Consider the following 72,089-nt stretch of genomic DNA (forward strand, 5'->3'; position numbering starts at 1 on the left):
AGGAGAAGAAGCTGAAAGATTATCAACTTTTCATTGGGTTGGGTGAGAGGGTAGCTGCTAAAACACTTTAATTTTGTTCAATGAGCCTGCTGAGTGTGTGCACCATACTTCACGCTGTGCCCCTGCGATGGAAAAGTGCAGAGAGGAAGAAGACACTCTTGTGCCCTCAGGGGTTTGCATCCTGGTGGGGGAAACAGACAAACTGATCAAGCGAAGCAAGAAAGAAAGGGGAGGAAGAGAGAGCACAACCTCCCTGCTCCCTGCTCTCCTGCTCGTTGGTTTACCATGTCTTCTTTACCAATGTTGCCAATGGAGCTAGAAAGTGCCAGAATCCTAGGCACCCTCCGTAACCTGAACAAAACTTCTATTTGCACAGGATGTGCTCAAGGAGAAAGCAGAGGTGGCACCGCGTGCATCAAGCTCACACAGAAGCCCTCCCTGTGCTGCTCTAACACATCTGATTCTGGGGCCCGCAGGCGTTTGAGGAGCAGAAAGCAGAGCCTTGAGCCTCAGAAGAGCAGTGGGCCAGGTGCAAAACTGCGGATTCGACAAATGCGACTTCCATCAAGGGTTAGAAGTCTGACAGTCCTGATTTTTAAATCTCCTGGGCCTTATTTTCTTCAGCTGTAACACCAAGGAGTTTACATGACTTCTCCTCGAGATAAAGCCAGGAGAAAAGGAGCAAGTGCAGAGAGGCATTCATGACTGTCAGACCCTCAGAGGCCTATGAGGTAATGACCGTTGACTCAGCCGGGGCCCTACAGCTTCCCCTGGCCCTGCCCTCCCTGTGTTACAGGGCAGGGAGAGGGGCACCCTAGAGCCCCCAAACCTGCCTGCTCTAAATGGGTTCTGCCATCTAGCACATCAACACAAAAACATATGAGACTTTAATGAAAATGAACTTTAATACAATTAGGAAACAATACAGGAAAAGCAAAGAATATAGTTTCTAAATCAAGCACCCAATGTCACCCATCCCCTCGTGGGTAAAAGTCCACCCGTACGGGATTGGCCCAGAGCAAGGCCCGAAAGCCTGCCACAAGTCTAAAGCACCTTTCAGTGGGGACCCACAGAAAAGGATCAGAAACAATCAGACAAGTCTTGGAGGAAAAGAGCAAAATCAAAATCAAGACAGAAGTTGCTACTGTTATCTTCCCAGGGGTCTCACCCACATCTGTGTTAACCAGTCCACGACCAAAAGGCAAGTGCAGCTTCTTCATGTGTCTCTCTGCTCCATGTGCCTCCAGGTCTCCTTCTGGCTCTCCATCCTGTTTCCTTTCCTTCCTCTGCAGCTTCTTCTCTCCCTGCTCAGCTCCACGATCCCATGGGTGGGGCAGGAAACCTGGAACTTACCCCCTTCCTGGGGACCACCCTGTTAAACCTGCAGATCCCCAGCCCTCACTTGGTGATTGAAAACATAACTCCAAGCCTTTTGTGACTACTCCAGGGACTCCATTTCTGTGGCACCATCTTGCAATTATAGAAACTCCTGCCCTCAACAGGCTTGTTTTATATTGGGGTGCTATATCTGCCTTCTATATGGAGAAAAGTCTGCATTTCAGTCTTTTCTTCCCTGTGTTTCTGAGTCTAAGCCCTGATTTCCAACTAGCTGAGAAACTCAAGGAATGGAAACGCCATAATAAAACTATCACCCTCCCTGCCTCATCCTATTGGGGAGGGAGTCTAGACTTGTCACAATCCTCTAACCTCACCCCTTTTTAAAGAAAAGCAGGAGCCCCTTATCAGTCCCAGTTTTTGAGCTTTTCAAATTAATCAATGCAGATTTCCCAGATCCTGTTATCCTCATCTAAATGATAAGGCAGGCAAGGGACAAATTCTTGAGAGGAAAAAATATTACTTTTTAAATAGAATTGATCAAATATTATCTGAGCCAGCAGGACCTCTGCTGATAAAGACCAGTGAGCATTTCCAACAGAGCTGCTGTTGAGATTTTCTTGCTTTTTAAAACTCAAGCATAATTGATTACATCCCAGAATTGCTGTATAAATCCCCACCTCCAGAAGGTGAGACCTGTGTGTGTTACACAATCTGCACCCCTGTGTATGCACTAGGTGGTTTCTCCCCAGGTCTTGTTTGACGGATATAGGTTTTACATTTACCATCAGGATGATGAGATATTAACAACTCTGTAGTGTTTGGTATCTGCAAAACGACTTGTAGGTAGTTTTATGTGACTACTTTACATGGATTTATATTCTCCCTGGATAAGGGAGAGCAGGGAAAGAAGATGGGTTGTTATAAAGGTTTAGAACAATGTCTTTGCCAGGCTTTATGGCATATGAAGGAGAAGAATGCTGTGTGACATCACATTCCCTTTGGTGTCTCTGGTCCAGTTAGTCCCACAGACTAACTAGGACAAGCTGCACTTCATTGTCTGCATACCTGTGGCCAGGGCCCTCTTTCTTAACACAAGGCTGTGATTGCTTCCCAGGCTCCTTCTTTGCTATGAGGATTTCCATAATTTATGGGGAGGGTAATCCAGGAAGGATTCTATGTGGGGAGACCACAGCCCAGGTGTAGTGTCTTACTAACTAACTGACCTCAGTTGAGCCGCCTTGCTAATCATGGTCTGAGTACTTCACTTGTTACTGGAATGGCAACATCTAGTGGCTCAAGGCATCACAATGGCTGCTGTGAGAGTAAGATAATGGGCACAGAGCACTTGAAATAGATTGAAAGTCCATGAGGCGGTTTTATTATTACTATTGCTCAAACAGCTGCCATCCATCCCACCTGATCTGAAGGCTGAAATGCCTTGGTCAGCAGCCCCGATCTGGGCTTTGATCATGCACTTTGTCTTGCTCCGCAATTACGTTATAGGCTTCACCTTCTTTTTCCTTAAACTCAAGCAGTTATAGCACAGTGGTTGAGATGACTGATTCTAGATTCAGATGGACAGGGATTAAATCCTGGCTTCACCAAGGCATCTATCCCTATTGTAGTAGCTGTTACTGGACTAGCTCTTATTGGAACACATGAAAACAATTATTTATACTTGCCACAAACAACTGTAAAATTTGACAGGAGATGTAAGGCATTTTTCAGCCGCTGGATATTAACACTAGAATCTGATGCCTGAGAAAAGGGAAAGTCACAAGGTGAAAGTCACATTTGCCACAGCTCTTTTTTTGTGAGTTTTAGCTGAGTTAATTTATGAAAATTAACTTTGCAGAGTGCTTAGTAAAAGCTCAAGGAATAATAGTATGGTGATGGTGATAAAGATGGTGATGAACTGGCCCCAAAATGATGATGATGAACCCCCACATGTAAGCACTTAGTGGTAGTAATAGTATATTCATTCTACAAATGCTACTGAAACTTTAGCATATGCCGAGATCGCAGAAGAGAATAATACTGGTGGTAAATATGGTCACAGGCCTGCTTTCACAAGCTTATAATCAAGTGGGGAAAATATATACTGATCAAACACTTGGAGATGAATAATGTGAAGGAAAGTTAACAAATGTTGGAGAGAAGAGAGTTCTAGAAAAAGAAGAGAATGCATGCAGTTTCACCTGACATCTTGAGGGACCACAGTGTCCAGAGGGAATAGAGAGACAAGGAGGTCAGTGCAGGGTAAGGCCACAGTGGCTGGTGAGGCCAGGCATGAGCACACACTTCCCTAGGCACGATACTGAGAGCCTCACAGACATCATCTCAGTTTCTCAAGACCATTCTGAATAGATTGTTGCATGAAAACAAGGGCTAACTTACTGTTTCCTGGATGAGTTATTAACACCCCTACAGCTAGGTGTAATTATACAATGGATTTGTTGTTCAGTGACATGATAAGAATCACTTGGAAAATCATGATTAGGCATGGGGGAGGAGGGGAAGAACTTTAGCAAAATGTTTGATAACGGAAACCCCACCTTGGTTTCCCAAATGAAAATATCGAGTTCACATTTTTTACATTTGCTCTAAGTTTGGAGTTTGAGATGAATATTTCCACCTGAAAGACAACCACCGAATCTGGAACAGCTTCCCAGTTTACCTTAGAAAATTCAGCTCTATCCTGTCAGGGCAATTTTGTTTGTTTTTGTCCTTGTAAATAGTGCAGAAAAAGGAAATAGACTTTTCTTTGGGGGGGAGGCTGTTGAAAACACTATGTACACACACACTCTCTACCAGCTAAAAATAATAATGAAGCCTATATAAATCTGTAAATGCGGGCGGGATAGCGTGGGGAGACCATGTGGCTAAAAGTGAAAGAGACACTATTCCTGTGGGAGTATGTACTACAGAATATCCCCAGGGGAGAGGATGGCAAACGGCGGATCCTATCAAAACAAGGAGGCTGGGGATGGGGTAGGCAGTCAGCCAGATGTTCAGAAAGCAGCTAGAATCACATTCCATTTTTTAAAACATCTAATTATTTTTGTTATTCAAGATCTTTTACAAGGATGAGAAAATGACATGTAAAACTACCATTAAAAACCTCATTCTGTTTACAAAGGAAGAACATGGTGGCGGCCAAGGTGATGGAAATTGTATGGGGAGAAGCTCTGTCATCTGCAGCTCGTCATGGCCGCTGGAGGACACCCTGAGTAAAGCCACCCAGGTACCAAGCCCGGGTTTTGGGAAATCAGGTTTAAAGAAAAGATAATTTATGTTTTGATGCACTTACAAATGACTGGTCTCTAGATAAGACTTAAGTTTGTCATCCCCCATCTCTTGCAACCCCTCCCCCCCTTATTTGACAAGTGTGCCTTCTTTATGACCGTTCTCTCAGATAAGCATTAACAAGTTTCTCTTTCCCATATTTCTTGCAATTCCCCCCTTGTTTGACAGGTTTGTCTTCTTGCATGCCAAGGAAAAAAGCAAGCTGGCGCCCACCCGTCTCCGTGCAAACCCCTACCCTTCCTCTTCACAGATCCATCTCCCCCTTTTTTGTCCATCTCCCCCTTTTTTTCCATTGTATAAATGCCCCTCTTCTCTGCCAAGAGCAGGACGGTGGTCTTTCAGACATGAGTCTGCTGCCCTCCTCATTTGTCGTCAAATTAAAACACTTTCCTTTCCCTCAAACTCTGTTTCCTTTTATTAGCTGAGGGAAACTGAGGCCAGCATTCATATCAATTTTATTGCCGAAGAAACTAAGAGAAAAATCAGCGGGGTGAGAGTCTTGACTTCTGACACTACTGTAGCATCCTGTCGAGAGGAACAACCCGAGCTGTAAGGCAGATTGGACGTGACCAAGAGATAGTGGGGACAAGGAAGGAGGTGAGAGGCTGGAAGAGAGGAGGCTACAGACGCCATGGAGGACCCAGGGAGCTGTCATCACACCATTCGTGTAAGTTCTGCAGGTCGCTACGTAACTCAGTGCCTGAGCTGACAGTACTGTGTCATATACTTAAAATTTTCTAGCAGGATAGAACATATGTTAAATGTTCTTACCATATATATTAAATAATAATTAAAAATAATAAAGGGGGCAGGGAGACTTTGGGGGGTGATGGGTATGTATTGAGAACCTGGTGGGTAGGAATGGTTTCCTGGATGTATATTTATCCTGAAGTTCATTAAATTGCATGCATTAAAGATGAGTAGCCTTTATATGCCAATCATTCTGTAATAAAGTGAATTTCAAAAAAGCAAAAGTTAGCATAATGATTTCTTTAAAAAGGAATGATGAATGATATAGTTAGGTCTGAGAAAACATGTCCCAATGGGAGTGAGAAATACCATTGAAGGAGTGAAGAATTGTCAAAAGATAGTAAATTAAAGACAAGTGGAGATGGGGAGTTTTCTAGAAGGCTGTTTGACAGTTGGCAAGTGAAGTGTTTTGGAAAGTCCCAGAATACCTGGGCTGGGACTGACCTGGAATAGTGTTCAGAGCAATAACTGCAGTCAGATGCAGTCCTACCAGGTCATGAAGATTATGCATGTTGGGGGTCCAATTTAAGAAAAACGATATGAGGGCCTCCCCTGGTGGCACAGTGGTTGAGCGCTAGGCTGCGAAGCTGCCCACGGCCTCTGCAGCGCCAGTTCGATCCCCAGCCACCGGCAAGGGTACCACATGGCATAACAGACCTCTCCTGTCGCCCGCTGCTCCCCTCAGCAGTGTACTTCATCAGTCTGCCTGCTCTGTTCCCTGCCCTGGCTCTGGGTGAATTCTCACCCTCCTGCCCTTCTGACTGTACCCAGTGCTTGTATAAATAAATAAACAAATCTTCAAAAAAAAAAGAAAAACGATATGACAAAGGTGATCAGTCATTTAGAATGAGAAGCCACAGCCTATGACGTAGTTGGAGAAATTGGCATTTCACAAATTCTACAAAATACAGAAAAACAATGTGATTTCACACTGAATTTCCTGACTTACCTCTATGACCTGCAAAACCCAATTGCTGACCCATCTCTAAAATACTTTTAATGTGTTTCTTTGATTGTCCTTTCACATAACAATTTTGCACTATCATTTTCTGTAGAGTAGAAAGATAATTCAGTTTTTCTTTTAACATGTCTGTTTGAAACTTAAAAAATAAGGCTTATATTAAGAAAAATCTTAGGTTTACAGGAAAATGGTGAGGACAGAACAGAGTTCCCACATTATTTCCCTATCCACACACTTCTGATGCCACAACCATGCGTGCTGCAGCCAGGGAGCCCCACAGCAGGCAGGGGCTGAGCCCATCGTGCTTTGGGGGAGCTTTTAGTGACTGAATTGGGACATGTAGTGTTGAGGGTCACACACAAAACACCCCAGTGGTTTGAAACAATTGCAGCTTCAATAGCTTACATTTGCAATTTTTTTTTTTAAAAAAAGGATGTGACCACATGGACTCAATCTGAGAGTCCTTCCTAAGTGAGGGGCCCCAAAGCTTAAATGTAGTGACTTCATAGCAAATCTTCCTATGAGCTAGACAAGATCATCCAGTCCTTCAATATTCAACAAATATTTATGTAAAGAGCTAGGTGTTCAATGATAAATGATACATGTACAAAATAAGAGAAAGTCATGGATGTTCTCCTGCCTGTGCTTACACTGTTTAGCATTGGCTGGCGGTATCTCTCCGCAAGGGATCCAGAAAACTCCCTCAGTCCTTAAAGCAGGCCCAAGCAGGAAAAAGGCACACTTTGAAGAGACCTAGAAGATCATCCCAAGAACCACTTTGGGGTATTGGATGCAGGGACTTTGCCCCCAGGAGGGCAGCCTGGTTGTTCTGCATCCAGGAGAAGCAGATGGCAAAGCCCAGGCCAGTTTAGGTGAAGTGGCTGCCTGCGCCAGAGCGGCGGGAGGGGTGCTGGGATGCTGGGCTGGCTCATGGAGGCTGCTCAGATACTATGAAAGGTGAGCCAGGGTCGGGTCCTTCTTGAACATCAATTCATTTATTTAGTCATTAAATACTTAATTGTGACTTCTTTTTTCCAGGCCAGGTCTAAGCGCTGATCCTTCAGGACTGAATAAAGTAGATGAATACCACGACCCTTCAGGAGATTTAATTTTTCACTTCTTGAGACAAAATTGAATTAATCAGTGGCCATCCCGGGTTGGTTGGCGATGATGATGTGGGTGTGCCAGCCTCAGAGAGAAGCACGGTAAGAGCCTTCAGATAATTAATCAGGCAGCAGATACTCATGGTAATGAGAGGTCTTTGCTTCGCAGAAAAAAAGTTTATTTTGGAGTTCTTTCAAAGACACACCAGAGACAGAGCCCCGAGCCTGTGCAATTGGAACCTAAATTATTAGGGCCTCCCCGGTGGCACAGCGGATAGAGCACTGTGCTGTGAAGCTGTCCTCAGCCTCTGCAGCGTGGGTTTGATTTCCGGCCGGCCAGGGAGAAACCCACATGGCGCAGCAGACCTCTCCTGCCTCGACCGCTGCTCCCCTCAGCAGTGTATCAGTCAGTCTGCCTGTTCAGCTCCCTACTCTGTCTCTAGTGACTCCTCTCACCCTCCTGCGCTTCTGGACTGTACCATAGCTGTTGTATAAATAAATAAATCTTTAAAAAAAATAATCAAAAGTGTATGTATGCCCAGTTTCGCAGAAATTCACTTCATATAGAGAGCAGGATGTTCCAGTGAGCAGCTTCTAATAAGGTGGCCTAATTTCTGTGATGATGCTTTAATACCTACCGGAGTTACTGGTTCCACAAGTCGTTTGCTATCAGGTTATTCCAAACACATTAAAAACTGTCTTGGAACAAGAGCCAGAAATGATAGTCTCCAAGATTAATATTGTAATTCACCTTTCTCATGATCTTAAACAAGTCATTTTCCTTTTGTAAATTTCATGTTCCTTTCCTAGAAAATAACAAATAAAGGGGGTGCATTAAAATAAACACTGTTTCCCTCCCATCCTGTCACAGCATCCCCTTGAAGCTTAGTAAAGGAAATCATCACAGAGATTTGGCATGGAGGGAAGGTGGCTGAAATGCATGCAGCACAGGAGAAAGGCACCAAGTCAACCAGGGGTCCCCACTTCCAGGGCCTGAATCTTCATGTGCTTCTGTCCCGGAAGCATCAGACCGGTGGTCATGTGACTCCAGGCATTGCTCACTCTGGGATGTTTTGTTTTCCTCCCCGTGTGTGGCTGATCAGCATGTTATACATGACCCTATTTATAAAAACTTGAGGTGCTTTTTTAGCAGCTACAGGGGTGCCCCTTGGAGAAGTCACTTAATGAGAGCAAATTCCCAGAAATACCAAGCCAATTTCTATAGCCATCTGTAGGTTTCCTCAGCTCCAGTCTGAGGACCCAGCCCTGGTTCTGTGCTAAGCTCTGTAGGGTCTGGGGCTTGGAGAGTGTGGGTCCAACCATAGGTACCTGGGTATTTTTATCTTTGAAGCTGGTACTTGTTTTTTTGCTGGCGGCCTGGCTTGTTTGCTTTGTTCTCGCCTGCACTCTGCTCTCTAGTTACCCTGGCATTTTTGTTTGGTTTTGTACATAAGTGCCCAGTTGAGGGCCTGAAGGTGATGGCCTGTGTTTCCTTCTTGTTTCTCTCAATGAGGCTTTTTCAGCTTCTATGGAATGACATTGCTATGAGACTGACCTTCATGGGATCACTGGAGGATGAAAATCTGTATTTAGAAATTAGGAATTAACCAATGAAACAACTGTTTTCTTTAGGGACTCTCCTGTTTTAAACAGTGAGGCTGTAGGCCTGTGGTGGGCACGGATGGGAAAAGCAGAAGTTGTCAGGCCGGGACAAACTGACCCTCTGACGTGAAAGGCCACATCCTTCCTTGAACTTCATGCCTTATCTGCAAAATGAGTTCAAATGAAACCAAATGTATGAAAGCATTTCATAAAGGACGAAGTTAGACTATAATGACACCCACAGTCATGACGGAGCATGGCACTAAGGTTATCAGTGGGCATGCCTTATCCTCTAATGGCAAGCTCTTTTGGTACAGAAGGTTTACCTTAGATCTACTGACAACATTCAAAATACTTAGTGACTGCGGCACACCGGCCTACCTGGTTCGACACTGGCTTCACCATGGCAGATGCTGGCCTGAGTCCATAGTTATAGCAGCCCTGCTCACAGCCAAAGGGACTAGGACATGGGCAGAGAAAGGATGCTTGGTGAGGCATTCAAAACATCTGTTCCCTGAAACTTTGCTCAGAAAACTTTGAAAGAAATTCCCAGTATAAAACTGAGCTGTAAACTTTCTATTTCCCCAAGATTTCTGGGCGCATGTAACCTGTCCCTGCCCTACTTGACTCCCCTACAGAATAATTTTTTTTCAAGCTCAGTTCCAGTACTAATCCCTGATCACCTGAAGCCTCTTTTCTTTTACCTGAGTTACAGATTCATTAACCCAGACTTTTTAGAAATGTTATTATTAGAACTTTAATCACCCCTGTCCTCCTTTTAAGTTCTTTCTAAAATTACTTTCTGGCAATAATAATTATGTCAATCAGGGGCCAGCCAAATATAGCTGTGGCCCTTGAGCCACATCAAGACGGGAGTTTCCAGCAGTGATCTATTATCTGGCTCTAAGCTGATAATTGACATAAGCTTAGGCATCTGAGTCAAAGTTTGTGGCCAGATTCTGCAAGTCGTGTCTCATGGGGATGCCAAGAGAAAAAAGAGAAGGTGAATAAATAGGGTCTCGTTCAAGGGCAGATGCCAAGAGATAGTAGTATTGGTGGGGGTTGGCAGAACAGTGACATTCAGGCTGAAAGAGAGAAACCAGAGAAGGTTGCCATGGGGAGCAGCTGACTAGGTGCACAGGTGGTAGGACTTTGCTCATTTTGAAAGATGATCTCAGCCATGGTTGCTTTTGATGTGACCCGGCAAGCTTTCATGAATGTGCCAGGTTCAGCCTGAGCAGCCACAGCCAATGGGAGCCTTTCAGCAGCAGCCCACCTGCCTTCTAGCATAGCCTCCCCCAACTCTCACTGGCATAGCTCTGAGACCACCTTGACCACCACCAAGCAGCATTTCATGCCCCCCTTTCCTCAGATCTGCTTAGTGTCAGGTCAAATAAGTTGCCCCTTTTATTTATTCAACAAACATGTATGGAGTGTCTACCATTTTCCAGGCACTGGGCTAAGTGTTGGTGTTGGAAGTATTCTAGTCAGAGGGCAAAGGACAGACATAAATTAAAGACCCCGTGAGAGTGGAACAACATGCAAGAAAACTCAAAGGTGAAAGTAAAGGCGAGTGCCAGCAGTTCTGAGTGACTTGTGAAGAGGACCCCGTGAGCCATTCTACAGGTTTCCATGGGCTGGAGGAGGAATGACTGAAGGGTTAATCAGAGGAGTGAAGTCTTTAGATTTGAGCCTTGACAGGTCTCTCTGTCAATCTCTCTGGGGCAGCCGTGTGGAGGAGGACTGGCGGTGGCAATGTCCAAGCAAAAATCTTGGGGCTGTGGCCTAGATTAGTGATAGTGAGGGGAGATGAAAGGTAGGTATAGAAAAATTTATTGGATTAACAAATGAATAGCCTGATCAAATTAAACTCCAGACTCTCTTGATTCTAAAGTCCATGCCATGACTTGGTCCCTTGTAAATGCTTCATTTGTGTCACAAACTTCTTTGGGAACACAAAAGATAATCCTATTAATGAAATTTTGAGAGGATGGCCATGCCGCTTTTGGCTTGGCCTTGCTAGCAAGTATACACTCTGACTGATAGAACCCATGATGGCCAAAGATTGTGGGGAGCAACTTAGGAAGGGGCTGGAGGGGGTGTAGGACAAGCATTGCGGCATCTGGCATTAGGAGCCATGGAGAGAGGTTGAGATTCAGTACCTGGTGAAAAATAACCAGAGAGGGCGGGGGTTCATTCCCCCTCTGAAATGCCTCTTGGGCTATTTCTACCCTTCTAGAACAGCACTATCCATCAGAGGCAGAATGCAAGCCACACCTGCAAGCAACAAATGTCATTTAAAATTTTCTAGCAATGTCATTTTAAAAAGTAACAAGAAATAGGCAAAAGTAATTGTAATATTTTATTTGACCCTTTCTTTTTCTTTTTTTTAAAGATTTATTTATTTATGTATTTATATAAGCACTGGGTACAGTCAGAAGCATGGAAGGGTGAGAGAATTCACCAGAGCCAGAGTGGGGAACAGAACAGGCAGACTGACAAAATACAATACTGAGGGAAGCAGCGGGCATGGCAGGAGAGGTCTGCGCGCCATGTGGGACCCTTGACGGCGCCCGGGGATCGAACCGGCACTGTAGAGGCTGTGGGCAGCTTCGCAGCCCAGCGCTCAACCGCTGTGCCATCAGGGGAGGCCCTTGACCCTTTATTTCTAAAATGTTATTTCATCATATAATCAGTATAAAATTATTAGTGAGGTATCATCTCCTATTTTCCTACTGAATCTTCAAAATCTGCTATGTATTTTATACTCCCCATAGGTGTTCATTGAGACTAGCCACAATTCAGTGCCCAGGCAGCCACAGTTTTCTGGCGGCCATTCTAGTGGATGTGTGGGTCTAGATATGCGGTGCGATCTGCGCAACAGCATCATGGAAATTGCTGAAAAGCCTGGTAGGAAATATAGGATCTCCAGTCCCACTACTGGTCTATTGAATCAGAACCAGCATTTATTTCTTTTAATTCAATATTTACATTTTTTACCTCTTTAATAAAGTACCTTTGTTTTACATCCTTGTTAAATTTTTGACAGGTAAGATCTCTCCCAGGCATGGTCACCATAGCCCTCCCACCACCAAAACACTCACAGTCCTTTACCATAGTCCATTGTGATTTCCCCTGCTCCCTCTTACCTTTCTCCCCTCTCCTATCCAGCAGCTTCTGGATGCCTCAGATCCATGGTCATCTTTCAAGGTTAACCAGATGCCCTGGAGTAACAGTATGGAACTGGAGTTACAGGAACTCTGGTCTAGATAATGGACAGAGAGAATCCAGTCTGCTAGAATCCAGGGAGGATGAAACAGTGTTGAAGGTTCATGGTCAAGCACTTCATGCATTCTTGATAAGGAGCCAGGGAAACTGAAAACATCAGACAGCTGCGAACACAGAGTCCATTTTTGTCTCCAATGTGGTTTTATGAACTACGACCTCCTCATTTTGAGAAATCTACTCCCTAGATCCTTATGCCGAAAGCTATAATTCTACCATATGTCAATTAACTTGGGGAAGCAAAAGTAACAAGAAATAAAACTTCAACAAGATGTCAACATTAATTCTGGGATTTAAAATGGCTTTCTTAATACAGGATATAAAATTGGGAGAGCTATCTCTATTTACTGTGGAGACTCCTGACAGGCTCAAGATTCAGGATGTTTAGATAAAGATTGAATATGCATTTTGGGGAAGGCAAAAGAATTCCTATCTCTCTTCCTTTGGGCTGAATGGATACAAATCAGAGGCTCAGAAACATATCAGTGTTATTTTTGTCTCTTCAATCTCTAGATTGCTTTAGAATCTCAAAGCCAGAAATCTCACTTGGATTTTCTACTTTCTCCTAACAAATTGTAGGGGGTGGGGGGATTTATCACCCTTTCGCAGCAATAATCCTGTCTTAGTTTTTTGTTTTTTTTCTGAATTAAAAAAAAAATTCTGTCTTAGACTTAAGTGCATCCTCATTGCCCTTTCCAACTAGTTTTAAACTCTTTAGAATTAAGGAATTCAAAGATGTCTTCAGTCATGCAAAACAGGAAAAGGGATGTGTTGGTGGGAAACAAATCTCATCTCCCAGGTTTTGCTCTATTCTGTCCACAAAGGGAAATGAGAGTTTACTGATCACATTGTTATAGGACAGCCCCGATATTGAACGGGTTCCTGGCCTGGCTGTAAAGGATGTCCTAAAGCTAATTCCATACAAGCTTTGTGGACTCCACCCCCACCCCAGGCCAAAGCCAAAGACACTGGGAACTCCAAATCCCATCACCACCAAAGGGAAGGTGGCTGGGACCTGAGGGTGGGGTTAAGCAGCCAGGTTGGTATAAAGGCAGACACGTGGGCTTTGGGGGGTCCCCCATTTTGGCTCTCCACCAGCTAGCAGCCTTTGGCCAGCTCTGAGAGTGACTTTGAGTTTTCCAGGCCGGCGGATTGGGTAGGACGTATTAAAGACTTTATTTCCCTATTTTCTCCCTGAGTTGTACATTATTCTTATTTCCTTTTCCCTCGTAAATAAACCTTTTATTAACCTTTTGTGTGTGCCTGTAGTGGAGTATTAGTAAGTCCCTTTTAAGCGCGCGTGTGAGGACCCACAGCCAGGAACCCGTTCAATATCGGGGCTGTCCTATAACAACATGTCTCCAGAGAAACAGAACCAATAGGATGCATACAGAGATTCATTTTAAGGAATTGGCTCATTCAATTCTGGTGACTGTCAGGTCCAAAATCTGCAGGATGGGTCAGCAGCTTGGAGACCCAAGAAGAGACAATGCTGCAGTTCAAGTCTGCAGTTGAATTCTTTCTTGCATGTGTGAGAACAGCCATTGTTCCACGGAGGCCTTCAACTGATTGGATGAGGCCCACCCATCCAATTAATGTCTTCATGTGGTGGGAGGGCTATCGTGACCATGCCTGGGAGAAACTTTATCCTGTCAAAAACAGGATTGCAAACATGATTGAGGGCACTCTGCTTTACTCAAAGTCACCAGTTTTAATGTCAGCATCATTCAAAAAGCACCCTCACAGAAGCATCCAGAATGTTTGAGCAATTACAGTGGTAGCTTGACTGAGGCAAGTTGACCTATACAATGAACCATCCCTAAGGAATATCATGGTTGTTTAAACATGCAAAGGGAAAAGCACTCCTCCCAAGGAGAGGTGTGGACCTCGTCCACAAACCCTGGGGCCAGAGAAAACAGTCTCTGGACTTGTCCTAAGTTTGAATACAATTGTTACAGGCATCCAGTTAAATTCCTGTAAATGACTTCTACCTCAGCATTCCCAGAGGGCAGGGGCTAGATTATTTTTTCATCTGAGAAGCCCCTGGCCTGGCCCTGAAGCTGGTGAGTCAGTGCTAACCTCTTCCAGGGACACACTGGGCTGGCAGGAAGGGAAGGGTTGTCCAGTCCCCAATATGGAGTCCGCAGTAGTGAGAGTGGGCACATGAAAACTTCATGAAAGCAGGGTTAAAAACAGCAAATTCCTCTGCGAGACAGTGGAAAATATCCTGACAGTTTGGAAGAGGGGGAGGATATAAAAGCAGATCTGATATGGCAGTGAACATGGATTGAATGACACGTAAAGGTGAAAAGCAGAGGCTCTGGCACTGGGCTGGCTGCTGTGTGACCTGGAACAGGTCATTTAACCTCTCTGTATGTCCATGTCCACATCTTTAAATGAGCAATAAAATTGCCTACTTACAGCGTAGATGTCGATGTGATGATTTCAGAATGAATTCATGTAGGTCACTTACAGCTGCACTGGGCACTGAGCAAAACACTTAGTGTCACCTATTATGCTTATTTTTCCAAATTCTGGATTTTTGGACTCAGTTCCATCAACATTCAAGTGTAAAGATAAATTAAGGCACATTAGGGCACACGTGGTAATCTAAAGGAACTGGTTAGATTTCTTCAGAAGCAGTACAGTCTGAATGCACTAGAAGAGGCGGAGGTGGCTAGCTTAATTTCTTCACGTTAGGCCTGAAGGGAGTCCACAGGGAGTTTGAGAATACTGAGAGTGCTGTTTATCTTTTATTTTTCCATGCACAGCACCTTGCTAGCACCAGGCTAGGCCTAATGTGCACATTAGGCCTAGCCTGAGGGGCTGTGGGTCTAACAGCATTTCCTAACAAGCAAACAGGATGCTCAGTCTGGCCTAGGGGAAAATGTTAACAGTCTTTGATAGAGCAACACATGGTAACAATAGACCATACATCACAGAGGAAGTGCTTGCTGGAGAACCATGGTCAGGAGTTAGTCTCTTGATAGTTATTTTCATCAAGAAAATATGTTTATGTCAGTCACACTTGGACCTAACCAGGCGTTGGTGAGGTCACGAATGGCGGGGGAGTGGAGGAAGAAGAAAGCTAACAGTCTGGAAGGGAGACCTGCCTCCCTCTGTGGAGACGGTGGGTTTGTCCAGGAGCATCCTGGATGCTCGTGTAATGCAGAACTCAGGTTGGACACTCCCTGAGGTCATGCCCTGAGGTTAAAGTTGGCTTTAGCCTCACCATCTCCATTCTCTGGGCCTCAAATTACCTTACAACAAAATAATGGGCCAGTATCCAAAACAAACAAATAAACAAACAAACAAAGGAAACCTTGCCAGAACCCTTCTATTGAATGAAAACTTACTCTGGAGTCTGAGGAATATATATAAGTATTCATTCTCGTGGTTTCTTCCATTTCATTCAGTGTCCCCCACACCCCCGTGATTGGTGGCCCTTCTCCCTCTGGCTCATCCTAACACAATTTGAAAACTACTGGCCTAGATATTCTCTAAAGGCCCTTCCAGGTCTAGCATTCTGTGTTTCCATTGCCTTTGGCACCAAAGTGACCTCAAATCAAAGAAGCCATTACAGGCCTAGCACAGCCCTGTCCAATAAGAAGATGTGAACAATATAAGGCATTTCACATTTTCTAATTATCAGAATAAGAAGTAAAATAAAACAGGTAAAATTCATTTTAATAAATTTTAACTCAATGGATCCAAAATAGCAACAATTTAACATGTCACTGATATAGGTATAGTGGAAATAACATATTTTTTTTTTAATATGACATTTTATCCTCCCCCCCCCCCCATATGTACTTGGTATATACCACCATATACCAAGTGCTCAGCAGTCAGGTGGCTGGTAGTTGCCATACTAGAAAATGCATACATAGAACCTTAAGTGGTTCTGAGTCTTTCTAGAAACTCCAGGGCATCAACCTACGGATTCAGTGGTGGAGATCCGCAGGCGCAGTGGGAGAGAAACAGGCTGAGGGCCTGCTTCTGTTTGCTTCAGCCCACAACACATGAAGTGACTGTTCTTCTCTTGTCCTGGAAAGTGTCCCATATGATTCACCTACTAGCTTCAGCAACTTCTAGAGCAGGTGACCTGATATTTCTATCCCTCAGTTGGTTCCCCTCTTCTGGATCATTTAATTTGATGCTTATTTTGGGCTGTATTATTTCTAAGTTTTTTCTAAGCCTTTATTCTAGTAACTTCAGGAATCCACCTTGACCTTGAGTATATTTTGAAAACCTGACTCTTACCCAGTCCCTGCCTCTGCCATCACCCCCCATGCTTAACTATTTGAAGGCACAAAACCAATTTGAAGTCATTTAATAAATTTGTTCAACATTTTATCTCAAAGGTTACATAAGCTTTTTTCACCTTTTGGCTTTAACACATAGCACTGTGTACTGCGAGCAGCAATAATTTTCTTTTGATGTTTGCTTGTAGGAACAAAGATATGGCTCAGTGCAATCATGTTACAGCGCTCCAATACAATGAAGATGTTTTGTTGCTTCTTTGGGACTAAAGAGAACATTAAGACTGCAGATTTATTTGCATACGGACCAGGTTTCATAGTCATTGGCTGGCTGGTATGACAAATTTAAATCCAAGGGCAGTACTTCTGATAACATTTTTACCTTTATGACTCAGAAAATAGGAACAAAACTACCCCATTCTTTACAAAAGAAGCTTGGAAGAGCAGTGACTGAGAAATCATCCATCTAATTTTTTTCTACACTTCCATAATTGAAACATAAGCTGTATGTTTAGAGATGCTCAATTTCAAACACTTACATCTTAGTATGTGTGTTAATGATATGTTACTCTGTGTTTCAGGTTTGATAAAAGATGAGGAATTTCTGCCATCTTTCCCAATTTTTCAGCCTGGATGACTTAAGATTCTTTGTCAACCAAATTATAATAATCCCACTGGCTTGGAACTATAATCAAATAATCACCTCATTAAATGAATTATATGTCTTTTTTGAAGTTACTTTCCCCTTCTGGATCTCAGGGAAAAGCTGCTAAGAACTCCTCTGCAATTGTTGGGTTTGGGTTTAGGTATTGAAACATTACCAAATAAATAATTCATAGAGCATAAGCATCTTTGAACAGAAGCACCCCAATTTCTATAGGAAGGACAAATCTTTGTGTCTGAATCAGCAGAGAATCATTTTCCCTCAGTACTTGTATGCTCACTTTTCTCTTTTTCTTCTAAATTCTTACTGTTTTACAGAGAGAAAAATGAACACAGACTTTGGATGAACACATATAACAAATGAGACTCACAGTCAGGACATATATCCAGAACTTGCCAACCCTGAACTAGTGACTATTTTCTCAATAACTATTTATGATTAGGGAAACTCATTCCAGCTCCAAATAGATTCAGGGCAGACACTCTGGTTTCTGATCTGGGTAGTTACCCAGATCTCAACTTTCCATGCCAGCTCAGCTCCTGCTGATCCCCAAATGGTATATCTCAACCAGACAGTTCTCATTCCGGGCTAAATGTGTATGTGTGCTGGTATGTGAGAGGGGGCTACACATAACTCTTTGCTGTGTAAGATTACTACATTACTTACTGCAAAATGAAACATTGGTTGAAAACTGAACTCTATGTATACAGACATATTTACAAATACATATGTAGATTCTCTCCCTCCCCCACCCCAAGATACCCAAGGGGATTTCTCTTAATAGCTCTTTGCACTTGGCTAGCCAGTTGGCCTTATTTTGGCATCTTCTGATTTCAGAGCAGCACTTAAAGCAATTACGCGAATAAGTCGCTGCCCCTCAGCTTGCTTTTTAGGCCTGGAGTCTGACTATGTCTCCAAATACCTTCACTAGGATAAGAGAAAAATCATAGCCGGGATATTTTACAGTGCATATCATGTGTTACTCCCTGCGAGTCTTCTGCTTTTGCCCCTGCCTTTCAGAGACAGAGGGAGCTCTATTTCTTTCGGGTTCTTCAATGCAGGCTCCCCGTAGTTTATCTTGGCATCGTCACTCCTTTTCCCAGCCCAAGACAACTTTCTCGCAGTTTCCCATTATTTTCCCGACGAGGGAGGCTTGGCCAGGCTTGCCTCTCCCTCCACTCTGCTGCTCCAAGGCGGGTCGGCGGCCCCTGGCATCGCCAAGTCCTCCAGGAGAGCCTGGAGGGGCGGCGCCAGCTCCTCCACGCTCCACCAGCCGCGCTCCATATGATTATTTTGTCCTGGATCCCGCTCTTCTCCGCCAGCATGGCTTTTGCAGAAGGGCCGAGCTAACGGTCTCGTCTTGCCTGAGGCTGTGGGGAGCGCGGAAAAGGCGGGCGGGAGTCCGGGATCCTGCGCCGGAGGTTGGAGAGGGGCTGCCGGCGGGCGGAGGCCCGGCACAGGGGGCGTGGCGGGGTCTGGGCGAACCCCGCGAGGCCGGCCCCGGCGGGGGTGTCGCAGTGCAGCCGCTCCCGGGGTGCTGCCTTTAACTTCTGGCGCGAGACCAGGCCACTGCCTCCGGGCAGCCCTCCGGGTACCACCTTCGAACTCAGGACCAGTCCGGGAGAGGCCAGCAGGGGGCCGGCGTGGGGGTGACCGGGGCTCAGACCAAGGGAGCCAGAGGGCGCCGGGCTCAGCCGCTCGGGTGGCCTCGGGCAGCCGAAGAGGCAGCGACCTCTGCGGGCGAGAGAACGACGCTCCCAGGCGACGCGGGGCCCAATGCAGCGGCCCCGACTACGCGGGCCAGGGGGAGGCTGGGCGCGCATCCCCGCCCAGGCCCCCGCCCAGGCCTCGGGCCCGGAGCCCCGGCTGAGCGCTCGCGGGGCCGCCCCTAGCCGGCTGCGTGGCGCCGTCGGAGACTCGGGTTAGGGTTTGCCCAGGCACCTCGAGGGACTTGGAAAAGTCGGTTTTCCCGCTGTGGGCAGTGAATGCTCTCGCAGTCTTTTGCATTTAGAAAGTTACTCCGGCTCTTCTGGTCGCCCGTCAGGAGTAAGGAGGAGACTCAGGGCGGCGTGGTCTGTCCCGGGACCAGGGCTGCGGGGGGAGCCGCGTGTCTGTGCAGAACCAGCTGCAGCCCGAGCGGCGGGTCCAGCTCATTGACAATTCAGCCCCGCAAAGGGTTAACTGCATCCTGCCGGCTCGGTTTACATGTAAATAGAGAGCAGCTGCTCCGCGCGGGCCCCGGCTGGCCCTTTTAAGTTTTTGATTGGTTGCCAATGACATCACCGCCCGAGTTTTAACACCAAGGGCCCCAAGCGGCGTCGGGTGAACCCGCCTTAAAGGGGCGAGGCCCCGCCCTCGGCCCCGCCCCCTCAGGCTGCCCATTGGCTGAGGCGCGCGGCGAGGTAGCGGTCATCTTGCTACGGAAAGTTATTGGCCCAAAGTGCCGTCGGTCAGCAGCCGGCCCGCCCCCTCGAAACCTTACATTACAGTGTAGCAAAAGAGAAAGTAACTATGTTGCTGCTGGAGATCAATGAAGCCAAGTGAATGGGGGCTGAATGCGCGAATCCATAGCTGAAGCGAGCGCCGGATGGGAAAAGGCGATACTTATTTATGAAGTAAGTGGAAGTCACTGTGGCTGCGCCTCCTGAGAGCCCAGGGGTGTGAGTGCGTGTGTGTGTGTGTGTGTGTGTGTGTGTGTGCGTGAGAGAGAGAGAGAGACAGAGAGAGAGAGAGAGAGAGAGAGACAGAGAGACGATGCTTCCTCGGGAGCAGGTGAGGTTACAGGCTGTTGGCTCACGCTGCCCTGTGCGTTTACCGTCTCTGCAGTCCACTTGGATTTGAGGCGAAACAAAAACGAGGGTTGTTCGTGTGCTTTGCGGCAGTTTTAAATGCCTGGGGTTTGTGAGTACGCTGTGTTGGGAAGGGATGTTCAGTGCCCCAGGAGTGGGGAAGGGGGACTTCAATTTCTTTCTGGCTCCCCGACCTAGACGTGGAAAGACTAGTGAGGGAGGGGATAGCTCAGTATCTCTCTGGGGGGTGTGCTGGGTCGGTCTGGATGGTTTCTCGGGCCATCTCGCTTCCCGACCCTCTGCTGCAGAGATGCAGATCTCTTTATTCACTCTGTGCGTGTGTGTGAGCCGCGCACTCGGCTGGGGCTCACACCGAGGTGTGAAGTGGGGTCCCGGTGCAAACACGCGTCCTTTTCAGGAAATGCACTGTTGATCCTGGACCAGCCCTAACAGGTAACAATGGCAAAGACTTTCACCGATTGGTCCAACTGGGAAACAGTTTCAGCTTCTGGAATAGTACTTGCTCTTCACTAAAATACTACGCAAGGGAGGAGGGAGGGAGGCAGGTCGGGAGGGAGGGAAGGGATTGGATCCTTTACTCCCATCCAAAGGTGGGTGAGAGAAACCCAAGTCGCCCGGATCTGTGGACTTGACGGATGCGCGCCTGTGTGTGTGCGCGCGTGTGTGGATTCTGCCTGTGACACATTGGCTGTGTGTCAGAGAATGGTGACGATTGTGTGTAGATGGATGATAAATGACATTTTTCCGGACATCTCTCAAAGTTCATTTAGGTGAGCAGCTCTTGCATGGGGTTGGGTTTCTTTTCTGTGTGGGGAGCCAGTGGGGCTAGGTCCTAGAGTACCCCTATGACTCCAGGAAGGAAAACACTGAGCCTTTCCAGGTGCCAGTCATGAAAGAAGAGGTAGATCAACTGGGTAGGCAACACTTCATGGTCCCTTTTGACCAGGCAGGCTAATTGGGAAGAACTCTTTGTCCAATCCAGTCTCTTGAAGAGGGGAGTATGTGTATGGGACTGAAATATTGTACACAGTCACTGCCTCCATGGAGGAAAGCTCTAGGTGCCAGTGGGGAAATGGAGGAGGGAGGGCAGTTGAAATGGTCCTTTCCTTAAAGACATGGGGGCGGGAGGCAAGGGAGCTAAGCTTGGTGGATCTGCCAGGTTTGGAAGTTCCAGACCTGACTCTTTGACCTGAGGCTTCATTTTATGACACCCGTTTTTAATGAAAGGGGACTTGCAGATTAATTTATAAGAGACTAACAGAAAACACAACACGGGAGGCTGTAATTTGACTCTGTTTTCAGAGGACCTGGTCTAATGAAAAGTGAGTAGGTCCTACTTAAAGTGCTTCACTTGGAGCAGGGGGACTACTTCATTCTGGGCTGCAGAAAGTTGACATCCGCTCCTGTTGTATATTTAGCTACTGTATATTTCTTTGAGCCACGGCAGCGCCCTTGGTCCTTCCTCTGCCTTTGCAGTGGATGAGGGCATTAAATGCAAAGTATGCAAGGCTGGACAAATGGGTCTTTCTCAGAAGATTGCAATATTCTTCTGCCCAGGAGAGGAGGCCAGGAATAGATGCTTCTTCAGGGCTTGCCTTTCTGTCTTCAGCTTTTCTAATTCTTTGTGCTTTTGCTTTGTGTAAGGCTGAACTTTGCTGTAGAGCCAGGAAAGGCAGTGCATCAACACTTGCACAGACTGTATATTTCACCTTGAACTTAGCAACCAAATGGATGGGGGTCCTCCATTTTCCCTCTTCTTTTGAACCATACAAATGAGCTATACTTTTGGAGGGCTGCACTATAAAAGGCACTTAGTTTGTCAAGGTGTTCCTAGGGGGTGGGTGAGACTGTCTTTTGTGTCATATGACTTTATTCTTTCTTCCCCCTTCCCCTTCTTTACAGACTGTCTTGAGTTCTTCTTGAATTGCCGGTTTTCAGCCTCCTCATGCCTCCGTCTCCTTTAGACCACAGGGTAGTAGTGGCATTGTCTAGGCCTGTCCGACCTCAGGATCTCAGCCTCTGTTTAGACTCTAGCTACCTTGGCCCTGCTGCCCCAGGCAGTAACAACACGCCCCCGGTCATTGCCACCACTGTTGTGTCCCTTAAGACTGCGAATCTGACGTATATGCCCTCATCCAGCGGCTCTGCCCGCTCCCTGAATTGTGGGTGCAGCAGTGCCAGCTGCTGCAGTGTGGCAACCTACGACAAGGACAATCAGGCCCAAACCCAAGCCATAGCCGCTGGCACTGCCACCACTGCCATCGGGACCTCCACCACCTGCCCTGCCCACCAGATGGTCAACAACTCTGAGAATGCAGGCTCTTTAAGTCCATCAGGTGGGGTGGGCAGCCCCGTGTCAGGGACCCCCAAGCAGCTAGCCAGCATCAAAATAATCTACCCCAATGACTTGGCGAAGAAGATGACCAAATGCAGCAAGAGTCACCTCCCCAGCCAGGGCCCCGTCATCATCGACTGCAGGCCCTTCATGGAATACAACAAGAGTCACATCCAAGGAGCTGTCCACATTAACTGTGCGGACAAGATCAGCCGGCGGAGACTGCAGCAGGGCAAGATCACGGTCTTAGACTTGATTTCCTGTAGGGAAGGCAAGGACTCTTTCAAGAGGATCTTTTCCAAAGAAATTATAGTTTATGATGAGAATACCAATGAGCCAAGCCGAGTGATGCCCTCCCAGCCACTTCACATAGTCCTCGAGTCCCTGAAGAGAGAAGGCAAAGAACCTCTGGTGTTGAAAGGTAATGCCCCTGCGCCCTTTCCATGCTGTCCTGATGAGTGGGGTCACTCTGGGTTCTCTCCTAGAAGTCCCAGCATCCTCCGGGTGCTGGCTGCATATGACCAAAATTCAACTTTCTTCTTGTATTCTCTTCCATGCTCTTTCTTAACTATTTTGGTATAGTGAGAAAGAAACCAGCAACTTTGCACTGGAAGCCAGAAGAGCTGGGTTCTGGTCTTGACTCAGCTGCTCATTTGCATTGTGCAAGTCATTTCACCTCCCCGAGACTGCTCATCTTTCTAAAACAGGGCTTTATACAACTGCAGGGGGTTTGTACCACCAGCTGGTCTCCAAGTTATGCCTGACCTGGTAGATCTGTTCCAATGAATTACTATTTGCAAAGATATTGTCTCTCTTAACCAGTATTGATGGAACTGGAGTGGAAGAGGCAGCAGCTATGGGGACCTACAAGTAAACCTACAGATACTTTTTCTTTCTGTAGGAAGTTCTTCCCTTTTTCACCTCCTTGACCTGCTGGGATTGTTCTGTTTTAGCAAGTGATCTTTCAAGACAGAAATCCTTAATATAAGGCCCTACAGAAAGTGTAAGTTCACCAAAACATCCATTTCTCTGCCAGAGCACCAAAATGACTGTTAATGAACAACATCCTAGCCCATTGTTCTGTCTGGCCTCAAGTGACAACTGTTGCCATCTTGGTTTCTCTGAAGATGGAGTGGTGAGTGCACTGAATGTAGAATAACTGAGTCAGTGTTACTGAGCCCTGGAGGAATTAATTACCACTGTTCTCCGAGCTCCGGCCATGCAGTGTGGTCTAAGCAAGCAGGGGGCCCTCATCTTGTGTCCCTCCCAGTTGTGACTCTTTATTCTCAGATACTGACATTAGGGCCACTGCCCACCTCCCTAACACTTCATTGTCTTCTACCTGGTGATGGTAGCATGATGTAGAGAACTCATCTTTCTCCTTGGCATGTGTTTCATGCCAAGGTAAACGGTCTGGGCCACAGCCCTAGTCCATGTCCTGAAGTGTGTTGACCAAGGGTGTTGCTGTATCCTTTTGAACAACTTGCTTATTTAAATTGTAATAGGCCTTTGGGATGAGCAAGGTTACTTATTTTGTCTTAGTGAGACTGCTCTGCCTTCTCCTTGTCTTCCCTATGCTGTATTCTGACTTTTGTTAGGTAATATCCTTGGAATTGTGGTTCAGGATGCCTTGGGTATAATCCCCTCTTCCCACCCTCCACTGCCCTCAACCTCATCCTCACTGGGCCCAAGGATCACAAAGGTACAACTTTTCTTAGCATTAGTGGGTGCTGGGGAAGGAGAACATCATGGAGGACATATCCAGAGAGTTAAAGCATTGTCCAGGCATTTTCTGTTGTTGTTGACTGTTCTTTGTGGGGTAACAGATATGTTCAGATTTCCTCTGTGTGCCTCTGTCTTCCATTGCTTCATATGCTTGTTTGGTTGACAGTGGGTGATTTCCAGTAGACTTACCTGCCAGGCTTCTCTCACCTGAGTCATGACTTGTCTTATCTTTTCCCAATGAGAAAATACAATCTACAAATTTCCCACTGTAATAATTTGTCGTGAAGAGCAAAGAGAGGAGTGGACCATTGAGGGTTGAGGTTGATAATCTCCCTTCTCATGTAGAGTAGATGTTGATAAAAGCCAGGGCTTTCAAGTCTATGTGATCTGAGGATGAGTCTGGACTTGATCATGGAGGTAACAAGGAGGATTGTAGATCTCACATTCTGTTTTGCTGTAGGCCTTATTGTATATGGGGGTGGCCTGTCAATCACTGAGAAATGAATCTCTTGGGTGCTGCTGAGGAAAATGGGGTTCCTCTCCCCCTCTCCTGTGGATACAGCTGAGCACAGGGCAGCCTGGGCTTGTTCCTCAGCGTCAGTGGGTAAGATTGCCTCAATGGGGCGGGGCTGGACACACTGCTGACCTCACCACTGGGCGCCCTGGGAGGCCGCTGGGAGGGCTCGTCATTTTCGGATTGGTGAGACACAGCGGCGGTCGACCTGGAAGACGCGCTGGTGGTAGAGGTTGGATTATTTGTAGTCTTTTGGGCTTTTTCTTCACTTCTCAGGGAATTGGGCTTAAAATTTGTAGTTTATGTACAAAAGGGTCTGTAATCTACTTTATTTATTATTATTTTGCTCTTTGGAGGGGAATGGCTTAAAATGGGGACCAAGATGGGAAGGAAGAGAAAGAGAGAAAAATTAGCATGTCCCTCCCTATATTTCCTTTCATCTGGATAAATCAAAGGTTCATTCCATTGCACCATTGAAGTGTGAATGGGGTGGGCATCTCAGAGTCATGGCCAGCAACTTCTCCCAGGTTGAGTGGGTCAAGCGGGTCATTTGGTCTGGCTTTTCTGCTGAGGCTTATTTTAGTAATCCCCTCCCTTGGTGAGCTGAGATCTTATTTCAGCAGGAGTAGTATTGGTACCATTTTGGAATGAGTGCTTTTTGCAGGGCAGAGGTGGTGGGGGAGGGGGGAGCTTAGTACGAATGTAAGGTAGAAAATTCTGTGGCCTCATTGATCTATTTTCAGAGATTTTAGTAGAATCTTGGGTAATTTATGGTTGGCCCATTGGATTCTCTGGTTTATGTTTGTAAACACTGGTTGCTACCCTCCCTGTCCAAGTTTTATGTCCCCTGGTTTTAATGCCCTGTTCTCCATTTTTGGTGCCGCTGTCAAGCAGAGAGGCTCCACGGTTGCCATTTTAGTAACGCTGTGTCAGGTTGAGAAGACACTGATGAGAGGCCCAGAAGCCCCTGGGATTAAGTTTCCGTTCTAATTTACATTCCCTCCTTGTTGTGACCTATGTCTGAAGCCATATTTCATTCTCATCTTCCCAAGGATAAGTGGCATCAGACCAGTGCTTCTACTCAGATGATCCACGTGAATGAATATTTAGGGAGTTACAAAGTCTTTGAAAGAATTGCGCTCCATTTTATCCCAAGTTGATCTTTAATATGACTTCTCACCAAATCGCATGAGCAGGCTAGGCAGCCCTGGCTTTCCATGGGAGCAACCATCTTTATTCTCATGTATTATTAGTGGAAGGCATCCTTTCTTCCTTTCCAGTAGGGCTGGAAATACTTTGGGGAAATACTTTCTCATTTACCTAGTAAATAAGACCATCTACCACCATCTCCTCCTGAAACAGTCTAGACCTTTAAGGCTTTTATTGTAAAAATTTTCTGAAATATGGTCAAGTAGAAAAGAGCCTATGGGGCCTCCCCTGGTGGCACAGCAGTTGAGCACTGGGTTGTGAGGCTGCTCGCAGCCTCTGCAGTGCCAGTTCGAGCCCCAGCCACCAGCAAGGGTCCCACACAAAAAAAAAAAAAAAAGAAAAGAAAAGAGCCTATGAACCCCAGCAGATCTATCTCAGAAGTTAAAAATTATTTAATATTTCCCCTATTTGCTTTCTCTTCCTTTTTTTGGTTATTAAAATATTTTATAGTACAGGCAGCATGATAATGTATTGAAATATAGTTCATGTTTAAACTGAATGTTTTAATATCACTAAGGCTGGGGATATTTGGTAGAAGAATATGAGTAACATTTCTACTCCACGAGTCTGCAGGGTCCTGTACCCATTTTTGACAGTTTTTACAAACATAGAATCTCTCCATGACTAACTGCCTGGCCGGCGTGGAAAGACATCCCTATATCAGGGTGGGTATAGGGTGGGGTGCGTCCTAGAGGGGCCTGTGCTCCCCTTTCACACAGACCAGTCAGGACCCAGGCATGACCCTTGTGCTCACTCTGTGCTGCACAGCAAGGAGAGACTGCCTCAGTCTCCTCCACAGGCCTGCTCTGCACTAGGGGAGAATTTGGGGAGCAGGAGAGAAACTCTCCTCAGGAAGAGCATACAAAGGGAAGTTGGGTTTCTATACTATGAGACCTGAACCACTGAAACTGCATGTTTTTCCAGAGTCAAAAAGAATTCTAAAGTAGATACTTGTAGGCAGGATGGAGTTTGATGACAAGGGAACTGGCTAAGCTCAGAAATCAGAGGCCCTGTGAAAAGATTATTTCTGTTTCTGCTTTGTTTTGGGGGAGGGGAAGGGAGGACACAAGTTCCTCTCCTCTCTCAGAGATGTTATGAGGATTTCTTGAAGGTGTGTGAAATGAGGCTGTATCTGTATTCACAGACTTACTGCTGTTACTCTGAGCCTCTGTTTAACTCACAAAGGAGCCATCAGCCTTACAGCAAATGGTTGAGACATTCAGGAGGGACTGTGTGGGTCCTGCACATCTGAGGTCTCTCTGGGTTGCCCTCTCACTAGCCGTTGGCTGTGGGGAAAATTGCTTAACATCTTCCTTCCTGAGCTTCCTCATTTACGAAAAAAGGTCCTATAGCAGCTATCTCACAGCACTCCTTTAGGAAATAAATGAATTAATGCTTGCAAAGTGTGTAGACTTTCCCTTATATGTGGTAAGCACTTAATAAATGCAGTCCAATAGTATTATTCCTCTTATTGAATAGACATGATGATATTAGTAAAAGACAAGTTTGACTTCTCTTCTATTAGAGTACAAATAACAAGCTAGGTCTAGCAGTGTGTGTGTGTGTGTGTGTGTGTGTGTGTGTGTTGCTATGACCTAAAAATAACTTGGTGACTGTTCCCTAATTTAAGTAGCATACAGTGGGAGTGCCAAGTAATTACAAAAACACTCTGGGTCAAGAGGCCAGAGTAATTTGGGCATATCTTAGATTTATTTATTTGTAGGGGAGTTTGTAAAAATGTGATGATAAAACTGTCCAGCGAATGTCCCATAACTAAATAATGAAAGTATAAAACTATTAAGTTTTGCTTTTCCTGGCCTCTCATCAGGCTGATTTATTTTTGGAATAAGGGTTGCATCCTGACTATAAAAGGGTGGGTGGAAGGAGGGGAGAGTGTGTTTCATTTTGAAAAGTCCTGGAGGCTTTGGGTGGTGATGAGATGGAGTGTGAAGGGAAAGGGAGGGAATTCACTGAAAGGTACACTCTTGAAGAGAGTCTGGAACCTCTTCCCTGAACTGCTTCACAGGGAACGACTTTGAACTACCTGCTTCCTAATTAAAATGTGAGTGAAAGCTGTGTGCTCTCCCGCCCTCTCCCTCCCCTGTGGTCCTGGCTCCATCTGCTCCTCACCACTCTGTGCTCATCAGAGTGGAGTTTTAGTGCATTGACACCTGCGTTCAAATCCAGGCTTCTCGACTGGCCAACTCTAGGTGTCCTTAGGCACCTGGGGTGACTGCTCATTACCCGGCCTCTTCTCCATTGTAAAAAACAGGCAATTCCAACATCATCACAGGATGACCTGAGACCGTGTAAACACATCACCTGGAACTTGGACCACTCCCAGTAAAGCAGGCCCCTGAGCTTTGCATCCCCACTTCCCTACCCTTTCAGACCCTCTGACATCAGACATGGGGTGAGGATGGGAGTGATGAGTAGTTCTAAGCGTCATACTAGGGGGCATGTGAACGAGGAACCTGACCCATTCAGATCAATTACATTAACCATCTGGCTTGTGAATGGCAAGTTGAAGGTGCCCCTGTCCTGGCAGTGGAGAGAGTGATTTGTGATGAGAAAAATAGGTAAGGCAGTTAGGAGAATGCTATTTTCAAACACACAAGTATAGGGGAAAGGAAATGGGTGGATGATGAGCAGGTAAAAATTTCGACTTGGTACATTGGGCCAATCCAACTGGAACTTTGAGGCTTGACAGCATTGCATGAGCAGAAAGACTCTTGGCAACAGACTCCAAACCCCCTCAAGAATGAGAGGGGAGTCTGCCCAGAGCTGCCCTACATCCTCAGACCCAGTGTGATCAGGAGCAATCTACAGCCAGCTTCGCAGATGCCCTGCCCCTGCATTGCAAGGGGACAGTTTGGGCGTAAAAATGTGTGGATTTGGCAATGCCCAAGCAATTTAATTCAAGTAGGTAGATATGGACACACTCTACATGAGGGGTAGACATTCCAACCCTAGGAGAGGGCATCTCACCTTTTTTGCAACTCCACAATCCCCACTTCTGGACCTGAAAAGAACCCTCAAGTTACCCTAGTATAGTAGTTTTCACTGCAGGCTGCTCATTAGAATCCCCTGGAGTGACTGAAACCTCGGAGGCTAAGTTCCCACCTCCAGAGATTCCGATTAAATTGTTCTGGGGTACTGCCTGCAATCAAGAGCTTTAAAAACTCCCCAGATGATTCTAGCATTTAGCAAAATTTGAGAACCATTGATCTAGTCCAGTCTTCTCATTATGCAGGAACGGAAATAGGGCCAAGGGAGGTTTATCACTTGTCCAAGGTCACATGCATGATTAATTTTAGAGCCTTGGTCCTTTCGCTAAAATAGGTCTTGCCTTTGATAGGTTGGTGTGTGTGTGTATTATCTAATGACAGCAGTATAGCAGTATCTAATATATAGCATACAAATATTAAGTAGCATATATGATCATTTTGAGTATTGATATCTTGTTTTGTTGTTGCATTCTGAGATTGCAATCCAAGACTATAAAGATCTAAGTCTAAGATCTTTTGAAACCAGCAGTTCATGGCCCTGGTATTTACATGGGTCTTACAAACAGTGGACAAATACTAGCACTGATTGAATCCCATTTTTTAGAGAAGTTAATGGTTTACAAAAGCTGAAAAAAACATATCAAAATGCACCTCTGTCTCTAGGTGTCTCAGGTTATTAGAAATTTTGTGGTAGGTTTGTCTCCACGCAAGTACAACCTGGTAGGCAGAGAAGATTCTTGCATTTGGTCGACAAGAGTTGTTGAATGCTTTCCAGAGTCTGCAGGCTGTGTCTCTGCCACGACCCGACCCTTACAATTTAAATCCTACAAGGAGGCGCCCGTCTGCACCAGGCCTGTGCCCCTCCCTTTCCACTATGACGATTCTGTGCCTGTTTGTATTCTTCACCCTCTTCTGTCACAGTCTTGTTTAGGGAGTATTCATCTTCCAGAAATATCATTCTCCAGAGAAGTATATGTTTGTGTGGCATTTGGCATTTTTCTCATTTCTGTTTTCCTTTCAAGATACAGTCTGGCCTTTTGTAAGCGCTTCTTCATGGGCCAACAGTGTTTCATTCCAAATTCTTGATCCAGAAAGAAATGATTCATTGTTTTTTGTCTGTTTGTTTTGGGTGTTGTTGTTGTTGTTGTTGTTGTTTTTAATGGGGGGAGATGTTTAATGGCAAAAGAAATATATGTTCTCTCTGCCTCAGAAGCTTGGGGCTGACTGGCCTCCTTGGTGCGTTAGAGTGGAACTTGGTGATTTGGCTCCCGCTACTTTTGGACATGTAGCTGATGGGAACAAGGCCTGTGTTTATTTTTTCTTGCATACTATGTGTGCAGGAGGACCTGCCAGGGCAAGGAGCATTGTGAGCCATATTTCAAAGACAGGGTTTTGTCTTGCTTCGAGAAAGAAAAAAATACAATTAAAACCCACACTAGAGGACAGAGCTGGGAGGAAAAGGCAAGTCTCTGATTTCAGAGCCTGCCCAGTTTCTCTTGAACCAGGTGGGCCCCTCTTGGGCACATTTTTACTGGTCAAATTTCCATGGAGTGTATACTCTGCATTCCTGTCATGTAACTTTACTAATTCAGAAAAATTGCAGGGAAGAGAAATGGGTGATTATGAACCCGCAGCTAAATGTTACTGTAGAACATTAAAAACCATGCATTTCCTATACTAGTGGATATAGTCTCCTTCCTATTCTTGAAGCCTTTAACTCTTTAGATATTTTCATCCAAAAGCTCAGAATATCTTAGCCTCTCCCCACCCCAATTATTTCTGTATCATGTTTTATTACTTAAAAATTGGGAGTATATATATATATATGTGTGTGTGTGTGTGTGTGTGTGTGTGTGTGTGTGTGTGTGTATGTATGTATATAATTGTGTGTGTATTTATTTATTCCACCTCTCCCCTCAAGTAAGATCCACATTTTATGTAACTTACAGGAAAAGGAACCCTGGGCCTTGGGTAAGGAAATGAACCGAACAGTTCTTTAATATAAAATAAAGGCTTATTACTCCATGCTCTGCCTCAGGCAAAGTGGAAGATCACTCACAGGAAGAAAAGAGTTTGCAGATTCATCAAATTATCTGTATTGCCCCTTAATGTATTATTTGTGGTAAAGGCCTACTCATCTTTTATTCACCTCTTCAGACTTGAATTTCAGGGAAAACAAAACAGAGCCAAACTCTCCGGAGAGCCTCAACAAAGGGCCGTCTTTTCTTTGTCTCCCCATCCCCAAAGGCTCCCCTGTCAGAATCTGCTGCTCATTCCCCCATCAGGCAAAGAGATGGAGCTGCCCAGTGGGCTTGTGTGGGGCTGGCTGTCCCTCTTGGGGGCTGGAAACTCTCATGTTATAATGTGAGCTCAGCTGATCTTATTTTGTGTCCCCAGGTAAGGAGGGAGTCACCACATGGAACATCAGCCCGTCCAATTCTTTAATACTTGTATTTATTGTAAAGAAAGAATAATTCCACATTCTTTGAATCACGGCTGAGGTCCACTGCTATTGTGCTAAATGTTACCAGCTGTTGCTACTGGCAAAAGGGAAGGAAAACAAATTGAAAGAAAGGGAGGAGGGGCAAGCGGGGGGAAGACTAGACCAGTGTGGTGGCAGAGGATATTCTGGGGGGGCAGGACAGTATGCTCCTGGACTTGAGTCTGGGGTTCCAGTAGACTGTGGTTACTAGTCATTCTGGAGCATCTGATCCTCTCTTAACATAATGAGACTAGACGTGGATTTCTAAGAGGGGCTTCTGTGAAAGGACAGGGGCATTTTATGGGTCATGTATTTCTAGTCTTAAGATAGCACATTAAATGGTAAGAATTTCTAAGAAAAGCCTCCTGGTCTCCATGGAGTGATACACTAATCTGATGGTGGAGCATCATTTAACCACATGCAGCTACTCTGGGTCTGACCAACCTATCATCCCTGAAATTAGAAAATTATTTTCTACGTAGTTTGGGGAAACTTTTATTTTAATTTTTTTAAGATATATTTTATTTATACAAGAACCAGGGTACAGGCCAGATGTGTGTTTGTGTGAGGGGCGGGGTTAGAGGATTCACCAGAGACAGACTGGGGAACAGAACAGGCAGACTGACCAAAATACACTGCTGAGGGGAGCAGTGGGTGAGGCAGGAGAGGTCTGCCCCCGCCATGTGGGTTGCTCTGTGGCTGGCGGGGATCAAACCGGCACTACAGAGGCTGTGGACAGCTTCACAGCGCTGTGCTTGATCAACCGTCTGTGCCACCAGTGAGGTCCCAGTTTGGGGAAAATTTTAATAGCTGTTGAGTACTATCTATGTGCTGGGCCTTGGGTTCTGACCTATATGTCTTATCTAGTTCTCAGCTGTCCTTAACCTATGAGTTGGGGAATAAGAATTGGAGTCCAGTTCTCAGGATCTTCAAAGACCAAGTTCTTCCCAGGCTGGGTGCATGTTTAACCAAAAGTGAGCTGTAGATCTCATTCCTTAGGGTTGTTTTAACTGTGTTTTAGTTTTGGAGTGCCCTGTTAACATGGCTTCCCTTCCCCTCCAGTTTCTTGCACATCCTCAACAGAGAACCCCAGTGCAGAGCTGAGTGGTCCCTGCTGTGTCCTTAGAGAAGAGCTCTTTTCCCAGTCACCTCGCCTGTGACCCAGCTTTGGAAATTTCACATTTAATCATGGCAGAGACTGTTAAGGAGTAACAAATCAATTAAAGATGCTTTTGAGCCCTGCAATAAGATCTCAAGCATTTAGGAAATGCTCAGACTCTGTGCAAGGAGCATTATGCCTCATGGTAACACTCCAGTTTACATGTGAGACTTGGGAGGAAGGTTGAGGCTCTTGTCCAAGGTCACTCAGCTGGAACCTGGGCACAGCACAGTGAGGTTTCTGCTCAGTGCATTTTCCAATGTGCAAAACCTTAGAATGCATTCTCCTGGCAGGCTGTGGATAGGAGGGGAACGTTCTTCTTTCTGCACATATTAACATACTCACTTACTTTCTAGAGTGGGAAGAAAAGTGAAAAGTAGAGTTAGATATAATGAGTAAGAGGAAATGGCTGATAGACCTGATGCCTACATGATTACATCCCAAAGACCATGCCCGATAGGCTGTTATGTTTTATATTCATTAACCATCCTGTTAGTGTGGATAAAAAACATTAACTATGGATTTTTTCCCCTTCAAGTAAGTGAAGAGATCCTCTAGTAGCTTATCATTATCCTTTAGAAAAGCTAGTTCTCCCAGAAAAATGAACAGGGATTTTGTCAAACCATTTACCACTTACTGGATTTCTCTTCTGCTTTTCTTTTCTTATTTCTCTTCCTCTCTTCTACACCTAAGCCTACAAATACAGCATAGTAACCTGGGAATGTGACAGGGGCAGACCTGGGGAAAGACATAACTGACACCCAGGAAGGGTAGCAGAATAGCCCCCTAAGGACCCTGTGCTAGAAGCAGCATTCATTTAAACAGAAATATTGAACATTGAGGGGTAGGGGGAAAATATTGAGCATTGTTTCAATGGCCCCATTTGACAGATATAGAAAGTGATGACTTATTCAAGAGCATATATATGTAGTTGGTGGCAGAGCTGGCATAGAATCCTTGTTTTGTAATGTAATATTTATTATATTCCCATATTATATTCACATATTTATTATATTCCCAGTGGGAGTATACTCCTTTGGCTTGCATCTGAGTTTTTATTAATAAGCAAATATTGTAAGTCTAAATGTTTGACCAGGTCACTCTTGCTTTCTTTTCCTGTCCTTTTCTAATGAGCTTATGAAGTGACTTCTCAGTGAATCACTCTGCTGATTTGGATTGTATGTGGCCTTCTTATTAGGAATTTATAGCTTTCATAATAGAGGGAATAGAGTAGGGGGGTTAATAGCAACGGAGTCTAGAGCCAGAGTGCTGAGTTTGAAATCTGGTTTTGCTATAAGCATGAATTTGAGCAAATTAGCTTTGGTGTGCCTCAGTTTCCTCACCCATCAAATGGGGAGGGTAGTGACACATTTCTCATGGGATTAATGGAGCATGAAATCTGATAATATATGTAGAAGTACTTTGAACGTGTCTGGCACATCATAGCTAACATTTATTAATAATTTACCATAATCATAACATTGAATAACTACTATAATAATTTATCATCATCTACTTATATCAGAGGGATATGAATGATATAATTCAGTAAAGCAAATTGGCACAGCTACTGGTGCAATAAAAGTAAGGATACTGACTCTTGGTAGACATTTTTGTGCTCAAAGACAGGGCTCATTTTGCAGAGTTGATCATATGGAAACTGAAATTCAATTTCACTTTATTGTGCACTTAGGTTGGTTCCTGTATAGTCATCACAGGTTTTTTCATTAATGTTGTAACAACTCCCTTTATGGGTGTGTCATCTTTGTTTCACTTCTTAATTTGCCTGTTAATGAAGTTAAGATTGTTTCCAAGTTTTGTTTGGATCTCCTCCACCCCCTTGGGAGGAATGGTAGCCTGGGACCAGTCACTAGGGTTGATATTTCCCCACCCCTCAATCCCCCTTTGCTTTTTCATTCTTGTTTTTCTCTTCAGATACAAGCACCAGCTACATATTAAAGGTACAAGTTTCAGGGAAACCTTTATCTCAGATCACAGGTTTTCGCACCATTCTGACTATGTGTGTGGCACCTGCAACTGGAGGCGTGTGTTGTAAGTCTTGGACTTTTACTTTTGTAGCAGAGGGAGTGAGGGTGGCTTCCCAACTCAGCGCCATCGCAAAGCAGAACCGCTGTGGTAGTGAGTTATCTGGCAGGGCCTGCGCGTCTTCCCTGTTTCACAAATATGAGTCATCCCCAGTTTTACGCTGTTAAGAAGAGTGTTTGGAAGGGACGGCATTGCAACAGCAGCAGAAAGACTTAGTGTGAGATGCTGAATAACATGTGTTTGCTTTCAAACCTCACTTCTTGTTTCAAATCTGGGCTTTTAGTACAGCCCTGAAATGTTCCCAGTGTTTAAGCCAATGAGTCAAGAGAATCCCTCAGAATGGAAAGACAATTCCCATTAGTTCTTTTTGCCAAATTGAGGTAAAATGCCCTTTAAATAGGAGCTAATTCTCTGACAGATAATGAGCTTGTCTTCCTTGATAAAGTATGTGAGTTGGATTGAATTTATTATAGTTAATCTTGCCTATTATGTAAAAATGCATTCACAGGCCCTTATTAGGTGAATCTCTTCATTCCTACCTGGAGGGTGTGGGAATTCTACTCCTGGGCCAGCGGCAACTGAATGAGTTGCATGAACACCAGGGGCAGGGAGGGGAAAGTGCTGTCTTACAAAGGTACCTTACTTGGGGTGCTGCCATTCACAGACACAGATGTTTCACATTCCATATCTCCATCTTTAAAAATCAACTTTGAAAATGCTCTGCTCTGGGGCCTAGGCAAGGATGCCTCCAAGCTACCTAAATGATTACCCGTGAATCAATCTCCTGCTAGTGGATTTCATGTGGCTGCACAATGCAGAGCTTCTTCCAGAGTGAGGCAGGGGCTGGGTGACTTAGCTGGTGGCTCAACATCACTCTGGGTGGTGCCCTGCCAGGCAGGAGGCACTGCACAGTGACTCAATGAACCAAAGCCTCTCCCCCAATTTGTCTTCCTCCCCTCTCCCCCAGTCATTCAGAGCCCTCAAGATTTTCCATCTGGCTTTTCAGTGCTTTCAGGGTGTCTTGGACCATTGAAAGCTATTACCCACTGTCACTGGATTTTGCTGATGTTAAATGTGTTGGGGAGATGGTGTTAAATGTGTGGGGTGTGGCAATAAAGGAGTGTACTGTGGACAGTGGACCTGAAAGCTTCTCTACTTAAACAAGTTCAAGTCTTTCTTTTCCTGAGAAGATAAGCTATTTGATGGCTTCTGGCATCTTGGAGTGAGTCTCTGGCAAACACACTTTAGTTAACATTTGTAAAGTGAGGACGATGTATTAATACATTTAATGGATAATGACAGTTATTACCTCTCTGCAGTCCCCAGCATGGCAAACACGGGTCACGTGTGGCTACCAAGCATCTGAGATGGGTCTTGTCTAACTAAGTTGCGCTACGCACATAACATGCCTGCAATTTAGAGCCTACTGGTGAGAGAAGTGTGGTTGTCTTGGCATCTGAAGTGAAGACAGCCTTGTTGGAGACAGTGCCCTTAACTTGAGGAGTCTGTGCTGACTGTGTCATCATATCAGAATTACACTGCAGTTTTATAAAAATAGACTGTCTTTCATCAGCATATATGTTTTAGGGGTGCAGTGACTGGAGAATCTAAATACTCCAGCTTAACTTGCTTATCTCTCCAAGCCCATATCCTGAGTGACAATGGCCATTTCATTTTGAACTTGGGCAATGACTCAACCATTTTTTTGAGCAGTCGGCACAGCCTGGAGACAGGCAGGTCTCTGCCATCACCTGCCCAGGACCCCTAAACTTGCACCTCCTGGGATTCCCTTTGTTTCATCTCCCAGATTACCCCACACGGGTGGTGTCTTATGTATATACTGACACCCATTTAATTCTTAAATACTGATGCTGGGATTTAGTTCCTTTTGCTAACTGAACTGATGTAATGATATAGGTCATTTTGTGGTATTTTTTGAAAAACAGTTTGCACTGTGCAGAATCCTACTTTTGTAATATGCATTCTGCTTCTTCTCATCAAAATGGTGTTCAGATCAATTGTCTTTTCTCTGGAGGTTTTCTTTATATTTTAAAACTGTGACCCCCACGTGTGTTATTTCTCTCTCTCTCTCTCTCTCTCTCTCTCTCTCTCTCTCTCTCTCTCTCTCTCTCTCTCTCTCTCTTTGGTTTGGATTCTCCTACCCTGCTTAAAATAGACCTTGTCTCTTGTCTGTGTCTGCGGTCTTGCTAACCATTTCCCTTCTGTTTGTGCTCAGGCCTGTGAGGCTCTCTGAGGTCCAAGCTCATAGAAAATGGACTTTTATGAGTGTGTCTTGGGGCTGCCCTGGAAGGAATTTTTAAGAAAAGACAAACTTAAACTTTGTTGTTACTGCTGGGGGAGATTCCTTCAGCAATGAAAACCAGGAATTAAATATGCAGGGCTTTGGAGCTATAAAAGAGGTCTCTGGGAATGCCAGAGATGATTTTATTTCTTTCTAGCATGGCCAGCCTGTCACTATTCCAGGTTGCTCTTCAGAGGTGCTCAGTGGGAAGGTTCAGGACAATGAAGTCTTGGGCAGTTCTTCATGATACTTTTAATAACTGGGAGGATGTTCTTTCACTCTCTAAAAGGGGTAAGGCAGGTTCATCAGAACCGACTAAAAAGGTATAAAAAAGTAGGTATTATTTCTCATGCTGTGTCCCTTAGCATCTCACCTTTCCTAGTACCGGACTCTTTGAGAATCCTTGTTTATCTTTCAATAGCCCCCTTCATGTGCTGAGCCCTGTGTGAGAGAGAGGGGGCTATGGCAGCCCTTTTGTGGAGTAGAGGATACTACTGTATTTGAAAAAAATGTTCTTATGATATGATCATGTGTTTTACAATGGCCTTAGGTTAAGTAACTTAGCTGATGCTATGGGATTAATAAAAAGGTTAAGAAGAATCCTTTATTTTAGGGCCTCCCCTTGGCGCAGCAGTTGAGCACTGGGCTGCGAAGCTGCCCTCAGCCTCTGCAGTGCAGGTTTGATCCCTGACCGCTGGCAAGGGCCCCACATGGCATGACAGATCTCTCTTGCCATGCCCGCTGCTCCCCTCAGCAGTGTACTTCGTCAGTCTGCCTACTCTACTCCCTGCTCTGGCTCTGGTGAATCCTCTCACCCTCCTGCAATTCTGACTATACCCAGTGCTTGTATAAATAAATAAATAAATAAATAAATAAATAAATAAATAAATAAATAAATACATCTATCTTAAAAAAAAAAAAAAAAGAATCCTTGATTTTAGACCCAGCATTGTTTCCTTTTAATGAGGAGACAAAAGAAATAGCCCTTGGTGGTATGAAGTTTCTATCTGAACCCTGTGTTACTTCTCTCCATGTCTAAGTGGGTGTATCAGCTGGCTGGAGCTGGGCAAACCAGACGTTGTTGAGTCTGATACATTGTGTGCTGTGTTCCAGCCATGTCTACTGCTTATAAATGTGTGTTCACTCTTCCCTGACACCTCTCAGGCTGAGTCTTTGGTCTTAGGCCTCCTTTTCTGTTTCAGGACTGCTTTCCTTCCATCTCCACCATTCATCATTCATATAGAATGTCCAAAGATGGAGGCATGGGGAGGGAGCATAGCTGTAAATGGAAGGTCAGGGAAGACAGTTACTAAATCACCTGTATTGGATTTGAGATCAGAATCACCTCTGTGAGGAACTAGGGAAGAGAGTTCCAGGTAGAGGGAACAGCAGTGCCAAGGCCCTGAGGTGGGAAGTGGGTCAGCCAGGCTCGCACACCCCCTGGTTGTGCTCCCATTCTTCCTGTTGGTCACCCATAATATCCAGTTCATCAGAGCTGAGTTGAAGTTACAGAATTCTAGAATCGGGAGAAACCGACAGCTGATTGGAACTCCTGATTTTATAGAAGTGGCAACGGAGGTCACAGAGCCATACCCAGTGTCACATCAGTCTGGGAGAGGGCTGCGCTCCCTGTCCCTGCTGGTGGGCTTCCATCCCCCTGGTCAGTATCAGGCATGGCTTCAGAGGGCTTTCACTGGGAAGTCAAAGGGTGCCAGTGTGGGTGCATGCAGGTCAGCTCTCCATTCCGCAGGTCCAAGTTAAATTGCCCAGGACTTCTCTCACCCTCTACTGAGCTCAAGTTCATGTTAAACATCTATGATTCCAGCCTGATCATCTGAAACATCCTGGCTTCTTGGTTTTCTTTTCCCTTTAGTTGGAGAGGGTGGTTCACTAGAGGCAAACATACCAGCTTTTGATCTGCATCGCTCAGGCACAGAGGCCTCACCTGGCTCCAGGCTGGCCTTTCCAAGTTGAACTCTCTGGAGTGGCCTGGCTTTTGGGTATGCCTGGCTGGGTGAATCCATGTACAAGGAGAGCTTGTGCCTCCTCCTCCTGGCAGTTGATGTTAGCTCAGTCTCACTTCATGTTCCTGCAGAATGCAGAATTCAGCTCAGTGACTTGAGGAAGTTGTTGCTGTGGTTTTCACGAACTGAAAACTTTGGTTCAAACAATTCAAATTTTGATGTTGACACTTGCTTTTTTCCCCTACCACTTCCTGAATTCCCTAAGCCAGAGTGCTTTGACCTCCAGATCACATTAAAGCACATCTTCACAACAGCTGTCATTGAAAGCAAGCTGAGATGCACACTCTGTTTTTGTCTGGTGTCCCATACACCACTGTCATAATGGAACCTGCCTGGGGAACTTGCCTTCTTCCTGCCTTTCTCTCCCCCCTCTTATCATGGATGTTTCTAGATGACCTTTTGTGAATGTAATTTCCAATGGGAATGTTTCACAGTAGAAATATGCTGTCCCCTGAGGCTTGCTCTTGGTATTTCTAGAGATTTATTTAATTGGCCTCTACTTAAATCCCATTGGGAAACATACTTCTGCTGTGAAGTTGTGATGTGTTTAATTTGGGGTCTAAGATAAATGTCTGTCCTCAGGGGAGGTAGATTGTGAAGCAACAGTTTTCTTTTTGTAAGTGGGTCTGTTTAATGACCAGCTTTACTGGGCTTTCCTCTGTTTGTTTGTTTAGCAGGCCCTCGTTATTTAAACTTCTTCTGTACTGAAAAGCAAAGAATGGTTTCCCTCTCTTCAGAAAATCAAACAGTAATGGGGTATCTGGTTGAGCTCTTGGGAAAAATCTGGCTCTGTGTTTCATAGCACTCTCCTGTAACAGTCTTCCCCTGCAGCCTTCCAGTATGATCTCATGGATTGTTTTCCCTCCCTTAATCCATCTTGATGGATTAACCAGTATTGAGCTTTTTTAGCAAACAGAAAAGCTAGAGCCCCCCCATGGTATAGAGTAGCCTCTCAAATGCACAGAAAACCTCAGAGAAAGCAGTCTTCAGCTCCATGTTTCAGGGAGGGCATGGGTCTTACCTGACCCCAGAGGGGTTACTCACCAGCAGATGTGGGACTTTGGGCAAGAGGTGAGTTTCTCTGCTTGGTGCTTGTTAGTGGAATCAAGGTTCTGAGAGATGCCACAGGTTTGCCTTTAGTATTGTGCATCCCCATCCTGATCTTGGACCATTCCTGACTTGACCTTACAGTATGGTACCAAGTTGGGTTGGCTCTCAGCAGCCAGATTCTCAGGCAGCACACAGGTTTTGGTGTGGTTCTTTAAAGGTAAGAATTATAATTTGCATTTTTCAAAATTAAGTAATACTAAAAATTGAAATTAAAAGCAATACTGTATTAGTCTATGTGTGATGCTATAACAAAATATCATAGACTGGGTGGCTTAAACAGCAGTTATTTCTCACAGTTCTGGAAACTGGAAGTCTGAGATCAGGGTACCAGTCTGAGATTTGGGTCCTGGTGAGGGCTCTCTTCCTGGCTTGCAGATGGTTCCTTTCTAGTTATGTGCTTACATGGCAGAGAGAGAGAAAGAGAGAGAGAGAGAGAGAGAGAGATCGCTCTCTGGTGCCTCTTCTAATTAATAAAGGAACTAATCCCATCATGCCCTCCCCAACCTCATCTAAACCTAATTATGTCTCAAGGGCCCCTTCTCCAAATCCCTTTACATTGGGAGTTAGAACTTCAACACATAAATTGTGGAAGGAGGGTTGGGGAGACACAATTTGCAGCAGGTATAAAAAATGCTTAGGGCAAGCGAAAACATGTATTTTGACCAGATTTAAGAGTTCGGGTAAATCTGGTAAATAACATATTTGTTTCCCTCTCCTTCTCCCTGTACCTTTCAAGCATGTATTGATCACCTCTTATGGACTTCTAGGCATTCAGAATCTTCCCACTGAACTTAGAATAAAATCTCAACAGCTTATTGGGCCCAGGAGCCCCCTGGAGACGTCTTTGACCTCTTCAAGCCACTGGCTGCCACCTGCCCACTCACTGGGCTTGGCCACATCCCACACCAGGACCTTGCTGTCAAAGCAATTTACCCAGAGTGTGGTTCTCTTTGCTGCCACTGTTATCCAGATTCTCTCTCTGCCACCCTTACCCCTGCCAGCCAGTCTCTTCTCATTCCTGAGTTCCCTGAACTACCACTGATTATCTGTCTCATATGAACTCAGCAGCTACAGGGACCTCCTGGCCTGGCCATAATTAATCATTACCTTTTTATTGGGGTGTTTATGGGTGCTTTCTCTCTCCCCTCCCACTGATCCCTGACCTTGTGGGCAGGGAGTGAGGAGCAGAGAGAGAAGAGACATCTTCAGCAGGTCATTTCAGGCCCCAAATGTTTGGGAGGCCTTGCTCTTAGAGAACCAAAATTATGAAAGTGAAAAATAAGTTAAAATAACTGGTGGCATGCTTATGAAGAAATTCCAGAGACGTGAGCTGAGCATTCACCATATGCTTTTTTCCCTGGGAATTGGTTGGTCTGTGCTAACATAATTAGGTGGAGTTTCCACACATGTGGATACTTAGAGGAGCCTGGAAGAAAACTGAACTTTGCACATCTACCCAACCTGGATTGTGCCAGGCATGCCTCTCTGAAAGCTGTCCCTTAGATTGAATCTCAAAACCCTGCTTTGTGGAGAAAACCACTGACTTTCATTCTCTTGAGTTGGCATTTTTCTTAGTGGAAATGAAGCTTCATCTAGAACTTCCATGAAAAGTGAGACTTCTTAGGGGGCCCTTGGTGGGAAGTGGGAGTGGATGAAGGGTACAGCTGGACCCATCAGAACCTTCAGTCCCTCTAAGCAGCCCAGGGAAGGTCTGGGGAGAGGGGAAGTTCTCTCCCTGCCCCTCAGGCTGAGGGAGTGACCTGGCAAAATCAAGGATGCCCAACTGCCCTGCCTTCCAGGTGCTTCTTACTGACACCTTTATTTGAGACAGAAGGGGAGGTTGGTATAAAGATGTGGATCTGGATGCTGATAGGCTCAGCTCACACTGTGCATGTGTGGGGAGGGCTGACTACTCTTTATTTATTTATTTATTTTTAATTTTATTAATTTATTTTTTTTTGGTGGGACTCTTGCCAGTGACCAGTGGCCGGGGATCGAACTGGCACTGCAGAGGCTGCGGGCAGCCTCCCAGCCCAGTGCTCAACAGCTGCACCACCAGGGGAGGCCCAGGGCTGACTACTCTTCACACCCCCACACTTGACTCTTTAAAAATAGGTTAAAAAAGTATTGTGTGGGGCCTCCCCAGTGGCGTAGCAGTTGAGCGCTGGGTTGCAAAGCTGCCCGTGGCCTCTGCAATGCCGGTTCGATCCCCGGCTGCTCCCCGGCCACCAGAGGAGGGTCCCACATGGTGCGCAGACCTCTCCTGCCGCCCGCTGCTCCCCTCAGCAGTGTACTTCAGTCCTTCTGCCTGATCTGCTCCCTGCTCTGGCTCTGGTGAGTTCTCTCGCCCTCCCGTGCTTCTGACTGTACCCAGTGCTTGTATAAATATAAATAAACAAATAATTAATTAAAAAAAATAAAAAAAGTATTGTGTGGATTCACTGGAAATGAAAGCCTCAAAAGTATTCCAGGTATAAATGCCCCCACTTGTTTTCTTAGGAAAGGTTGAGGAGGAAGCGGGAGGGAGGCAACACACAGGAGCTGGGGGGTGGGGAGGACCTGGCCAAAGGCTGCTCTTCCTTCAAGTCACAGTGACTCTGGGTGGGGCAGGGGTGGGGGTTGTTTCCTGGCAGTGGGAACTGGATCTTACAGTTTGAATCCTGCTCACAGAAAAGTCATCTGTTCATTAAAGTAACACAAAGCTGTTTAATTGTTGTCTTTGTGGAAAATTACATGACTATCATCAGCTGTTGGTCTGGCAGTGCTTTCTGTTCTGATGTAAATAAATGAGGTAACAGATTTAAAGAAACAGGCTGTATTTACATACTTGTGAAGTAGCCTTTCCAACAATCTGCCCATGTTATTCAAATACACACAAATTAAACTTGTAGTGCCCTAAACTCTGGTTACTCATTAAAGCCTTCAAGGAGGAATGTTAGGTTGGAAGGAAGGGGGGCAGAAATGCACCTCCCTTTCTGGGATGGTGACTAGAATCTACCTTTTTGTGTTGTGCAGTGGTCACTGAAATTTAATGGCCAGCCTTTTTCTGCACCGATTCTGTGCTGAGGGGACTTGTGTATCTACCCCAAATCAAAGTCTGAACATGATGGGGGCAGAGGGCAAAGTGATGACCTTTTAAAATTGGTCAAAAGTTTGCCCTCGTGAACATTTGTTGGAAGACATACTGTTACAACTTTGTTTTCAATGTTTATAAATTACAATTCCTAAATCATTGGATCTTTGCAGTTTAGTTCACTTTTTTTGGAGGTAAGTTTTTAGGTGGGAATTTCACAAACTTCTATTCAGGATATTAGAAAGATTTTATCTATCAAAGCAGGATGCCACAGAGTTTAAGCAGAAATCAGAAACTTTAAACAAGTTAATGCTTTAAAATGGTTGTAGAAGGATATAGAACCAGCAATTTAGCTGAAAGTGCATTATAAATTATACAAAGATTGGGAAGAATGAAAGTTACCTGTTCTTAGTTCTTGGAATACCATAAAGCACAAGTATTACCTTATTTCCAGAGTGTTAGATTTATAAGCTACCACTTGCTTATGTAGGTGGGATGGTACATAAACTGAAGGAAACAAAAATAAATAAAATTTCTGAGTTACAGTGACTATTCTAGCAGTGACTATTTTGGGTAGGAATCAATAGTCTAAATTATGATTTTTGTCTTGCAGAAAATCCAGTGAAAGAACTCTATTAAACTCAAAATTCAAGGAAATTCTGATGTAAATATTTTAGGAATATTTTTCCTCTCAAAATATTCCTAAATATAACTTGGCTAGATTAAATAATAGTAAGAACATGAGTAGTAACTATTAGTCTGTTTGGGAAGACAGTTTTGTGAGGGGCATTCTTGATAAAGGTAGACACTGGGGAAATCCTTTTACTTTATCTGCCAATATTTATGAATTTCTTTCCAGAAGAGATTGATTGGCTAGCTTAATAGCTCTTCCTTAAACTCTGGTTTGTATCAAAAGTATGACTAAATCACCCATCTTCCTGAGACTCTTAATCTCAGTGCTGTGGATTTGAGCCCCACACTGGATACCAAGCTGTTATAGGACAGCTCCTGGGGGAGGTGGGGTGACCTGGGTATGAGTTCTTACCCATGTGGTTAAGAACTCAGGACAGGACCCAAAAGCAGGCACACAGAGAAAAAATTTACAAAACATTTATTTACAAAGGGAATGAGAAGAGGGAGGAGAGGGAGAGGAGGGGGAGAGAGTAGATTAATTGTGACATGTTTTACCAGCAATGGCACCTGAACTGAGACCCCAGGGTGAAGCTGAAAGTCAGAAGAGCAGGACAGGAGGGAGCCCACATGTGTTCAGTTACATACCAAGCATGGCTGCTTAACTCCACCCCTAGTTCTCAGTGACCACCCCCCCCCCATTCAGGTGGCCAGATTCATGGCATCCTGTGAATTGGAGTCCTCAGTGCCTGTGACCTTTACAGGGTGGAGTTAGGGGGGAAGTCCATAACAACTTGAGGGGTGGAGTTCATTCGGGACATCCTTCACAGGTTTAGAGTTTGCTCCTTACTTTTCCTCCAACAATTTGACTAAGTTCTGTGTATAAAAGTAGATCCATAAAACTATTCCTGACAAGGGCCCAAAGCAATTAATTTGGATATGCATAGCAAGAAAAGGACAAAAAATGGAATAAATATTAATAGTGTGGCTTTAGGTATAGAGGGAGGCTTTCGACATGCATTTAATAAGTGTTGCAACTAAGATTTATATAGAATGACTCAGAAATTTTGAGCACTTCAACTGATCGAAGAGCTAGTGGTATAGAAAAGTTTTATATATATAGATATATATTTATTTTAAGTTAAATATAACTTCTGTCCCCCTAATTCATATCTAATGTTCAATATCTCCTTACTCCTTAATATCTCTAGTTCTAAAATTTGTACATAACTTGTATGCAACAGGTATATAAAGGTATACATTTTTATATACATAATTTTTTCCATAAAATTTGCAGGAATGCATTCATGAATATTTGATAAGCTTAGAATCTTTTTAAATGTTTATATTGTCTTTTGAAATATATGTCTTTCTAAAATTATAAATAAATTCCAGGTGGCTTCCAATGGAGGCCATCAACCCAGCCCCTCCTCTGTGTGCCACTTCTTCCTGGATTCACAGAGTCTAGGATCCAACAGCACCAAACATGCCATTGGCAAGGGCGGCGAGGCATCCTGCCCCTCTGCTTCTGTGCCTTTTGACTTATTGGAGCTGACTCTGGTGATGGTCTCCCTTCCTTGTGTCTCTGAATCTGTTTTACCATCCATCAAGGTTTCACCTCTAGCGACACTTGCTGGGATCACCCTGGGCCACAGATATCCCCCTGCATCTGTCCCCTGTGGTGCTTGTCATCTTTGCTGCTCCATTGACAGTTATTATCCAGATAGCTACATCAGAGCCTTAGAGATCCCAGCATGTATGTATCCCACACATGCCCCTGAATCTCTATGACAGACCTGAGTGCAGTACTCCCATTTTCTAGAGCAGGAAAGCTAGTCTAGAAAGACCCCCAAAGCATTCACAGGTCATATAGCTGGTATGTGGCTGTCACTCTTCCATATCCAAGGGGACCTTCTTCCCTGTTCCCTGACAGATCAGTGCCTGCTTCCAGAGTTGGTTTTTAGCATATATCTGTAGTTGTAAGTATCTTCCACCAGAGACTGGACAGTTAAAAACTCCTGAGGCTAGGAACTAAGAAATTTGTAAATATTTCTCCCTGCAACACTTGACAACATTTGCCCAAATAATTAAATATGAATTTCATTGGCTTAAAGATACTGAGTTATTTGTTGATTTATATGTGTGTACACACATATATGCATGTATGCATGCGTGCATATAGGTGTGGTTATAAATGTATGTGTATATGTGTGACACACATATACAGTTTTAAGCTTTATGGTACCTACTCAATTATGTCTTCTCACTAATCTCACATATAAGCAATGAAATTAACATGATTATCAGATTCTCCTCTCTGAGTCATGATGCCACCAGCAAAACTGCAGAACTCAATCTCCAAGTCTCTCTCTTCCCTGGAACAAAAGTGTTTCTTTATCCTTGTGCTTCTTACTTCACCCTAGTGACACAGCAGTCTCACTCTATTATTCTCTTTAATCTAGCCTCCCTTCACTCTCCTTAGAAAGAAATGCATGGTCCCTGGGGATAAGATCATAGGACAATTTAGGTGACAGCACCTGGGTCTGAACTTGAAATCATTTTTATTGTAAAGCACTCCATCCTGTCTACAGAGACAATCTCATGAAAAGACAAGAGGCAGAAATAATCTTTATGGATCTAACTGGTATTGAAAGCGTCTCTCTTGCTAAGGCAGGTGATTTTCTGCCCTGAAAAGTATGAAGTGACTCTGGCCCCTCTGAGAGTTTCAGTTCTGGAGGACTGGCATCAGCTCCTACATACCCAGGCTCTTGTGTACATAGAATCTTGAGTGTATGCTTTGATGTACTCCAATTTTCCTGGAGGACCCAGAAAATAGTATTATTAAGACTCCATTTTATACCAATATCTTCCCTATTTCTAGAAGTTTAGGGGTCACATCTGCTTCATGTATGCATATTCAGAGACCTGCGAGATACTGCTGTTAACTCATATTCCAGGTGTGGAAACTGAGGTACAGAGGTGTTAGAAACCTGTTCTAGGGAGCCCAGCTTTATAAAAGGTGATAGGAGCCAGAATTTTAAACTTGAGCAGCCTGGCTCCTATCACCACAATCCTTATAGCTCCATTTTTCTCTAAAAGTTGCTAATCACCTAGGAAGATAAACTGGGCAACAAAAGGGGGTGATCAGCATGCATGCAACAAGCTAACAGTGGAATCGGCTGCTCCCCGCCCACCAGAGGAGGGTCCCACATGGCGCGCAGACCTCTCCTGCCGCCCGCTGCTCCCCTCAGCAGTGTACTTCAGTCCTTCTGCCTGCTCTGCTCCCTGCTCTGGCTCTGGTGAATTCTCTCACCCTCCCGCGCTTCTGACTGTACCCAGTGCATGTACAAACAAACAAATAAATAAATAAATAAAAAATACATGCCTCTAAAAAAAAAAAAGGCATTTAAAAAAAAAAGAAATTCAAAAGCTTGCGTGCAAAGCGCTGTCCACCTTTAGAATATGGAAATCTCTCAGTTGTAGACTCCACATTTGGGTGTGGTTTCTTTAATTTGCTATCCAGAGTGCTGCTCTGAAGCATGTTACAGAGGGCGCTTATGTTTGTAGTACAGCAGTAACTGAAACTCCAGCAAGAGTCAAAAGGCACCCACAAAAAGAAGTTTCCCACTAAAACTAGACTCCATTGCTCTAGTGGGACCATGACCTGACTAACATCCTGTTGGAAGGCACTGATGAGCTGCTTTCTTTATCTTTTTTTCTTTTGAGGTGCTGGGTATTCTATATTGATGCCATTTAACATCATCATGCTGGCATCGAGACCCGACAGTGTGGTCTCGGGATCCCTGAGCTCACTTGGGGATCTCTTGTACTATAGTGTGCGTGGGTCAACTGGAGGTGAGGATCCTGATGGGCATGATATTGGGGTAGCAAGACCTTATTTCTATACAGGTATATGTCAGAATGGTCACTTAGTCTCTGATGGCACTGTTTTAGGGGTAGGTAACATTCGTCCCATTTTCCAGATCTGTCAGCAAAGGCTTCCCCAAGGGAATGTGGTTTGCACCAGGGCTTACACTGTTGTGATGACCATCACAGCTGGCTCTGTCTGCCTCCACTGGCTCTAACCATCAGGCTGCGCTGCCCCCAGGTCAGTTGTTTGCTAATTATCATTCTGCCATGTTTCTATATAGAGATACAAAAGATTCCAGACTCCTTGTGAGGTGACCATCCCCTCTGGCCGTTAGTGGTAGATGATGGGTAGGGTGGGGGCGAAGAGGGGGAAGAGCAAATCCTATGCCTCCGCTCTTTCCTTTCTCCCCTCCTCAGCTTCCAATTCCAACTTGAAAAAAAATCCCTCTGCAGACATTGCTCCTTAAAGAAGCTCCTCTGCTTTAAGCCCCAGCCATCCCAGAGAGGCTTTGTATACCCAGGCCTGCGTGGATCAGCAGGCTGGCGAGTGAGCAGGGCACCCTGTCTCTCCTGTTCCCTGAGAATGTTCTTGTCTGCCTAATGTGTTCGAATTTTATGTCCTTTTCTACCCGCTCTGTCTCCAGATACTCAGCAAGCACAGTTCCCACATGGCTCACACACACCATAGATACAGAATTTTACATGTGAGCACCCCCTGCGATTCGGAGCATTCTGTGTCTGTGTCTCCAGCTCCCTCCCCCATTGGGTTTTTGCCCCCATTAGGCAAATGGAAGGCCCATGCCACCTGTCAGCATTACATCATTGGCTCTCCAGAACACAGTCCCACCAAAGGCCTTAAACAAAGTAGTTCTTCTTGTATTGTTTGCACTCAAAGAGCTGATATCATGCCAACTGATGTCATTGTATGTCTTTGTGTAACTGCTATGGCAACTGGGCAGGTGGGGAGCCTCCAGCTGATGTCATTGGAAAGGAGGTGTAGAGACAGAATTTTAAAAAGCTGTATGCTGCTTTTTTCTGTGTGGGGGGTTTTCTGGCATGCATGTTTTTAACTAGCTGCTTTTAAGACAAATTACAGCTTGAGTACCCTAAATAAGAACAGAGAGAAGTTCCCTCCCTAACCCCCCCACTTCTTTTGAGTTTATTTTGTTGTTCTTTCCTCTCCTCTCGTCTTATATGGAAAAGTGTAACACTGCCTTTTTCTTAAGAAAAAAATAAGTGAATTTGGTTCCCATCACAGGATCAGTGTGGCTCTGTTTACTTGGTTTTTATGGGGGCAAAGCTGAGCAGATTTTAAAATAACTCTTTCGCATCTCTTTTGTGGTGCTTGGCACAACTGTGGGCAATTTAAAAAACATTTTTTTAAAAAGTTCTGCTAGTTTTCCATTTCTTTTGTCTCCATTCAAAATGACTTCTCTGGGTCCCAACTGTGTTACTACAATTTCAGAGCAGAACAAACAGATATGTATGTAAAGGCAGCACTGAAATCTTGAAACCCATTAAAAGGATTGGGCAGGCTTGTTTTTCTTTGCAAAAAGCAAAGATAGGTTTTGATGCTTAGTGAGCGGTGATAATAATATGACCCCTTTGAATATTCTTTGGGTCACTGGTAGGACTTAATGAAAACTTAGCTTCCCTGGTTTTTAGGGGACTAGCTGTGACCCTCCCTGGGACTGGGTGTTGGTTATGGTCTGGAGATTCCTACTGTGGAGGCTCTAGAAAAGACTTGAAATGGAGAAGGACATATAGTAGTTTCAGAAACTAGTGGAAAGAACAGATCGACTTCCTGTCCTTATTTCAACATAGCCATATCCTGTTCACACTGAGTGCTTCCTGCCTTCCCTCCTGAAGCCACCAAGATGGACGCCAAGCATCTGTCTTCCGGGAAAATGTTGGGTCCCGGTGGCTTTCAGTATGTAGGAGATTTCCACTGTCCCTCTCTTTTCAAAGGGAAGGCCAGAGTGGACCTAGTCATTTGATTAGAATGGTCACTGCTTTGGTGGTGATGTCAGCTCGGATTTCATAGCCCTTCATGTGTGTTGTCTACAGTGACTCTCATCATAGCCCTGTGGGTTTACCCATGTGGGCGATGCAGCGAACAAATGTTGAAGGAAAGCATATAAGCAGTAAACTAGGATCCATGCATTTCCTAACTTTTTTGTTTGATCATTTAGTATTTGATCACGTGTGGGGTGAATGCTTTGAAATTGGCTTTCTCCATTCAATAGCAAACAATATCATGTTCTTTGTTTTCATAACTTTTAATGGTACATCATCATAGTCCATCAGATGGGTATAATAAATAACTGGACCTGTTTAAAAATATGTGTTTGTTTTTTACTTGGTCTTTTCTATAAAATAGATAATGCTATAGTGATTATTTGTCTAGCTGAATATCTTTGATTAGATGATTTCCTTACGATATCTCCCCCATGTGACTATTCACTTGTTGAGAGTGGGGGTTTTGCATTTTAAATCAGGAAACTTGTACCCTTTTAAGGTTTTTATGCTAGATCCATAATTCTTAGGAGGCACAGCAAAGCCTTGAGCATGAAGATGTGTATTTGTGGGTCTGTTTGGGTTTATATCCATGCAATTCTCAGAAAGGAGTGTTTGGGGAACTGGGATCCTCTCAGGTTTTATTCTGTTAGGGGTGGTGATTGTCAGGAGCTTCTGTGGAAAATATCACAAAAGAGGTCATAAGGATGGCTCCTTCTCTGGAGTTTTGTCTTTTCCAAGCATTTCTCTGCTGCTTCAACCTGTGGGCATTCAGATAAGTACTATTAATAAAAACAGCTAGTCTGCTAAGAGGTAGATGCCTTTATCCTCCTTTAATAGGTGGGGAGACTGAGCAATGACTGTGGCCCAGCTGCAGAGCAGGAAGCAGAGGATTGGGGTGATAGCCCAGGTGATCTTTTTTCCTGGGCCCCTACTCAGAACCGCTCTTCTGTCTTGGGAGCCCACTTGTCATTCTGGATGCAGCGAATCAGTGAGGGAGCAAGACAAATCTCTGCAGGGGGAGATGCTGGCAGAAGTTTCCCATTGGAGAAGGCCATCCAGGCCTCCCCTGACTCTCCAAGTGCAAGGTTCTATATAGGCCACTGAGCATAGGGTTCTTTGAGGCAGATAAAATTTGCTGCTGATGAAAATGCCTGATAGGGCGTGGCACTATTTCCTGGGACCCTGCCCCAGTTTGTGTAAAGAGTGTATTTCCAAAGGGCACATGGAGCTCTCCCCTCCCAAGCCTGTCCTGAGCCACAATGGACTTGCTTTTTTGTTTTGATTTTAAATACCTATCAAATGTACATAGGTGACCTTGCACACTTGTTGCCGGGGGTTGGGGGGAAAGGAAAGTAGCTTTTGCTGCCAGGGATAGTCATTATCGCTTGCTGTGTTTTCATTCCAGGTGGACTTAGCAGTTTTAAGCAGAACCATGAAAACCTCTGTGACAACTCCCTCCAGCTGCAGGAGTGCAGGGAGGTGGGGGGCGCATCTGCGGCCTCGAGCCTGCTACCTCAGTCCATCCCTACCACGCCCGACATCGAGAATGCAGAGCTTACCCCCATCTTGCCTTTCCTGTTCCTCGGCAATGAGCAGGACGCTCAGGACATGGACACCATGCAGCGACTGAACATCAGCTACATCATCAACGTCACCACTCACCTGCCCCTGTACCACTACGAGAAAGGCCTGTTCAGCTACAAGCGGCTGCCCGCCACCGACAGCAACAAGCAGAACTTGCGGCAGTACTTTGAGGAGGCCTTCGAGTTCATTGGTAATTATCTCCCAGGGTGACTCTCCTGCCTTCCTTTCCCTTCCAGCATTTGCTTAAATATAAGACCGAGGTTTATTCCAGCATTGTGTAAAAGCTGTTCTGAGGTGTTTTTGGTTTCAGCCACTGGGTGCAGGCAGTTTCCATGTCAAGGCCATGGACTCCATTTGGGATAGACAGGAAAGTGCAGGGATTACATTTGCTTAGGGTCTGTTCAATGAGAAATCCTCATCCCTGGAGTTCTCAAGGAAAAGTGGTAGAGGTTCCCATCCATATGCCTTATAACTGAAGTTCAGAATAATTGATGGAGAGTAAGAGGCTGGAAGGCAGATGGGGTTATCTGGTCTACTAGAGCTACTCCTTGCCTGGAAGGAAATAAATGTAGTGACTATAATACCACCTCCAAACTTCCCCACACCTCCCTCAGGTCCTGTAAGCCTGTTCCTCTAGCATAGGAGGTGATTTCATTTCCTTATTTTGACTTAAATGAATTTGAAGTTGGTATCTCCCTTCACACAAGTCTGAGGCAGGGGTAGCATTTGCTGTGGAGGTGCTTCTGGAGAACCTTTTTCAGTAAAGGTAATGCTGTCTTGAACTCTATAATTGCCACATCAGTTTTGGGGAGAGAGAAGAGTGGAGGCACTTAATCATTTCCTTCTACGTTTTCCCCTCTATTCTAATGCTTTGGTAGCAATAGGGTGAGTGTGTGTGCGAATGACAGGAGCTACTAGGTTTCCTTAATCAGTGTGCACCACACTCACTCAATAGGAAAAGTCAAGGTCCGCAGCCCAAGTTGTTCCCAAGGAGGAAAATCATAGCAATGACCAATTTTCATCTTCAGAAGGAAGTGGCAGCCAGCCTAACATAATCCCAACTTTCACTTTTACTGCTCAATAGCCTTGAACTAGTGTAAGGTTCAAATAATCATTTGGGAAACCTGACACCTAGAAGATACTTAACAGGTTTTTTCAAGTGACTCCAACCTTTATTACCACAGACTGGTGACCTAGTACTTTTCCTAAATATTATAACAGGTGGTTCCTGGCCTCTGTCCCAGGAAGAATATACTCATTTGTGTTTAGTGTTCCTTTGTCAAGGAAAAAAAAAAGCCTTGAGTTTAATAGTCATTGGGTCTGGTGGATTTGCTGTAAAATTGGTAGCACTGGTCACTCTGCCCAGCTGCTTTGCTTCATGATTGTATCTTTAATGCAGGATCATGGAATATTCCATTTAGAAGGAAATGGCCTCTCAAAGTGGCTACTGAATTCAGCAAAGTAAAGTGACTCCTCCAAGGTCAGAGGAATTTTCATGTCAGAGAAGGTAGCAAAACTCAGGACCCTTGACTTACAGGCGAGAGGTCTTTCTATAATTCTCCAGGACAGTGTTTACTCTGCTCTATTCATTCCTACCGCAAACTTGTGTGAATAGCCCCTGAACATTTTCCAGAGTATTACTCCCATCATTCAGATAGAGGAATGGAGGATCTGGGACATCACAGGACTCACACAAGATCACTCATCTAGTGTGTAATGGAACCAATGGCCAAGCATACCTCTTGGCAGCTCATTCTCTTAACCACTGCACCTCCCAGTGTTGATGAGGAGGTTGATAAATAATGTGTGCTGAACAGAAGACAATGTTCAGGGACTCTGGGAATGACATCCATCTAGGGAATAAGCCAACTGGCATAATCAAACTGGAAGCCCCGCCTCTGCTTAGTTTATATTGGAATCTTAGCATTTTCCCCAAAGCAAAACTATACAATTTCAGTCTATCCAATGGTATAAGAATGAAAATAAGCCTGTGCTATGCATTCAGAGGTTACCAGTTGGGAACAACTAGAACATTATAAACACTATTTCTTAAAATGCTATAGATTTTTAAGATGAAATTTTTTACACAGTGGCCCACTGGTGGGTAGCTAGTAGAAGTAGTTTAATTTAAATCACTGCTCACCTTATTCTCGCTACTTTCCAACTTTTGGTCTATTGGTATTCCCTCAGGCTTGCTTTCTTCAAGGATGGCTTTAATCTAGAAGTGTCTTTAAGAATCCATTCAGACACAGCCCATGAGTTAGTCTTTAATAAGACTAGCTTTCCTGAGTCTTTAATAAATGGAAACACACAATGTTGCCTCCTTCAATTTTGGAATCTCAGCCATTGCTGGAATTTTTTCATCATTGGCATCCCTGTATACAGAGGATTGAAGCTGAGGGGATTGTCCTAGCTATGGTGAGGCTTTAGCTAACTTTGCCAAAGTAGGCTTTTCTGATGAGAAGTTGAACCCAGTAACTTCCTAGTTGGGTTTCGTTCCTTTAACCTCAGAGCAGGGTCTTGTAAGACTGAAACTCTTATCCATGTAATACCAGTTCCTGTACAGAGTGATTCTACAGTATAAAGAAGGAAATTTCTACCCCCTCTATCACAGGTGGAACAGACAGTGTTAACAACATTAGCTTCAGTAAGCCACACAGCTGGCCCATCCTTAATTAGAAAGGTCTATTTAATCAGTAGCTTGCTTGGCATGTAAATCAATGGCGTTGTAGATCTAACTTCAGTGGCTGCTGTCCCTTCTGTTGGAATCATTCCTTCACCCTGTAAATGTAGAAAAGTAGTTTCTTATTCCTACTTACTTTTTTTTTAACCAGTTCTCAAATTACTTTGTAAATTATGTAGCTGATTCTTTCTCTATACAATATGGCATTGCCAGGTCTAGACAACAATTAATGTCTCTCTTCTTCCATCAAATTCTTCCTCCCTCACCTCTTGCCCTTTCTCCCTTTTTTCCAGAGGAAGCTCACCAGTGTGGGAAGGGGCTTCTCATCCACTGCCAGGCTGGGGTGTCCCGCTCGGCCACCATCGTCATCGCCTACTTAATGAAGCACACAAGAATGACCATGACTGATGCTTACAAATTTGTCAAAGGCAAACGACCAATTATTTCCCCAAACCTTAACTTCATGGGGCAGTTGCTGGAGTTTGAGGAAGACCTAAACAATGGGGTGACCCCGCGAATCCTTACACCAAAGCTGATGGGCGTGGAGACAGTCGTGTGATGGCTGGGGATGGAAAGGATACCATTCTCCCTTAGGAGACAGACAGGAAGGAGGATGGATTCTTTCTTTTCTTTTCTTTTTTCTTTTTTATTTTAGATGGACAAAGTTTGTGAATGGAAACAAATTTGTTCAAAAACTTTATTTTTAACACGTGTGTGAAGAATTTAACTTTTGATGCCATTGAGATTTACTTCCCATGAACTGATAAAGCAGGGAGGCAAAAGAAGTAATTTTTTTAAGCCAACAATAAAAATATAATAAAATTTGTTTCTTCCCCTTTTCCTTTTAAGCTATTTGTAGAGTTTATGATTGAATAGTCTGTGCAGGCTCATAGACCGAAGATACTCCACTTTAAACCCCTTCAAGAGAACCAGAAGAAAGTAGGAAATGATATTGGATCTTGAAGTGGTGGGGGCTGCCACAGCACCCACATAGAAAGCAGAAACCCAACACAAGCCAGCCCTGTGTGTTTGCTGGGGCAAGGAGAATATCAGGGCAGATTAAGTGGTCTAAGAACCCTTCACATTCTTTAAGGAGACAAAGGAAACTGTTGATTTTGTGTGTTTCGTTCTCTGAATGACTCCCCTCCCCTCTGGGTTTAAGAGACTTTTTTGAAGTAGCAAGGAACTGACCATCCTACCCTCTGCCTTCACTGGCTTCTTGTGCAATAATATGCTGTTTTGAGTGTGCAAACAAGTTAGCGCTGGCAGCCGAATAATAGACAAATAGATGGCCAGCTTGGAGGGAGAAAGGAATTCAACAAAACCAATTGCTTTCCTTCCCACCTTTTTCCTTTAATTTTTTTTTTTTGATTTGATTCTGGTTACAGTGCCATAAACCTTGTTACATATGTATATCAGAATGTAAAAAAAAAAGACAAAAATTTATTTAAAAATATTTTTCGCAAAAAATCTTGGCGTGTTTCTGTTGATTGTGTAAAAATTTATTTTCATTATATAAATGAAACTCATTTTGGGATGTGTCTTTTTTTCCTCCTCTTTTTCTCAGATCAGATTCAAGCATCTCTTACCTCGGGTCACTTGTATATATTACACAGTTGGAAAAAAACACATGCTTGTATATGGGGGGAAAAGATGTGGAAGGGAAAATGTCCTCTGTGCTCATATGAAGCAGAGAGAATTCACAGGGAAGCAAAAGAGTTCCAGGATGATCTTCCCTGCCATCACCCCCTCTAATGTCAACCCCCACCATCCTTTCCCATAAATGTAAGTTGGGGAGCCTAGGTAAAGTCACCATAGGGGATGAGGGATTTGTTTCCACAGTAGTCTTTGAGCCTTGCTGATCAAATCTTAACCAGATTCGTTGAATTCTGTCATCTCCCTATGAGTGGCTATTTGATAAGTATTTGTGATAATCTGCCACGTAGGGGCTTGATGTGTCCCTTTCCTCTCCATTGTCACTTGTTCATCTGACATCATTGGTGACATAAGCCACATCTTGTGCACCACAGCAAATTGTTCTTTCCTTCTCTTTTTGCCAGCAAAGTGAACTCAGCTTCGTAAGAATGGCTTTCCTAGCACACCTGGTTAAATGCAGAGGTAAGGAAAGAATAGAATCCTAATATTTGATGCATTTGATGAAAAATAGATGTCTGGACAAACCTGGCCATAGGAGAGATTTATAGTGAACTGAAATTTGCCTGAGTGAATAAAAGTATTTTTGTGACTATCTACTCACAAGTTTTATCATGAACTATTTTTGACATTTTTTTAAAATAGATTTTCTACTAGAAAGTATTTAGCTTTTTCTTTTATTAGGAAAGTAGAGACTGAATTGAAGAGGAATTAACTGAGTGCTACTTTGAATTATATTAGTTTAATACAAAGTGTGTGTTAGGTGAAAAGTAAATCTTATGGTGCTTTCCACTCTTCAGACTAACAATTTTCTTGCTGCTAGAATGAAGGAAGGAGTCAGGTTGATATATAATTAGTTATTTAAAGTGCATAGGATTTGCTAGACATTTCTTTTTGTAAAATAGTCCAAATATTAAATTTCTGATAGAAGGTAGAGATTTCTGATAGAATATAAGGTTTAGTTTCCCCCCTTTTTTAAACTAAAAAGAAGGGGAATTAGTAGGGGTTCTCTTCTTTCACTACATGGAAATGATTTATGTTTTTTGAACTTTATGATACTGAGAGGCTATCCTAGGGCAGACAGGAATCCAGCCAACCAGCATACCAAGAATTCTGAGAAAGATTCAGGTCTTTTGTGTTAATCTGTTTTGAGTCACTTAGCCTCCATTTATTTCTTCATGAGGAATGTTAACTACTTCATGAACGTAATATGGATCAATCAAGCCATTTGCTAAGGAATTGGGCATTGCTTTCCTGAGAAAGAAACCTCTGGCTGCCCAAGGCATGCATCATTCTGAGAATCCAGCAAGAGGTGTTTTATGTTGAATGAATTTAATGATGTAGTAGACTCTATCTGTAACACATCTAATAATAATAAACAGATACAGTAGGTATTGTTCCCTTAAATTGAACAGTAGTTCCAACTCCTCTATATACATTTACTTTGACAATTTCTATTTCTATTTCATACATGTTAACTTAGGTATAGAGTTCACAATCATGAAAAGCTCATGAACAGCCACATTTGGATGAGTATGGACAAGGACAGCCAGGGTGGGGTGGGGCAGAGAAGCTGACAAATGGAGGACACAGACAAGGGAACATGTGAAAGAAGAAATACACACAGCCCAAGAATCATATGTTAACTGTAAATGAGGAAAGATGACCTTCTGGAAGGGTAATAAAATATGGGAAGCAGGAGAAAAGGGGAGATTATAGTAAAACAAAAACAAAGAAGTAAAGAACCAGAACATGAACGACACTTCAGAATTGACCAAGATAGAATACTAGAAAATTACTCTGCACGGACTAAATTATTCTAGTAATTCACTACCTGGACTAAATTACTCCAGAAATTCACTACCTGAATTACTCCAGGTCCTTCAAAAGTTAACAAATCTGTCAAGCTATGTTGAAGAAATCAGGAAATATGGCCGCTGCCTTGCTTGTGGGTGGGCTTTTGTTTAAAAAAAGCCACAACGTATTACATTTTTATTCCTCAAAAATTCAACATTCAATTTCAGGAAATTCTGGGTAATGTTCCTGATTTACTGCAAAACCAACACAGTTCATTTGTTGGTGCTGTGGTGTCCAACTAGGCTTCTTTTAACCACACAAGACATCCACAAGGACAGATGTTCACAAAATGGTGCCTCTGTTTAGTAAGATGCACCTATTGAAAACACTAACCCTCTCTCTAAAACAGAATACATAATCCATGGTGTAACTTTATTCATACTGTCCATTCCCCTTCTAATTTACATCAAGTCTCCCTTTTAATCCTGTAATTGAAATGCTGACATATATGGATTCAATTGCATATGCCCCCAAAATATGTTTTTTAACTTTCAAATCTTGTAAATATGGTCTTATTTGGAGATAGGGCCTTTGCAGATGCAAATAAAAATTTTAAGAGATCTGTTGGATTAGGGTGGGTTCTGGTCCAAAAGGAGGGGAATTTGTATACATACAAAGGAGTGAATGGCAATGATGTCAGAAGCAGAGACTGAAATGATGCATCCGAGATCAAAGATAAGTGGGTATCGCCAGAAGCTGGGACAGACATGGAGCCCATCTTCCCTCAGAGCCTCCAAAAGGAATTAACATTGCTGACTGCTTTTAGTTTGAACTTCTGGCCTCCAGACTGCAAGAGAATGAATTTCTGTTGTTTTAAAACACCTAGTTTGTGAGAGTTTGTTATGATAGCCCTGAGAAACTAATGCCAAGGGTAACAACCTCTACTACATTTTATCTCAGATGGCAAATAGAGAAGAAAAAAAGAATTGATTAATACATGGCCAAAAATATATCAAGTAAGAAATATTTATGACTCTTTCCATGTTAATTTCTACAAGTTACCATGTGGTCATAGCCGATATTTATAACTTCCTTCTTTCACTACCCATTCCATAGACCCATTGTCCTCAGCAAGTGCCTCCCCTGGTCATAGTTCCTTGCCTGTTGGAGTGGCCTACATCCTCATTTATGAAGAATCTGAGTCTTTGGCAGTCTTGTCTGCATTGGCTTGTGTTCCCTTCACTTTTGGTCTAGTGATAATGCGATTTCTCCTCCACAGTCATAGTCATCCCAGTCACTACAGAAACGTCAATGCCTGTTGGTTCTTGAGCATGAGGAAAACACAGGCCAGCAAGCAGAATCAACTTCCATTTTAGTGGGCACTGCTGTATCTCGGAACAGAAATACCTTTTGGGGACCAGATCAGAAGAGCACACAGTTGCAGGGTAGAGAGAACAAGTTTTGGAAGTGGATCATTAGAGGTAACAGTGAAAGAAGATTTAGCCATGACTGCCCTGAGAGTTCTGGACCTGTGACTTCTGGACAAAGAAAAACAGCGGCATATATTGGTTAATGATTTAGAGAATTACAGCATCTTTCAGGACATGACCCTAGCTGGGCAAACTATTTCCATCCATCTAGCACAGTAACGGAGTTGCCAAGAGAACCCTCCCATTGCTTCAGGATGATGGATAACATGGTGAGACCAGTGAATTCCAGGAGCATGAGCCTGTTTGTTGCCACACTTCATTTACTGAAAAATAAGTTCCTTGGTCTGAAGCAAAGAATTGTAGGCTACCAGGGTGGTAAATAAGACATAACAATTCTCTCTAAGTCCACAGATACTAATTTTAACAAAAGCACTGCAGGTAAGAAAGGAAAACACATATGAAGAGAAAGTCTGGAGTGAGAACAAAACCAATGATAGAAATGATCCAATGTCCTTAAGTTGTCATCAGAAAGTTGGCTTAGTCCTCTGAGAAAGGTGCTATTTCAGGGGTGCAGCACTGGCATTTGGTGGGTGGAATTTCATGTCGCTGAGCTCATGAGCAATTCCATTTCTACCGTCACAGCTACCTTGTTCATGAGTTCATTGGTCAAGGACAAGAAAGACTGGGGAAATAGGGCTGACAGAGATCTACAGTTTGTCTCATCTTGACCATTATCAAGATCGTCTATGCTGAGATCGGGTTTTGTTGAGAATTCATCTAGGACATTTTGTGCCCATTGTGGGAGTTCTATCCATTTACTTCTGGATGTTTTTATCACCAGTTTTTCAATCACGTCTGCTAGGTCCCTGATAATCCATGTAAACTGTGTGTCATTGCCCAGGAAGCAGCATAGATTCATACCTCTGGTTACTTTTTTTTTTTAAATTTATTTTATTTTTATACATATAAGAGCTGGGGTACAGGCTAAAGAAGTGGGGGGTGAGAGAATCCACCAGAGAAAGAGTGGGGAACAGAACATGCAGATTTACTGAAATACACTGCTGAGGGGAGCAGCAGGCGTGTCAGGAGAGGTCTGCTGCGCCATGTGTGTTCCTTCCTGGCGAGGGATCGAACTTGTGCTGCAGTGGCTGCTGTTAGCTTCATAGGTTGCATCTTAACCCCTTGTGCCATCAGGGAGGCCCCCTCTAGCTACTTCTTATAGACAAAATGAACATCTTGGTCCCCTGCTGGAGTTATGGTCACTTATTTGCTTGATCTCCTTGTTCTGGTAGGTGGGTATGTTTTCTTTTTTTTTTTTTTTAAAAAAAAAAGATTTATTTATGTATGCATACAAGAACTGGGGTACAGGCCAGAGTATGGGAGGTGAGAGGATTCAGCAGAGACAGAGTGAGGAACAGAACAGGCAGACTGAATGAAATACACTGCTGAGGGGGTGAGACAGGAGAGGTCTGCTGCATCATATGGGTAGCTCCTTGGCTGGGGATCAAACTTGTGCTGTGGTGGTTGTAGACAGCTTCATAGGTTGCATCTTAACCCCTTGTGCCACCAGGGAAGCCCTGATATGTTTTCTGAGAACTAAACCACCCAGCTTCTCAATTCACCCAGATCAGACTTCTACGGTGATCTGGTCCTTTCTACCCCTCTTTCTCTTAACCTTAGAAGTCCCTCTTCACTTACTAGTGTCTGTTAGTTTTTATAAGTATTTTGCTTGATCAGATCATCTGCTATGTAAACTTCTGATATTTGGCTTCGTTGGTCTTATTTGCTTTATTACACATAATTCCCCAAATCCTTCTATTTTGTGGTAAACGGCAAGATCTTTCCTCCTGCCTGTATGATATTCCATTGGGAAGATATACCATATTTTCTTGATCCAATTCTCAATTGTAGGCACTTAGGTTGTTTCCACATCCTAATTATTATAAATAGTGCTGCCATAAACATTGTAGAGCACACACTTTTTTTTTTTTTTTTTGATGGTTTCATGTTCTTTGGATAGATGCCCAAGAGTGAATTGCTGGGTCTGTAGTATAGCAGATTTTTAAGTGACTGGTTTGAGAGACATTTTAAACTCCATAACTCATGTCTAATTCTCTGAACCTCCTTTCCTCCATTTGGTTTGATATATTATAAAGACAAACATAAATGCTTCTCCTGGAAAAAAAAATTCTGCAGATATGACATATTTCTATGTGCTATAATGTACTGTCTTAAGAGCCAGTCATCAAAATGCTAGCCTGTTATTGGAACTTGGAAGTAACCCTTGTCCTGAGAGAAGAGAATGGGTGTCCTGCATAGTGGTTCAGAGCTTGAACTTTCACACTGTAGAGGGTGCTTGACTAGAGTCAACTAAGGGATAATGGAAATAGGCTTTACCTTATCTTTAGTTTACTCAGAAGCAAACCTAGAGGCAGGGATTCCAGACTAAGTCGTCCTCTAGGTGATCTCTGAACCACTGGCGCTTAACTCCAACAGAATATGAGACTCAGGATCATCCTCCCAAGGAGATAGGGAGCTGGAGAATTTGTCAGACCTTTCCTGTTGGTCATTAGATGAAGGCCACTTGAGGGAGGAAGGGGTGTCAATTCCTGGCTCTCTAGTCCCTGTCTAGAAGACAGGCAGGACAAACAGAGAAAGTCCTCAGGCAAAGAATCACTGTTCCTGGCATTTAGAGGACAAACTGACATGTCCTCAAAAGGGAAGCACCAGAAATAAGGCAGGGTGCTGGCCCTATTGCCTATGCCCACAGCTGGTGGAGCAGATTAGTGAGTTTTTGGGATTCCTTGCCTTCCTGGTCACCTCCATCCTGGTGAAAACCAATATATTAAGACTGTGACCTCTTTCTATGTTTCGTTAGAAATCCAGAAAGTCTGCTTCATTCTTGTCTTGTTCCACTCATCCACATTATTTTTACTTCCTTCTATTTCTTTTCTCTTTCTCACTTCTTTCCCATTTTTTCCCCCTTAACTGGGAGAATTAACCTTGCTAATTCAGTTTGCTTTCAAAGGATATTTACCCTCTTTTGATTGACATCACATATTCAGAGCCCACATTTTGAATCCTGTTTTTCTCTTTTCCTGCATCAGGACTTTCATTCAGTCACTGCAAGCGCCACCTATCACCTGAGACTCTAAGGTTTGTTTGCTTGCCTCTGTCATGGTGGAGCATATTGTCAAGGAAGGGGATGGGGAGATGTTGCTGGAGAAGAGTCCTTAGAAGCCCTTTGACTTTGGTGCCATGATAAGGTTGAAATTTGCATCATGAGGCTCCTGAGTCTTCCACCAACAAGCTCGACATATCATCCCATTAAAAAAGCTTTCAATTAAAATTCAAATATAATCAGTGTACAATACAGAGAAGAGAAAGGGTATAGTTAAAATAGTTTCCCCATGAAACACCCGAAGTTACCCACCCCCCTTATGGGATGCCCAAACAGGGCTGGCCCAAACCAGGGCCACTGAGGCCCAAAAGCCTGCCGCAAGTTGAAAGCACCTTCTGGTGGGGACCCACATGAAAGGGGCAGAAGGATCCAGGCAAGTCTGGAAGGAAATAAGCAAAATCAAAATATAAGTCAGGATAAAGGCTGCTGTCATCACCCTCCTGTGGATCTCTCACCCATGTTGCTGTCTCTTTCAAGTATCTCTTTCCATGTCCCCCAAGTCCCTGATACAAGTCCAAGGCCAAGAGGCAAACACACCTTCTTCACATGTCTCTCTCTGTTCTGTTTGCCTCCTTCAGCTTGTCTCCCTTCTTCCTAGTCTTCTCCCAAGTCCCTTTTTAGCTTCTCCTCAATGCTCAGCTCCCTCTTTCCATGGTATGCAGGGAACCTGCAAACACCTCTTTCTCAGAGGATCACACTGTTACTTACACCACGGGTGTCTTTGACCGCGGAATTCCACGAATTGGGAAAATCTAAAGAACTCAAAAAAGAGTCCATGTGGCTTGTCAGAGATGGATAACTGGGGCCTGTCTCAACTGGGGCCTCCTCTCAGCTGAGCTGTGAGGAACTGAGTGAACTTCATGGCTGGCAAGTCCCCGAAAGCACCTGAATTCAGTCATTTCTTTTGCTAGCTGAGGCAGGTGACTTTTTTTGAGGCCAACTGCCACCAAAAATTGACTAGGATGAACTGCCTTGAATAGAGTTCCCCATCTGCTGCCTCACAGATGTTTTCCGAGACCAGGTAGACTAGGCATGCATGAAAGCAGGGTCAGAGGGACCAGGTGCACAGGACCATGCCAGGCCACACCTCTGGAGGATGAGAGTGGTGGAGCTGTCAATGAGTGGGGAACAGGAGCCCCTCTGATTTTCAGTCACGACACAATTGAATACCCCAAGCCCTCCCAGTCTATAACCTTGGAATCTTTAGCCCTTATCAGGCCCAGAAACTCACCTTTGGACCCTCACATGCACACCCCTCAGGGCAATGCCTGGAAGTCAAGCAGCCGACAATTAAGGGCTTCTTGAATGGACACCGGATGAACTGAGCTTACCCAGACACCATCCTGGGAGTCTGAGAAGTTGTGAGATTTCCTGGTCATTAGGCATCTGGACCCAAGCAAGCAAGCAAACAAACAGCTCTCAAGGCAGTCCGGATACACAGCCTGCTCAGTCTACCTACGCTTATTGGGGAAGCTTGTTCTTGTCTCTCTGCGGCCAGACACAGGACAGTGAGTCTCAGAGAGTGTTTCCCAAACTTTAATGTTCATCCAGGTGTCCAGCAGGTTCTGATTCAGTCAAAACGAGATGAAGACTGAGAACCTGCATTTCTATCATGTTTTGAGTCCATCATCCAAAAACAACATTTTGAGTTGCTCAGAGCATACACTGCACCCTGACCCTGGAGAGCAGGGGTGGGGGTTGGGCCGGGGGTGAGGGACTCGTGGGCATCCAGAATGGCTTCTCTGCAACCTCTTGTGGGCTCTGCCTGTGGGTCTGTTTTTCCTCTCCACATTCTGATTTCTAGAAAATAGAGATAATAACAAAATCTGTGAAATGGAGATAATAATGCCTGTTTTTTTTCAGTCCCCCAGGAATATCATGAGCAAATAACTTAATGACTGCCAAGTATTTTCAATTTCAGAGTGCCATTAGCCTCTTACTTTCCACAAGGAAAGAAAAGTGCTTCATAAGAATCCAGGGTCCGAACAGCTGTTTGGTATTGGAGGGTTTTGCAATGACAGGCCTGGCCCTACCTCAATCTGTTTGTTTGCTTGTGTGTTTTAAGTGCTTTTTTTGTTCAAGCCTAAAGTCTGCAAACCCCACACCCCTTCCACTTCCCAGGCCTGAAATGAACTGTCCTTTTTAATAGGCTGGCAGCAGACCTGTGGCTTGGCCAATCAGGGCCCTGATGTTAGGATGCTTCACTGGGTCTGATCTGGTTTTTCACTCCTGACAGCCCCTGTAGGACTAAAAGGCCAGGGAATTTTCAGCTTTATTTAAGCAACCCCCAAATCCTCCAGGTCCAAGCTTAGTCCCTGTTTTATTGTGTTTGGAATGCTGGCCGAGGGCATGAAGCATCCTCAGTGCCAAAGGCATGGGCACAGATGGGGCTGCTCTGGGCTGATTCTCCTATATTTAACACGGCCCTAATTACCCACAGGTCTCTGAGTGAGGAGGGCTGATGAGCAGTTCAAGTTCCCTGCATAGAAATAGCCCCAGAATAGTTCCAGTGTTGTTTCTAATTGCCATGGATGAGCACACTGTCTCATTAATCCTCCCCTATCAGCGTGCAAACTGGCTGCCCCAGAATAGCCCTGATCTCAGCCAGCCCACAGCCAGCTTTGGTTTTGTACATATTTGGAGAGGGAAGGATCTCCTCCCCAGGGATGAGTGTGTGTATTTGGGGGTAAGGAGCAGTCTATGGATTCTGGAATCTTAGGTTAACTTAGAAGCCCAAGATTCAGAAGAGTAAAGAAGACCACAGCGTGTCTGGGCACAAAAGCTATAAAGTAGCTGAAATATGTCCTTTAAATGCCCCCAGTGTGTTCTTGTGCCCTGGTACCTCTCTGTGTGCATGTTTTGTTCTGTTTGCTGCTCCCTGCTCTGGCCTTTCTGTCTCCTCAGTGTAGGATTTAATATCAGTCATGTACACCTTAGTATGAATGTGCCACTAATAAGTTTCCACATGTTTTTAACTTTGTAGTTTATGAAGGTTATTTTCCTTTATGCACCATTCCTGTAGGTCCTCTCAGCAATGGCAGGCCATGCCTTCATTATACAAATGAGGAAAGGCAGGCCCAGCAAGTCACGGTGTGTAAGCAGCCCAAGACCACACAATTAGCAAATGACAGATCTTGAACAAATCAGATCTTTTCTCTGATAGTTGTGTGAGAGACTCAATTTCTTGTTATAAAAATGTAACATCTTAATTATGGGTAAGAAGATGCCATAGAAGGAGGAGACTGGGATCAGGCTGAGACATCAATCCCTGTGACTTTGGATATATTGTGAAGATTAAATAAGAGAAGCACATTGAGTTGTCCTGGAGAGCAGAGCGCAAGGAAGAAGGAAAGATCCTTAGTTGCACAAGACTGAGCTCGGTTGTACTTCCCTCTGGGGAGGAGATATGCCTTCTGGGTACAGGGTCATAAAGTGATATGTGGGCCAGTCTTTCTACCTTCTTTTCTCTCTACCCCTCCTTCCTCTTCTCCCTCCTGTCCATCCCCAGCCATTCCTATGCTAGGCCCTGTGGGAAAAACAGTTACTGAGAAGTTATTGAAGTTGCCGTCAAGTTCTAAATTCATTAAGTTCAGTCAATATCCTTTATATCAAATGGTCTCTACAACATGGAGACAGAGGGGAGGCCGAACAGGAGAAGAGGATTAAAGTCATAGGGTCCAGGCACCGTTAATGTGTATGCAGATATCTATATATTTATATATTCTCTTAATCTATTTATTTACTTGTAAAGATTTTTTTATTTATTTATACAAGCACTGGGTACAGTCAGAAGTGCAGGAGGGTGAGAGAATTCACCAGAGCCAGAGTGAGGAACAGAACAGGCTGACTGAAGAAGTACACTTCTGAGGGAAGCAGCGGGTGGCAGGAAAGGTCTGCGTGCCATGTGGGACCCTCACCTGTCGGCTGGGTATAGAACCAGTGCTACAGAGGCTGTGGGCAGCTTCACAACCCAGCGCTCAACCACTGCACCACTGGGGAGGCCCCTCTTAATCTATTTATATGTGTATGGTGTATATACATAAAATTTCATGTAGGTTTCAGAAAAAAACAAACTGAGCTATTCTTCACATTACAGAGGAAAAGTTCAGAAAGGATAAGTAACTTTATTCAAAGAGAAGAGATGTGTTCTCTAATCAACAAGATAAAACTTGTCATGCAATATCAGGAGGGGAGGCACAGAGATGGCAAACCAAAATAACAGACTTGACCAAAAACATCAGCATCCATGCAAATGAAAATGGCTGCGCTACCTGAATCACACACCCTCGGGGATATATGTGTGTGTTTCGGCTTCTCTAAGAGCTTGTCCTCACAGCCTTGCAGGCCCATCTCAGAATCTCGGTCGCCTTGATCCTCTCAGGGCCTCCTCTCCCTCTTCCCAATCTGCCCTGCCCCTGTATAGCCCTCACTTAACAGTTCCTGGCCCCAGTGGCTCTCTTGTGGACTCCTGGGCTGGGGGGTCGGGGGGGGGTACCTTGTTTCTCTGCTTATCTAGCCCTCATAAACCCCCACACCCCAAAGTAGGATTTATTAGCTCTTCCCTCCCACCCCCTGTCTTGTTTCGTAAATAGAGATTTGGAAAGTCTAATACCTAACCCTATCATGGTCTTATGAGAGAAGGCGCATTCAGGACTGGAATCCAGTCTGCTCACATCACCGAAGCTCTTGCTCTGTACATGCTCATTTAATGTCCACAGAGGCTTGACTTCCTTTGCAGCTTGGACAGTTGGAGGTTGAATGAAAGAAGAGACAAGCTAGTGAATGAGGGTGGAGGTGGAGGAACTTGTTACCTCCAACTCTTATGTTCTCAGCTTAACATCCCTAATTCCATCAGCTCTGGATGGTCTTGTTCTTCTGAGTCTCCCTAGGCAGGTTGGACCCTCTGAGACACTGCAGTAAACGTCAGTATCCGAGAGTTGGCTTTCCCAAACCCCCCACGACCAGACCCACCTGTGGCTCTCCATGATGCCTAAGATTTTATCATCAGGACATTCCTTTCAACAGAGCTTTTTACAGTACAAATGCCCCTGGGAGGAATGGGTTTTTTTTTTTTTTAATTCATTTTTTGGTCATTAATCTCATTTCATCTCCACACATGTTTAAGGATTGCATTAGTTTCCTGTGGCTATTGTAACCAGTTAATACAACCCTGCTGGCTTAAAGCAACAGAAATGTATTTTTTCATTGTGCTGGAGTTAGAAGTCGAAAATCAAGGTGACAGCGGGGCCTTGAAGTCCCTCAGGGTCACTTGCCTCTTTCTGTTTCCAGTGGCTGCAATCCTCCTAAACATTCCTTAGTTTGTGAAGCTGTCCCTCTGCAGTTGCCTGCTCATTTCCTTCTCTGTGTGTACCTAACTTCCCCCTGCCTCTGTTTTATAAAAGCATTTGTGATGGCATTTAGACTCACCTGAACAATCCAAAACAATTGCCACATCTCAAGGGCCTTAATTTAATCACAACATAAACACATTTCACCATGAAAAGTAACATTCACAGTTTCCAAGGATTAGTGCCTGATGTCTGGGGAGGAGATGGGCATGAGGGGAGGGGAAGACCATCCTGCTCACTCTGGGGACCAGCTTCTGGAAAGAGACAGCCACTCAGTTCCTGCAAAGGACTTTAGACCCAGAATTGCTTACAAGGATCAACAGTTTACAGTTTGGTAAACCACAACCTAGGTTTCCAAAGTTCTTGAAAAAATGAAAACTAGTGAGCACTGATGAAGATTAGGAAATCTTTGGGCAGATTTCTCTGAAGACTGGAGCTGTGGATGAGAAGCTGTCAGCTGGAGCTAAGCTAAAGGCACCGAGTAGACATGGAGGCAAAACACAGGGGATGGAAGGATACTGTTCCAGATGAGTAAGCAAAAGAAAACTGCCTGCCTCAATTGGATTATCTCAGAGTCTAAATTAATCTGTTTAATACAATGATTATGACTTGTAATCTAAGATAAGATACCCTTACTTGTTTGACTTCTGTCAAGTGATTGGCCTGATATCTCTAAGTGCCAAAGTAGGTGTGATGCATTAGAGAGTTGCTCTGAATAGGAACATAGCATATATAATGTAGTTTGTAGACAAGGGTTCTTGTTTTCCCCCTGACTTTGACTGTTGTGTTCCCATAAGACCCTATACTTGCGGGCTTATGAACCTGATCTAGTAATGCTGAAGAGTGTCTTTCAAAATTCCATTCTAAGAGGACTTATGCTCATTAATAATGGGACAAATCAATGTTAACCCCCGCGCCTCCCAATGTTAAGCATTAAAAAGACACCCATCTTCTGTGTCTTACCTACCAGAAAGGTTTATCCAAAATCAGGCCATGTAAAATATCAAACAAACCCAAACTGAGAAACATCCTACAAAATAGTTATCTTGTACTTTAAATGTATGACGTTTCCAAAGGCACAGAATGGCTGAGCTGAGAAACTTTTCTGAGTAAAACACACTAAAGATATATAAACATTCAACACAATGGGTCATTCTGGAGTAGATAATTTATTAGGACAGTTGGGAACACTTGAATATGAACTAAGAGATTTCTTACCAATGTTAATATTTTCAATTTTAAAACAATTATAATTATATTGTGATTATGTTTAATTGTTTCAAGAAAATATACATGTATTATTTAGGGGTGAAGAGGTAGGATATCTTTCAAATGGTTCAGAAAAATATATATACCTTTCAGGTTACAATTTAGATGTCTCCTTCTCCAGGCAGACTTTCCTAGTTTCCTCAAATTTGTATTATATGCTCCTCCAGTATCCCCACTGATCTGTGATTGGAACCAGAATCCCCTGGAAAGCTTTTAATGACATATAGAGTTCATTTCTAGAAATTATAATTTAACCAAACTTAATTTAACCTGAATAGAACCAGGAACTCCCTTTAAGAGTGTCTGCAGGTGATCCTGCAGCATAACCAAGATTAGAGAAACTTTGGAGAAATCCCATCCAGGTCCACAAGCTGGAGAGCCAGAGGGAGGCAGGTATTCAGGGCTCTTCCTCATCAATGGCTTTTTTCTGTGTCAGGAATTCCTCCCCTAAATGGAACAGCTTTGTTTTACACTGCTCATTTGGCCACACAGGTTCATTTTTGAGTATAGGTGATTTTCCCTTGCTGAAATAGTGAACTTTATCGCTGACTGAAGACATGTCTCAGGGTAATGCAAAAATTGGTTTTAAAAAATGATACATTCTGCAAAAGGGTCTGGTATTCATATAAGCTCTGGGTTTTGTGCTGCTTAAAAAGTATGTGAAAATCAGCTGCTGATTTTGGAGATTCACAATGAATAAATTAGGAGATGTATTTACATCTTTAATAACCACTGGCTAGTTGGAAATGGCCATAATGCTGAAAAAAGGCCTAATAAATCATCTGATTTATGATTACTACATTGGTTGGAAGGTCACAAACTCATCAGAGTGTGTTCAGTCTGGAAATGGACTCAGCCAAAACAAATCAGAACCCCTAACCTCTATCATGTTTTGTTATGGGATAAAACTCTTACATTATACAGTGAGGGAAATTTAGAGGCAGGACCTAACATATCACTGACTAGACCAAGTGAACTTAAGAAGAGTCTTAGCAGAAACAATCCTGTCATGGCCTTGAGGACACAGCCCCATCTATGGGAAACTGTGGGAGTGTTCAGAAAACAGATTTGATGAATAGTAATTCTTCTCAACACAAAGAAGACTTTAAAATGAACATATTAAAGATATTCAAGTATAAGGGTAAGCAAATAACACAGAGAATAATTATAGTTTTTATGAAAAACAGACACATTTGAAAGGAAAGAGAGATGAACATATCATTAAAATATAATACAATTAAAACAATATAGTTGCACTAGTGTGAAAATACATTAGCTTTGCCAGAAGAATGATGCATAAATTGGGAGGCAATTTGAGGAAACCACTTAAAATGTGTGAGATGAAGGTTAATAAATAGGAAGTTGGAAGGAAAAGTTGAAAAGCTGCAAAAGACAAGAGAGGTTCCAACAAATGTCTAATAGGTATCTAAAATAAAAAGACTAGAGATGATGGGGGTGGTTAATATTGAAAAAGATACAGTAGAAAGTTCAGGAATGGAAAAGATTGAAAAAAGAGCAATTAGTACCCAGTGGGATTTTTAAAAGTTTTGATACTTGCTACATCAAGGAAAATTTGGAAACCTTGAAAGCTACTATAAGAAAATGTTTTCCTTCCAGTAAAGGGGGATTAGTAATTTGAACCAATTTTTGTAATGCAAATAATTAGTGGATCTGTAAATAATTAGTAGATATAATCAAATGTTTGAAACCATCAGGGAATTGCTAAAATTATTTGAAATGAAGGAAACAAAATCCAGGAGAAGAAGGAAACATAAGCTAAGCACTTGACAATGCTTTAAACACAATGCAGCTTCCAAGTATAGAGAAGCTGTGGAGAGACTGAAGATTTGAGCAATGTTTTTGGCAGTCTGAGACGGCTAATGGAAAAACTGCAGTTGAGTTCCTTTAGGAGGGAAGGACACTGGTAAATCTTCCAGCTTTTGGATTGGTACCCTCAAGGGATCACAGCCTTGGAACAAGGATATATAATAAATACACCAACCCCACAGAGGTTGTAATTCAGCATTACAGCATTTCAGCTTTTTATTGGATTAAGGTGAGTCAAGATTGAGAGTGCTCCAGCACTTTCAATAAATTTAATATCATCCAGTGTTTCAAATTATCTCTATAATTATGTGTGTGTATATGTGACCATGTTTGACCCTGTAAAAATTTGTAGAAACAACATGACTGAAAAATGAGAATGGTAGAAAGTTGAAATAGAGGTTCTAGATAAATGGACTTTTGGGCATGGGCTTTAAACAATATGCTCGTTTAACTCAAGATAATCTGAAACTCTCAGAAGGGAACTATAAGCTTCAAAAAAAAAAAAGAAAAAAAAGGAAATTCAAAAATACAGTTCCTAAAATTAAGAAATTAATGGAGAGATTTAACAAAGATTACGCATTGCTAAAGAATTCAGAAGCTGGACAGTAAATTTGAAGAAAATTTCTAGAATATAGGATGAAAACCAAAAGGATGGAAAATGTATGTAGATAAGGTGAAGTACATATGAAGAAATGTGATTCAGTGACAAGTGTATGAGCGAATACTTGTACTAGAGTGAAAGGTCTAGTAAATGTGTAATTAGAATCCAAGGAGGAAAGACACAGGAGAAAAAATAAAAGAAATATTTGCCTAGGTAGTAGCTGGTATTTTCTAAAATATCAATATATCAATAATGTAAAATATCAAGAAAAAAATCCAAGAAACAACTTTTTCCTGTAAAAAAGTGACCATTTAAGGACAGTGGGCTTGAATTTCTCCAAAGAACATGGTTTTATCCATTTTTCTTTCCCTGCACAGGAGCCACCAACCAACTCCAGCTTGATTGAAAATCTCCTTTTAGATGGGACAATTGCCCTCAGAATGCATATTGATCAAATGCAGATTCATACATGCTATCTGCACTTTCCATGTTCTCCTTATTGGAGAACATAAAGACAGAGGGAGAGAGAAAATAAAGAGGCAAAGGAATCATCTATATGTAATGTTTTTTCAAAGGATTAAGAGGCCTTTTAACATAACTCATGGCAAATTTTGGAACTTTATTGCCTCAAGAAGAGGTACAGTCACAGAATAAACAGACTAAATCTTCTGCTATGTTTCTGGATTATATGAAAGCTGCTTAAGCACTTGCCACTGATGTCCTGGGGTTGCACCTCAATGTCCCACAAACATTCCTTTAGACGTGCTGTCAGTGGGTTAGCACAGGCATTAATAAACTGATCGGGACTCAGTGTACTGTTCCTTTCATATTTGAAAATAAGGAGAACAACTCTCTTTTTCTACATTAAAAAATATATTGCAAATGGGCATGTAAGTATGTGAAGGGTGATTGGGAAGAAGGTATGGATATATCCTTATTGGACAAATTGCAAACAATGTTATGTGCGTCTATAACACCTATTAATCACTTGCCACCAAGGAAAAGAAAGCTACCACAGTAAGGGAATAGCCAGCACTGCCTATGTTATCCTGACATCATGTTACATGGAAAAGACAAAATTCCTTTGAAATACAGTGAGTTCAATAAAGTGAAAACCTAAACATGCCAC

At 43.7% G+C, this 72,089-nt stretch overlaps 1 protein-coding gene across 1 annotated transcript; it reads left to right on the plus strand.

The window, feature by feature from the left end:
• Positions 1-22,026: 22,026 nt before the first annotated feature.
• DUSP10 (dual specificity phosphatase 10) lies at positions 22,027-54,614 on the plus strand (the record flags this gene model as incomplete). The annotated part of the gene is made up of 3 exons (XM_084245999.1): positions 22,027-22,837; positions 50,993-51,361; positions 54,148-54,614. 3 exons carry the CDS (start codon positions 22,027-22,029, stop codon positions 54,411-54,413), a joined length of 1,446 nt encoding a protein of 481 aa, XP_084102125.1. The 3' UTR covers positions 54,414-54,614.
• Between the last annotated feature and the right edge of the window lie 17,475 nt (positions 54,615-72,089).

The sequence above is a fragment of the Talpa europaea genome (assembly GCF_964194135.1).
Source record: "Talpa europaea genome assembly, chromosome: 10".
NCBI lineage: Eukaryota > Metazoa > Chordata > Mammalia > Eulipotyphla > Talpidae > Talpa > Talpa europaea.